General features: G+C 36.3%; 2 protein-coding genes and 1 long non-coding RNA gene across 5 annotated transcripts in view; 1 reads left to right on the forward strand and 2 right to left on the reverse strand.

The window, feature by feature from the left end:
• Nucleotides 1-18492: 18492 nt before the first annotated feature.
• Nucleotides 18493-21748, reverse strand: LOC120080356. Of its 2 annotated transcripts, XR_005482485.1 has the most exons (6): nucleotides 21576-21748; nucleotides 21025-21489; nucleotides 20798-20947; nucleotides 19698-20065; nucleotides 19263-19600; nucleotides 18493-19011 (listed from the first exon to the last, which is right to left on the reverse strand). It is a non-coding gene; the product is annotated as an uncharacterized LOC120080356 (long non-coding RNA). The 2 variants fall into 2 exon arrangements; XR_005482484.1 differs by having other exon boundaries at nucleotides 21025-21748.
• Nucleotides 21749-23657: 1909 nt separating this feature from the next.
• On the reverse strand, nucleotides 23658-39812 carry LOC120080406 (U3 small nucleolar RNA-associated protein 21 homolog). The gene is made up of 18 exons (XM_039035060.1): nucleotides 39485-39812; nucleotides 39306-39333; nucleotides 38874-38974; nucleotides 35878-36081; nucleotides 35310-35553; nucleotides 34710-34885; nucleotides 32843-32925; nucleotides 32258-32330; nucleotides 30147-30212; nucleotides 29158-29200; nucleotides 27052-27191; nucleotides 26318-26530; nucleotides 26116-26200; nucleotides 25722-26016; nucleotides 24883-25144; nucleotides 24556-24775; nucleotides 24228-24442; nucleotides 23658-24143 (listed from the first exon to the last, which is right to left on the reverse strand). Exons 1-18 carry the CDS (start codon nucleotides 39608-39610, stop codon nucleotides 23994-23996), a joined length of 2724 nt encoding a protein of 907 aa, XP_038890988.1. The 5' UTR covers nucleotides 39611-39812; the 3' UTR covers nucleotides 23658-23993.
• A 31349-nt stretch (nucleotides 39813-71161) lies between these two features.
• Nucleotides 71162-72089, forward strand: part of LOC120080464 (pentatricopeptide repeat-containing protein At3g42630) — a 4558-nt gene continuing 3630 nt past the window's right edge. For both annotated transcript variants that reach the window (XM_039035117.1, XM_039035118.1), the window contains exon 1: nucleotides 71162-71353. The gene's annotated coding sequence lies outside the window, so the exon portion shown is untranslated. The remainder of the gene's footprint in view (nucleotides 71354-72089) is intronic.

Below are 72089 nucleotides of genomic sequence, written 5' to 3' on the forward strand. Positions count from 1 at the left end.
GTGTGGGCTCTGTGTGAATTTGGTAGAGGGATGGAGGAAGTAAACGATCAAGCTACACGATCGAGTAAATGGGAGAAAGGTATAGTTCATCATATAGACAGTGGATACTCAATCTTTTAGCAATCTCTCGCTCTCGTGAGCAATCGTCTAGAATCTCTCACTCTCGTGAGCAATCATCTAGCCGTCTAGCAAATTCTTGCTTCGATTGTTTAGTCTCTCGTGGAGCAATCGATTAGTATGCAAGAATGAAAACGATCTTTCATAAAATGAAAATATTTTCCATTTTAATTCTTTAGTTATTAAAAACTGAATTAACTCATACTTTCACGGTTAATGGAGAAATAAATAACCAACAAACAATTATCTCATAATTGTTTTTATTATAAATAAATATAATAACAACTTATCATATTATATTTATAACCTATAGTTTAATATCAATATATGTAATATTTTAACCATAGTTCTTTTTCTCCTTATATTTAATTAAATCATATTTATATCAATTCCTCCAATTAATGTATCTAATACAATATCAATTATATCACATATAAATTGAACCAATTTATTATATCATATATAATAAAATTCCTCATGTTAATTTGAACACTTCAAACTAACCCAAAAATGATTCTCAACTTGAATCCATTGAGCTATCAAGGGGACTTATAAACTTGTAGCTTGAAGCTCCAACAGTATGTGAATAACTGACTAAACTCTTTATACAAATATCCATCATCCATTAACTGTCGGGCCACTCACTAAAGAACCGACAGCTACACTCTTCACACTATAGAGTAACAATAACCCTTCATTAGATCGCTCGTAAGTACAGCTGGACAATTTACTGTTTTGCCCTTATAGTTACATCTAACTCCTTAAGTACCATTGGATTCTCTAATGAACAATATATCATAGTCCTACTATGAGCGAACATTTCTCGAGCCAAAATGTGTGCTCCACATTGTTTCAAGCCCGGAATTAGCCCTTAAGGAGTAATCTATCTACTTGCCACTGCTTCGGGGAATGAGTGAATTCCATTTTGTGTAGTTGAGTTCCCAGCTCTCTAATCAGACGAATCCCTAAAGTGGTAGATTTGAGTCGGCAATCTGGCCACTTGCACCCATACAAATCAAAGGATCACCCTCATAGGCAGAAGTCCCAAACTCACTCAGGAATTAAGGTCATGTTATCTATGGTCATCCTAGTGAAATAAAAGTCTCTGTCATGAATGGTGTTATATAACGAGACTAAACATTTCGTGGTCCGATCTTATACAAACTCCTTTGTATAGGATACCCTCGCTCGCATGTCTCTACATAAATGATCAAGGATCAGACCATCTGTAGCACTTTACAACACTTGTAATATCTAACAAGCAAAGTTGTATCCGTATGTCACTAGGAAAGGTTTCCCTCTTTTATCCATATACTACAGGACCTTTTAGGTTATACTTAAGGCATGATCCACATGTATGTCTCCATATACATGCTTAAGTTACAACGATAACCAAAGACTTAGTTTATTGGTTTGTGGTTAATGCAACTAAAATATCCCATATTTCATAGACAACAGTGAAGAAAATATCTCATATTATTACATCACAAATGTTTGTTTATATAGGTGTTTACAAACTATAGGACCCTATGAGATTTAGGGCATCAACCCCGACATTTAAGTCATAGGGGAGAGTTGATTATGCCTAATACCTTTTCATCTGGGACAGACGTTGAAGTTGGTCAACTATTTTTGAGTAAAAAGAACTTGAAAATGTGATTATCTATTTTGTCCATCAACAAAAATTTTGAATTTAGGATCTAAAACTCAACAAATCTTTGTTCACTGTCAAATGTATTGGGGAGACATGTAAGTAGAGCCTTCGTGTAGTGAAAATGAAAGGGTATCATATATTCAAGATCACAAAGTACTCACATTCACACACATGTTCTATCGAAATTCTGAATCATGACCATAGACAACCAACTGCTACGATTTTTAGTCAGTTGATTAAAGATAAGTTTACAGTCATAGGACGTATTTATAAACCTCGTCATATCGTTGAGGATATGAGAAGAGATTATGGCATGAACAAAAGTTATGATAAAGCATGGTGTGTAAGGGAAGCCGCATATGATCTTACTAGAAGTACTCCATAATACTCATATGCCATATACTACATGCTTATGGGGAAACGTGAAAAATAGAGAATTCGGATATAGTGTTTGAGATCAAACTTAAAGAAGTTGTTCATTTCAAGTATATGTTTATGGAATTAGGGTCTTGTATTAGAGGTTTCACAAGTTGTTCGCCTGTGATAATTGTTGATGGGTCACACTTGAAAGGAAAGTACAAAGGGATCATGTTGGTTGCAGTTTCTATGGACGGAAACAATCAATTATATCCACTAGCATATGCAATAGTGGACAATGAAACCAATCGTTCATGGAAATGGTTTATGTCAAATTTGAAATGCACTATCCGATAATCTAGTATTTGTGTTTGATCAGATGGTATACATCAGCAATTGATAACTTGTAGAAATACAAGTTATTGTGACTCAAAAGTTGGAATAATTAGGGTCTTTAATGATAAATCTCATCATTCTTAGTGAAAACGCATGGAATTACTAAAACACTATCAAACTCATGCAAAAGTGTGTTTATTACTAAAATACTGCGGTGCTAAAGCATAATATTGCAGGATTTCAACAAAGATTTCAAGTATCGTAGGCAACGTCAATGCATAGGCATGCATTAGAGGGATTCAACGCAAGGAAGATTCATTGATTCAGGTTGTTTGTATCAAATCACCACTTGCAAGTATGGGCATCTACAGCTGGCGGCGTCTGAAAAGCATCTGAGTGTCAGGTGGTTGACCAGGGTATGGAATTTAATGTTGCCTCATCATCAAGTTGGTGAAGAACGATGCCTATAAATAGAAGAAATCCCACAAGATGAGAGGATCTTAGCTCATTGTATAATTCTGAAATTTTGAGACTTAGAGTTGTGTTGCTGTGACAAGAAGAACACAAGAGGGACCACCCCATCGTCGATCAAGAAGTGGAGAAAGCTGGGCTCGAGAGAGAATTTTCTTCCATTTATTCTACAAGTTGGTTGTACACGAATAAGAATTGAGCCAAAGAGGACAAGAGATTGTACTCTGCGGCTTAACTCCTTTCTTTTCATCTGAATTATAATTTTCTTCATCTCATTTGATTGAGTATTGATCTTGTGAAGATAATCAGTTTCTTTATGAATTCACATATTTGATCTATTTCACTTCGCCACTGTTTATTTCTTGCTTTATGTTAGATGCATCTATAACTTCATGCAAAACCCAGTTTTGGACACTTAAGCCAACTGAATCACTTGATAAAAGCCACTTTAGCTTGAATTATTCGAGAGAATAAGCAAGCTAGCATTAAGTTAGAAACGCTTGGTACATCTAAAGATAGACGCACTAGTATTTTATTGCATTCTGTGACTAATGCATACATCCTAGAGATAGGGTATTGTATGATATTTGCATTGAGAAGTGCTGAATAGAAATCTAACACATAAACGGAGATAAGCAAGTCATTTCATCCGTATTCTTGTACGTGTACATCTCACTTAGATCGCCACATATCCCCTGCATTAAACTCCATTTTCACATGACCCCTTATTTTCTACTTGATCCTTTTGTATTTTCTTGCACACACACAACAATTTAGTGTAAATAACTCATTTCCGCATTCACTTAGGATACTTCTACAACAGCTACAACGCAAGCTCTACGTTAGCTTTAATCATCCCTAAGTTCGACCCTAGACTTACCAGAAACCTGAGTTGGATTTATATTTGGATTTGATTTTGGAAAACTTGAACGCATATAGAGGAGTGTCATGCATCCCATTACACATCACTAACGCATCACCAACGCATCAATGCATCATTCACATTTGCACTTATTTTTCCAATTACTTTATACAATACACTCTTAAGCTCGCATCACGAATTCAACGAACAAGTTTTTGGCACCATTGTCGGGGATTCAACAACAAAACTAACCAGAAATTTTGCTTGTATCTTTTGTAGAAAAACTACAGCTGAGGGAATATTACGAGCTAAGCCAAAGTTTGTAAACATTTATAAGCAGGGAAATCACTCATGAACTCGTATACAACCGCAAAGTTGAAAGGACCTTTCGACGAAGAAATCGATCTAATCATCACCGTAGGTTAAGGCAACAACTACTCAGACAACAAACCAAGCAATAACAAATGGCGAACGAGCAAACAAATCATAACTTAGCTCAACAGCTAGCCCACGTTGCGCAAAATCCTATCATAATGGCAAACAGTAGTACGCGTCCCATTCGCAAATATGTGTCTTCTGTGTTGTATGATTTCTCACCAGGATCATATATCCAACGCCAGATGAGACAAGATTTTAGATGAAATCTGTGATGTTAGAAATGCTTCAAACAGCTGGACAATTTGGGGGTGCTCGGGGAGAAGACCCTCACGCCCACATGAAACGTTTCCTGGAGACATTTAACTCGTTTGTGATTCCTGGGATCACTCCAGAAGCTATCAGGCTATCTTTATTCCCATATTCTCTGCGTGACAACGCAAAGCAATGAGTAAGTTCTTTGGAGCCCGGGGAGATCACGACCTGGGAAAAGTTGGTGGAGAAATTCATGCAGAAATATTTTCTACCTACCACGAATGCAAGGAGGCAGAGATTAATAATGAACTTTGAGAAAGAAGAATTCGAAACCTTGAGTGCCGCATGGGAGCACTTTAAAGGACTAGTCAAGAATTGCCCCAATCACGGATTACCGTTAACCATCCAGATGGCGGATTAAACAGAGCATCTCAAATGGCAGCCGACGCAACTGCAGCTGGCGGTATCATGGAAAAATCTTATAATGAAGCTAAGGAAATACTAGATCGCATAGCCAAGCATAATATGGAATGGGTAGATGACACTTACAACGCAAGAGCAGATAGGAGGAGATGATCTCAGAATGTGAACTCTATTGATTCTAACACAATGGCCACACTCTCTGCATAAGTGGATACCATGACAAACCTTTTGCAGAATATATCACTAGAGAATGCATCACACTCGCAAAAGGTAAATCAGGTGGAAACATTCGTACAGCCCATGGTTAGCTGTGTGGCTTGTGGAGATCCTCATTCTTATACTAATTGCCCACAAAATCCGCAGTCGGTATGCTTTATTAAAAATAACCTATTCTTGAACACCTATAATCCCGGATGAAGGAACCATCCAAATTTCTCTTGGGGAGGTTATCGACAGGAGCAACACCAACCTGGGATAAATCAGCAGCATAGGCAAGGACCGCCGCCTGGATTCCAGCCATCACAGCAGCTGCACCAACAATCCTTTAATAGAAGAAGTCATGCATCGAGTTCAGCTTCTCCGCTTGAAAACCTCTTCAAGAAGTATATCGCCCAGAAGACGCATTGTTAAAAAGCCAAGCGTCATCCATCAGAAATTTGGAGATACAGGTGAGGCAAATTGCCAGTGAGCTGAAGAATCGACAGCCAGGAGTCTTGTCCAGCAATACGAAAACCCCAAGAAATAACAACGGAAAAGAGCAATGTCATGCAGTGACATTGCGAAGTGGCAAACCTCTTGTAGAAGGTACCGTGAACCCAAGAACCAAAAATCCTTCAAAAGAGCACAACACATGCCCGACGTTATAGAAAGATCAAGAACAGATGCCAGAATCCACAAACCATTCGAACTCAAGCACGTCTAACGTAGGAGAACCTACGGTGCAGCTAAAAGCACCATTTCTCGATGCTTGTTGAAGAAGAATGATGAGCAACAATTTAAGCGTTTTCTTGAACTTTTTAGGCAACTGCATATTAATATACCACTCGTAGAAGCCTTAGAACAAATGCCAAAGTATGTCAAATTCTTGAAGGATATTCTGACAAAGAAGAGGAAAATCAGCGAGACAGAAGTAATTGCTCTAACGCATGAGTGTGATGCGTTAGTCAGCAACAAATTACCCAAGAAACAGAAGGATTCGAGAAGCTTCACAATCCCATGCTCAATCGGAGGGCTGGACGTAGGACATGCATTGTGTGATCTGGGAGCAAGCATCAATCTCACACCACTCTCAATTTTCAAGAAATTGGGAATTGATGAAGCACAACTCACTTCTGTAATGCTTCAACTCGCTGATAGGACGATCACATATCCTGAAGAAAAGATTGAGGATGTTCTGGTGAAAGTTGACAAATTCATATTCCCAGCAGATTTCATCATCCTTGATTATGAAGCAAACAGGGATGTACCAATCATTCTTGGACGACCCTTTTCTCGCCACTGGGAAAGTACTAATAGACGTGCACAAGAGGGAATTGACCATGCGCGTAGACAACCAGGAAATGAAATTTAATGTGTTAAATGCATTAAAATTTCCAGATAATGAAGAATGTCAACTTAACAAAATAGAATTGCTTGAAGAAGAAGCGACCCAAGTTTGTGAGGTCCTTACGTTGGAAGAAACCATGAAGAAACTCGAGTCGCCAAGTCTGAGTGAGCGGCAGACGAAACCAGCGCGTCCATCATTGGAAGAACCACCAAAACTAGAATTGAAACCTTTACCTAACCACCTTAAATATGCTTTTCTTGGATCAAACAACATCTTACCTGTAATTATTTCAGTAAATCTTTTTGAGCCTAATGAATATTCTCTTTTGCAAATGTTGCAAAAACACATGCGGGCAATAGGATGGATGCTGGCTAACATTTGTTGCATCAGCCCATCGTACTGCATGCACAAAATCAAACTAGAAGAGGGGAAGACTGGATCAATTGAGCCTCAACATAGGCTAAATCCTATAATGAAGGAAGTAGTCAAGAAAGAGATCATTAAGTGGTTGGATGCAGGAGTAAACTACCATATATCCAATAGTAGCTTGGTAAGCCCAGTTCAATGCATCCCTAAAAAGAGAGGTACAATAGTGATAGTTAATAGTAACAACGAGCTCATCCCTTCAAGGACTGTCACGGTTTGGCGCATCTGCATGGACTATAGAAACTCAATGCGAAAACCAAGAAGGACCACTTCCCTCTTCCCTCATTGACCAGATGCTTGACCGACTAGCTGGAAAATTTTTTTATTGTTTTCTAGATGGATACTCTGGCTACAACCAAATTCTAATCGACCTAGAAGATCAAGAGAAGACGACATTCACTTGCCCCATTTCAACGTTCACATTCAGACGCATGCTTTTGGACTATGCAACGCACCTGAAACGTTCCAAAGATGCATGGTAGCAATTTTCTCTAACTTCCTAGAACAGACCGTTGAAGTTTTTATGGATGATTTTTCAATTTTTGGAGACTCCTTTCAAGCATGCTTAGACAACCTGGAGGCCATCCTCGCTCGATGCGAGGAAAAAAATCTTGTGTTAAATTAGGAAAAATGTCACTTTATGGTGACTGAAGGCATTATTTTGGGCCACAAGGTATCTAAAGCCGGATTGGAAGTTGATGAGGCCAAAGTTGATGTCATAGCCAAACTTCCTTCGCCATCAAATGTAAAAGCATTATGAAGTTTTCTAGGACATGTAGGCTTCTACAGAAGGTTCGTAAAAGGATTCTCTCAAATTACGCGACCTCTAAGCGCATTATTAGAAACGAACAGGCCCTATGAATTCAATAACGACTACCGCGACGCATTTGAAACACTGAAGTATACGTTGACTACAGCTCCGGTACTAATAGCCCCAGACTGGATGCAACGTTTCACTCTAATGTGCGATGCAAGCGACGTTGGAGTGGGAACCATGTTGGGGCAAAAAAAAGGGAATTTGATACACCTCATCTCCTATGCATCAAAGACTCTGAACGACTCTCAGGAACATTACACAACTATAGAGAAAGAAATGTTGGTTGTAGTTTCGGAATCGAAAAATTTAGATCTTATTTAGTTGGTACGTCAGCAACCATCTATACATATCACTCAGTCATTAAGTTCCTGATGAGTAAGAAGGACGCAAAACCAAGATTAATCAGATGGGAACTACTCTTGCAGGAATTCGACATTGACATTAAGGACAGAAAGAGGACTGAAAATCAGGTGGCTGATCACCTGTCCAGATTAGAGAATCAAGAGATACAAGACCAAGAAGATGAAATCAAAGATGCATTTCCTGATGAAGGCTTATTCAAATTTGAAGGTTGGGAACCATGGTAAGCAGACATTGTTAACTACTTAACTACTAAACAATTCCCTAAACACTTCAACTCTCAACAAAAGAAACGGTTGGTTCACGATAGTAAATTCTATTTTTGGAATGAATTGTTTCTTTAAAAACAAGGTCCCAACTCCATCATGCATCGATGCGTTCCAGAAGGAGAGACACAACGAATCCTTGCTAAGTGTCATGACTTTCCTTACGGAGGGCATTTTGGAGGGCAAAGAACCGCTGCAAAGATTCTTCAAAGTGGATATTTCTGGCTCACCCTCTTAAAGGATGCAAGGGAGTATGCTCTCAAGTGCGACCCTTGTCAACGCACAGGAAATATATCATCAAGAGACACAATACCTCTGAACAATATACTTGAAGTCGAATTATTTGATCTATGTGGCATCGATTTTATGGGACCTTTCCCCCTGTCCTACGGTCAACAATACATCCTGTCGGCAGTAGATTATGTATCAAAATGGGTGGAAGCTGTGGCTTATGTCAAAAATGATGCGGCAACTATATCAAAGTTTCTCACCAAAAATATTTTCACACGCTTTGGAACACCAAGAGCACTGGTGGGTGACGAAGGTACCCATTTCATTAACCGTATCATTTCAAAATTGCTTGCTAAATACAATGTCAGGCACAAGATTGCTACCACATACCACCTCAAACCAATGGTCAAGTTGAAGTATCTAATTGGGAAATAAAGTCAATATTGGAAAAAGTCGTCAAAGCATCAAGGAAAGATTGGGCACAGAGGCAGGACGAAGCACTTTAGGCGTACAGAACTGCCTACAAAACTCCAATAAGTGTGTCTCCATACTCTTTGGTATTCGGAAAAGCCTGTCACTTACCCGTGGAGTTGGAGTATAAAGCTTTTTGGGCCGTGAAGATGCTGAATTTAAACTTGGAAGCCGTGGGCGAACAACGCAAGCTTCAGCTCAATGAGCTTGAGGAACGGCAGTTGGACGCATACAAAAACAGCAAACTCTATAAGGAAAAGACTAAACATTGACACGACCAACACATAAGTAAGAAACAGTTTGTTGTTGGGCAAAAAGTTTTATTATTCAATTCACGATTGCGTTTGTTCCCAGGAAAATTAAAGTCAAGATGATCAGGACCATTTATCATCAAAATAATATTTCCTCATGGAGCCGTATAATTGACGCGAGAAGATGGCACAAATACATTCAAGGTAAATGGGCAAAGGGTGAAGCCCTACTTTAAAGATAGTTTAGAATGACAGAAGTCATCCCTCGCATTGCGCAAAGCCAACTGAGGCTCGCGTCGAAGATTCCCTACATTCAATCAAACACATATTCCAGGGACGCTTCTTCTACCTTTTTTTTTTTTTTTGCATTATGTATTTTATGTCTGCGTTTGTGTTTATTCTGTGATTATTTACTTGTTTTTGCTTTAAGTTTTAGTTGATTGTTGATTTTTATTGTTTTTCTTAATTAAAAAAAAGGTGTACAACTTGAAGTTTAGGATGAGGGTAGGATTCTAATGCATTGGACTTAAGCCAACACATGGTCCAAACCGAAAGGATGTTCCTCAAAGACACAAAGCACTCGATTGCCTAGAAACCTTAGGCACGTTCTTTCGTCTGCATAATTAATAACAATGTCAGGTGTCGCCTGATGTCACCTCATCTTCCCCTAACAAGTTTATAAAAGGCCCCCACTCAGCCTTCTCTCTTCTTTCATCACTTTCAATCTTTCCTCTCGAAGTCCTTTGCTCTCGAACCCTCACCGTCCATTCAAACCAAGCCGACATTCTGGTTATTCCTTCAACAGCGATGTTTTCCACTTTCGATAGCTAGAACCAATCGCAAAGCTATGGAGGAGGCTCATCAACAAGCTCCTTTTCCTCTTCTCTCGCTTCAATGTCGCCCCCCTCATCCCCTTGCCAAACCTCAAAAAGACCTTTTCTGGCCAAGCCCTCGCACGGTGGATCTTCTTCTATCTCCTAGACTATCTCGGTCGAAACCTTCCAAAACCACCACAAAACCTTAACCTTCTATAACCCCCCAAACACCCAAAACCTCCACCAAACCTAAGCCCAAAACCCCTCACCAAACCAAGGCAGCAAGTTGCAGTGAGGCGCCCTTCTACCTCTACAGCTACCGAAAAACCCTACAAATTGCCCGCTCCACCACCGTTTATTCCGAACATTAGTCCGGTGGGTGCGACACATGACCTCATTCTAGCCCATCTATACACCGCACCATCGCCCGTCATGCGTCCCCTTGCCCCTCTATCTATCAAACACTTGGTCACAATCTTCCCCAGTGAAGTAAGAAGCAGCCAGCCAACCTATTCAACCACCTCACCCATCATACATATCCCTCTCACAAGGTCACCGCATACCCTATCTAGCACCCCACCACATCACCCTCTCCTCCCTCCCCCCAAACCAAGCTCTGATAGTCCTGCGTAAGAACGAGATAGTGCGAAGCTTACGGAGTTAGCTCGAAAGGACGAGTAAGAAGTCTTTGGAGCAATTTTAGCAAGCTTAAACCAAGGATAAATCGAAGTGGAACAAGGTGATGCATCCCGACCCAACAGACGCCATCATTCGAAATTGATGAAGCAGAGTGTTTGCAATGTATGCCCTTGAAGCTGAATTGGAAGAAGAAGAAAAAAAAAAAAAAGAAAGTTAGCCCGGATGCATCGCAACCTCACCAATTTGATGTGGACTTGTCATGGTAAGGAAGATGAGGGGAACAAGCACACTTGGAGAGCACAGTACAACAGGTCGTCAAAAGGACAGAGAGCGTTAGAAAAAGAAAATTGATTTTGGAGGATGAAGAAGAAGAGCAGTCTGCACTTGGTCCAGAAGGTTCGACGCATGAAAGCTACTCTGACTCAAAAGTGTTGGAAAGGGAATTGGAGATTTATAAGCCTGCACGATAGGGGCAAAGGAAGTCTGCCGTCCAAAAGGAATTAGAAAATGAATTAAGGGAACTTGCACGAGAGGCCAAATCACATAAGGCGAGCAAACGCAAGGTGACTGCCGCGTTACCTAAGAACAAGGGGAGGAAGTGCCAATTTAATGACATCCTTACTTAGAAGGCTTCTTCCCCGAACGTAACCCATTGCCTCTGTATATAACCGACACTGTGGATGTAATTGGCTGGAGTCAGCTATGCGTTGGGCCCATGAGGATTTGGCTCAATCTTGCCCGTCAATTTTATAGCAGTGAGTTTGATGAGGAGATAAATACGACGCTTGTTTATGACGTCTTGGTGCACTTCTCTACCAACAAAATCAATGATGTGTTCAATATTGAAAGTAACCTGGACGCAGAAGGAAATCGCATCTTGGAGCATCCAACTCCAGACCATTTAGAGGATGCATTAAGAGTGGTGGCCAAACCTGGAAGCACATGGAAAATATCAAGAAATGGAGTAATGATTTTATCTTCCAGGAACCTGAAACCGCACGCAAACTTGTGGTTATATTTCATTAAAAACCGTATCATGCCTACAACGCATGATGAAACGGTCTCGAGAGAACGCGTCCTGGCCACCTATTGCATCATGCAGTGCATTCCTCTGGACATAGAGAGGATAATCATGAATCAGATCAAAGCCATCAAAGCAAAACCACGAGGACAACTTTACTTTCCTTGATTGATCTGTGCGCTGTGTGAACGCGGGGGCATCCCTCTGATGGATGATTATGAGAAGATCAATAGTCTAATGGACATTAAATTAATCAAGCATCTGCTTCGCGGGTCGCCATACCAGCTTGCCCTACCTCGTAAGACTGCAGCAGTAAGATCTCGATCCTCCCAACGCACCCCTAAAAGAAGACACGTCTGGATAATTGAACACAGCGACAATGCTACGAAAAATGAACAAGAATATGAAACGGAGCATGCGTTTACCAAAGAAGAAGCACGGCCAAATTTGAACCTCTCTCTCCCAAACTCACCCTTGGCCCCGCAAGAAGAGATTCTTGATCTAACGCAGCACGATAATACCAACCTAGATCAAGAAATCCCTAGTCCTCTTCCTTCCCTCTTACCATCTTCAATTCCAACCTTTATCCCCCCTTCAATTATTTTTTAACCAACCGATTAGGGACAAGCAAAACAAGAAATTCAAAAGACCCAGTTGAAAGAGATGAGGAACCAGCACCGCCACAACCAAGCAGTAATATTGATGAGTTGAAAGCTTTAATTAGCGATCAGCTCAGACCACTGACTGCGTCCATCGAAACACTTCAGCAATAGAATAGGGTTCTAAGGGACAACATGCGGCAACAAACAAGAAGAATGCAAGACCAGTTTGTCTATACAATGGAATATATCAACCAAGTCCTGATTGGGATGTTTGCCTTGCCACCTCTACCTGCCCACCTAAGGAACCCTTTGCGCTTCATGGATGAAGTCCCCGCAGAGGAACACAGGGAAGACGCGCCAGCACAATAAATTTGGGGTGTTGGATATTTTGTTTTGTTTATTGACCTTTTTTATTTGTTTGTTGTGTTTGTTTTATTCCATTACTAGCTTATCAATGAAATGAATGAAATTGCTATAATTTTTCATTCTTGCGTTTGTCTTTAGCATACCTATTTTGTTCTTTGGCTATTTTTCTTGTTTTGTGCTTTGTTTTACCTCAATGATATTAGTAATATGAAACTTATAAGTATAGCGTAGGCGTTAAGAAAATCAACAAAGTCTGAACTTTTCTAAAAAGTCAAGTACATGTTTTCTTTCTGACGCATGCAAACCCTAAATCAAAACTCCTTTCGAAATTCTCAAAGTCTTTTCGACATTTTGTTTCTCTTTTAGTAATGAGGATTTAGCTAATCCCCAAAATTTAGGGGTGAGGAAAATCTGAGTTAAGATGCATTTATCATATAAGTTCATTAGAAAGAAGGGAAACAAAATAGAAAGATGCTATATGCAAATTCCTCTGGCAATACTCTATAAAAGAAAACCTAAAATTGGCACGAGTTAAAATTGGAACAGGCACTTAGCCGTAGTTGGATGCTCGCATGACACCCGTGGGGGCAAGCCAAAATGAAGTTAAGTCTTCTAGACCAATGCATCCCAAAACTTTGCTATCTAGTTTAAAGTCGTATCTTGAAACGCATATATGCTTAGATATGAGTTTAGCTGTGAAGGGCTCTCATCCATAGTTGGATGCTCGCATGACACCCGTCGGGGCAAGCCAAAACGAAAGTGGGATACCTAGAACAACGCATGGGAAATCCAGAATTCATATTTTCTTACCTGCATCCTGTTTTAAAAAGAAAAGCATTTAACGCATTGCTGGTTTAGAAAAAAACGAAAATGTTTTAGGAAACGAAAGGAGTTGTTGACAAAAGGCTTACTGTACCTGAAATAAAACATTCTTCCTTTTAGAAAAGAATCAACCTGCGTTACATTTTCCAAACACCAGTCTCAAGCTTATAAATGAATATAATGAGAGGTGAAACCTGCACACTTAAGACAATAGAGATAACAAAGAATTATTTGTGGAATGCACGAGGACAAGCATTGTTCAAATTTGGGAGTGTGATAACTTGTAGAAATACAAGTTATTATGACTCAAAATTTGGAACAATTAGGGTCTTTAATGATAAAATCTCATCATTCTTAGAGAAAAAGCATGAAATTACTCAAACACTATCAAACTCATGCAAAAGAGTGTTTATTACTAAAATACTGCGGCGTTAACGCATAATATTACAGGTTTTCAACAAAGATTCCAAGTGTCGCAGGCAACATCAACGCATAGGCATGCGTCGGAGGGATTCAACGCAAGGAAGATTCATTGATTCAGGCTGTTTGTGTCAAATCACCACTTGCAAGCATGAGCATCTGCAGCTAGCGGCGTCTGAAAAGCATCTGAGTGTCAGGCAGCTGACCAGGGTATGGAATTTAATGTTGCCCCATCATCAAGTTGGTGAAGAACGACACCTATAAATAGAAGAAATCCCACCAGATGAGAGGATCTTAGCTCATTGTATAATTCTAAAATTTTGAGACTTAGAGTTGTGCTGCTGTGACGAGAAGAATACAAGAGGGAAGAGAACCACCCCCACCGTCGATCAAAGAGTGGAGAAGGCTGAGCTCGAGGGAGAATTTTCTTCCATTTCTTCTACAAGTTGGTTGTACACAAATTAGAATTGAGCCAAAGAGGACAAGAGATTGTACTCTATGGCTTGACTCCTTTCTTTTCATCTGAATTATAATTTTCTTCATCTCATTTGATTGAATATTGATCTTGTAAAGACAATCAGTTTCTTTATGAATTCACATATTTGATCTACTTCACTTCGCCACTGTTTATTCCTTGTTTTATGTTAGATGCATCTATAACTTCATGCAAAACCCATTTCTGAACGCTTAAGCCAACTGAATCACTTGGTAAAAGCCACTTTAGTTTGAATTATTCAAGAGAATAAGCAAGCCAGCATTAAGTTAGAAACGTTTGGTACATCTAGAGATAGATGCACTATTTCTTTTATTACATTCTGTGACTAACGCATACATTCTAGAGATAGGGTATTGTATAACATTTTCATTGAGAAGTGCTGAATAGAAATCTAATGCATAAATGGAGATAAGCAAGTCATTTCATCCGCATTCTTGTACGTGTACATCTCACTTAGATCGACGCATATCCCATGCACTAAACTCCATTTTCACATGACCCTTTGTTTTCTACTTGACCATTTTGTGTCTTTTTGCATGCACACAACAACTTAGTGTAAATAACTCGTTTTCGCATTCACTAAGGATACTTCTACAACAGCTATAACGCAAGCTCTGCGTTAGCTTTAATCTGAATCCCTAAGTTCGACCCTGGACTTACCAAGAACCTGAGTTGGATTTATACTTGGATCTAATTTAGCAAAACTTAAACGCATATAGAGGAGTGTCACGCATCCCTTTACACATCACTAATGCATCACTAACGCATCATTCGCATTTGCACTTATTTTTCCAATTACTTTATACAATACACTTCTAAGCTCACATCACGAATTCAACGAACAACAATGCTATTCATGCATTTTTTTCCCATGACATTTCATAGATTGTGCACGTGGCACATAGAACAGAATCTTATTACAAACTTTAAGGATCGTACTATCATTGGGATGCTTAAAGATGCAGCAAGGGCATTTCACATGACAGAGTTCCAAGAAAAATGGGATGAACTTCGTAGTTTTCAAGATGGTGTTATCACAAAATATCTAGAAGACATTGGTCTTCAAAGGTGGGCACAGGTTTACCAAATAGAACGAAGATATGACAATATGACGTTCAACAGTGTGGAGTCTTCCAATTCATTAACTAAAGAGTATCGATTATTGGCCATAGTATGCTTGATTGAACATGTTAGAGGAATGCACTTGTCGTGGTTCTATGAATGGAGGAATTACTGGACATCTCGAACGATGTTGCACTCTAATTATTGTGAAACCCGATTGGCAAGTGAGCCTGATAAGGGCAGATGATATCGGGTTGAGCCTATTGATTATTATTAGATCCACGTGCAAGATAATCGATTGGACGGTATTGTGAATCTTCACACGAAGGAATGCACGTGTAAGATGTTGAGATTGGTGTCCTAATTCTCCCGGAGTCTCGTAGTTTGTAATATATACACATTGTTATGAATAATATATACATAAGTGAATCATGCCTTAAGTGATAACCTAAATAGGTCTATAGTATAAGGATTAAGGAGAGATTCCTGATCCTTGTGACACTACGGATACGGCCCACTTTGTAGAGGTTTTCAAGTGTTGTGAACTACTACAGATGGTAGATCCTAACCATTCATGTGGAGACATGCGAGCGGAGGTGTCCTATACAAAGAGTTTGTATAAGACCGGACCACAAGATAGTCAGTTTCTGTATATAACGTCGTTGATACTGGAGACTTACATCTCACCTAAATGACCATAGGTGACATGACCTCAATCCTGAGTGTTTTGGAAACTCCTACCTTTGAGGGCGGTTGTTTGATTAGTATGGGTGAGAATGGTCAGATTGCCAACTCAACATATGAGGACTTGTCTAATTTGGGAGCTGGGAACTCGGTTACATAAGATGGAATTCACTTCTTTCCTAAAGTAGAGGTAAGTAGATAGATTGCTCCCTTAAGGACTAATTCCGGGGCTTGAACATAGTGGCCATAATTTCTCTTTGGAAGAGAGGAATTAATTATAGTAGCACTATGACTTATGTTCATTAGAGGGATCAGTGGTACTTAATGAGTTAGATGTAACTACAGGGGCATAACGGTTATTGGCCCAGCTGTACTTACAAGTAATCTGTGAAGTGTTATCTCACTGTTGATTGGTTGATATGGACACATAATATACTATAGTAAGGAGAGTTCAGTTGTCGGTCTTTAGTGGAGTGCCTGGCAGTTAATGGATGGTGGATCCCATGACTAAAAAGGTTAGTCAGTTATTTCACGTACCGTTGGAGCTTCGAGCTACAGGTTCATAAAGTCCCTGGTAGCTCAATGGATTCAAGTTGAGGATCAGTTCTTGGTGTTGATTTCAAATGTTCTAAATTGACAAGAGGTAATTCGATTATAATGATAGACTGGTATGATGTATGAGATACATCAAATGGAGGATTAATGTAAATGTAATTTAACTTAAGTACCATGGAAAAGAAAAAGTAATATGGTTTATATGTTTCATGAGATGAAATATTAAAACTTTAGGTTATAAAGTATGTATGGTAAGTTGGTTATCAATATATATTTATAATAATATTAATTATTGGATAATTATCTCTTTTTCTCTAATAACCAATTGAATGGGAGGTTATTGGTGGTTTTATGGTAACCGTGTGGTAAAGAGAAAAAATGTTTTCCTAATTAGTTAAGATTTGCAAAAGTTGTTTTTTTAAAGTTTTCTATTCTTAGAAATTACTCATGGTGGATTTCAGGTAAATACGATTTACTAAACGACAGCTGAAGAGAGACTAGACGACCGTGGAGTGATTCTACATGATAGTCACTCAGCTGGCTAATTAGCTAAATGATTGTGGAGCTTTTGTTAAATGATTGGGCATCGTCTATACGATAGACTTGTCATCTCCCACTTGCTCAATCGTTTACACGATTGTTCCTCTGGTCTCTTCCTCTAACCAAGTCCACACAGAGCCCACACTTCTGTATTCTCACACCGAGAATACCAAGGTAGCCATTGTGGTGGTGTCATACTCAACTCGACATTGTCGAGATTTTTTGGAGATTATTCACTGTGTTCGTGATCTTGGAGATCGCTGAGTTCGTGGTCGCTATGATCGTGCAGTGTAGCGGTCGTAGTGTTCAAGCGTTCAAATTTGTAGTCTTGTTGATTGTTCGAGCATTCATGATCAATGGTGTTGAAGATGAGTCGGTATGTGTAATTCTTCTCTTGATCTTAGTAAAGCATGCTGTAATTTCGTTTTGTGCATAGCCTGTATGTTTATGTTTCTTAATTGTAATTGTTAATGTTCATATATGAATGAAATTTGGAAAGATCATTCTACTGCTCATGGAATCCTCATGTTTGATTTCCTTCATGAGGAATTTGACTCACTTAGTATCCCATGTTCGCATGCAATTGTGGCCGCCAAGGAACGAAACATCCTCATCTAGAGTCTTTGCAGTCGATTTTATACAGTGGACTCTCTAATGACTGCGTATGTGGAGCCTGTAAATCCACTCGAGCACATATCTGAATGGAAGAGACCTCTTGGATATGTAGAAAAGACTATTCTTCCTTCAAAGTTTGTGGCACCAGTCGGCAATGAAAAGTGAGAAGAATATCATCCAAAGGAGAATTTCGCAAACAAATAAAATGTAGTAGGTGTGGGAATTATGGGCATGACTGACAAAACTGTGCGACGTACTGAAAATGACATAACTGACTAAAATGTTTGACAAGGTTGATTGTCTAAATATAGACTCAATTGGCACTTTTAATTATCTGAATGTATTGACTTTGTATGTTTTGTTCTCTCAGAATGTCAATCATGCTTTTGTATAGAACAGAATATGTATACTCTTAGAATGTCACTCATGCTTATGTACAGACTCTTATGAATACCATCAAAATGTAAGTCTCGCTCTCTCGATCTCACTCTCTCTCAAAGTCTCGCTCTTTAAAGATATATAGTCAAAATAAGTAACAAAATCCAATGAAGTTTTATATACATAAAAAACACATGTTTTACATACATAAAAAATACATCAACAAATACATGTTTTATATACATAAAAAATACTGAGTATTCGCCCATAACTGACATGCTAACTACATCCTATATTCACTCATTCTCTCCTGAGTGATTACGGAAGGATCATCAGTCACTAAATATTCTAGTAATTTTATTGCAAAGATGTCAGAATCAAGTGACCTGTGTTGTATGTTTGCATTGATAGGTCGGGTGATTTTCCAACGGGATGTGGATAGGTCTGGTTTTGAATGTTTCACGTCACAATAGTAAAGTAGGGATGGTAGTGTGACAGTCAATGGCTCCAGCCAAGTCCCGAGCTTCATCATTGATGTGTATGACAAGAGTGAACCAAACATGAATATATAGCCTCTATTAATGTCCATTGCAAGGATCATCCAGTGCTCACCAATGTTCATTGTAGTATATACGAAATCCACATTTATCCATTTGACATCGAATTTACCAGTGACGTAGTCCTTGTCCATGTCTTCATCCTGCCATACTAGGGCAGCCTCCAGTCTCTGCTTCTTCTTTATCCGTTTAAATACCCTGCTACGAGCATTAAGGTAACTCTAGAAAATAAAATGAGAAGTTAAGTAACAAAATATATCATAGTAAAATGACTCTGCACAACAAAATATATCAAAATTTATTGTTTCTCCAATTAGAAAGATGGTGAACTTGTGTATGCACATGACAGGTCGGTTATAAAACTTTTCTTTCATAAAATGAAATAAAGTATTTATAGTATGCACAAAAAATTACTATGTCAGCCAAAGTACAATATATCCAACTGTAAAGGAGTCAAGACTAAGAAACTTACATCACACTCAACCCACGAACTCGGTTCAATCAGTTCTTTGAAAAATTGCTTGGATAGTGGCTTAAAGGAATTCTCTCGAACCTCATTTATGTATTCTCATTGGTGATCCAGCCCATCATTTATGTAAAGATAGAAAGTGGAGCGTCATGTGCTACGTTGTACCCGACCATCACTCTGAATAATGACATAGGCACACCCCAGAAAAGATACTTAACCTTTTGACTTTCAGACAGAAAGTGTACCCTAGTTTCGTCATCTTTTGTTATTTTCTTCTTTAGTTGGGCTGGAGGTCTATATTTATCAACGTCTTTCCTCTTACGACTAGTTCTTCGAGATTCCTACATAAATAAATAATAAAAAATTACTCATCAAGAAATATAAAAAAAAATTAATCATGAAATATAAACAAAGATTACCGATCAATAAATTACTCACCAATGTAACTCCTTGCATGATCATAACAATATTAGAAGTGTCAGCCTCTGGATGTGGGATGGTGAGTAAGTCAGACATGTCGGCCTCTGGATGTGGGATGTTAGTGGGTGAAAAAGATGTACTCGGGCTCCCTATTTGTGGAAGCATGGTGGGTGAGGTAGACACGTCAGACTGTATAAGTGGGACGTCAACCTCTATAGGTTGGACATCAGTGGGTGATGTTGTGCTATCGGGCTCTAAAGGGGGGATGGGAGTAGGTGTAGTGGTGGTATTTGGAGGATATAGAGGAGGGATGGGAGTAGATGTAGTGGTAGTATTTGGAGGATATAGAGGGGGGATGGGAGTAGGTGTAGTGGTGGTATTTTCACCTGAATAAGCGAAATCCTTCAATTAGTAAACATAAAATGATGAGTTCACAAACACGTAAAAACTAAATATAAAACAACGATAGTAAATGTAAATCTAGCACATAAACTGTAACAGTGACTAGATGGCTGACAATTGTGCTTTCACATCTGTCATGCTTTCCTTGATCTTGGATACACAACCATCTAAATTCGATACACGGCCATCCAACCTCGATAGTAAGCTATCAATGCTCCGCAGGTACGAATAAACAGAATGGTTAGGATTGGCTCCCTCCCTGCGGCCAGAAGTTACACAATCAGGACACTCCTCATCCATAGATTCCTTTCTATGGAAATCCGCAGGATGGTAATCAGGTGGGCTCTACTCATCCTCATCGCGTATGTCCCTCACCACATCATGGACCATATCATCACTAGGTGTGTATGTCCCTCCCTCCACCCTTCCACATCAGCATCCTCGTGCTCAGCATGCTCGTGCTCTTACCTCCATGATGATCATCATTGTCGCTTTCAAAACTATCTCCACTACTCAACCTATTGCCGCTTTCAGTACTACCATCGTTGACACCTAAATCTAATATAGGTCGTCTGTCCACTGGGGTATCCCAAAACTCCCTCTCAGTGTCGGTCATGACAAGACCCATTTTAACCTTTGTATGCATTAACATCCCAGTAAAATGGTTAGTGTCAATTTACAACCAAATAAACATATTATGCATAGAGTATACTTACATTGTTAGACTCGAATATCTCTCTCTCGAATACTTTGAAGGACATTGAGTGGGAGCATGACCATCGTAATATATGAGGCAAAGCTACCTTGCTCCTTCATTCAGTAATATTCCCAACTACCGATGCTACTAGAATCTCATACATCTATACCTAAATAAGATTACATATATTAAGAACAATAGTAATGTTAAATCAAACAACACAATTATTATGTTAAGCAAATTTACTTGGAACGCTTGTAGAAATCCACGCAAAGAGTACTTCACGACATAATTTTTATTTCCTTTCACCTTCGTCTTGTATAAACTATCTTATCATCTAATGCAGTCTTTAGGGCATCGAGTGTCCTCTCCTAAATAATGGTACCCCAATCTAGACTGTTGTAATACTCTATGTTCTGAACGTCCTTAAATCATTTAAGTTTCACTGCACTTTTCTGCTTGTTCTTTCTCATCATTGCAACCTCTGAGTAGTACACTAAGGTGATCTTCACAGCATCATCATCATCTTCGAACTCCAACTCCTTATATCTTTCTTCTAGTAGACTGATATGTAATGTGTCCATCACTCGATTACCAAAATACTTGATTGCAAGTTCATATGAGGACTCCTTATTCTGATCAACTTGCATAGGGGATCGCCACAAACCAGTCATCAACAAAAAATCATCCTTCGAAAACGTGACGACCTTTCTGCCAACAGAGAATCTCATCAAGTTAGCTATCATGCTCTTCACTTCTCTCAACGACATATGGTCGATAATTAGATTGTTGAATACCATATCAATGTCTACAAATTGCTCAAAAAATTTTCTCTTGAACATCTCTAACTACCATGAGGTAAGCTTCCCCTTCACAGGCTTGTTCGCACTAGCAATGTGGGCCAAGTTCATTACTTGATCGGGAAATCAATCGACTACAGGTATTCTGAAACGTGTTGACATCTTAAATCACTCCTGCATGAAATAAAGATTCAATCAGTAATTCCTTTAGAAAAAAAAATTATAAACCCAACATTATGTTTAAGTCTCGCTAGAACCATTCTCACTAGACATTGTCTCGCTAATCTAGTTCTCTCTGGTATCTCTCTCGCGAGTCTCGCTCTCTCTAGTGTCACTCTCACTGGTGTCACTCTCTCTGGTGTTACTCTCGCGAGTCTCGATCTCTCTAGTGTCGCTCTCTCTAGTATCGCTCACGCTAGGCTCACTCTCGCCGATTTCACTCTCACTTATCTCGCTCACATTCTCTCTTTCTACTCATCTCCAACCTCAGAACACATCAAAAACTAAAAAACAAACAAAAAAAATCATTGGTTCATCGTATTTTTAAACCCCAGAACGACCCACTATATCCTTATTACCGATTAGTTTAAAACACAATCGGCACAAATTAAAATCATTTACCGATCTGAAATAATTTACAATCGGCACAGCGATACGAAGCTGTTACCTTTAAAGAGTTTTAGTTTTGGTTTTCAGTAAAAGGGTAAGAAGATAAAAAAAGGTGAAGACATTTACATAATCTAGTATGATGATGATGTTAGCAAATGGTCAATTGACATTATTTTCAAAAAATGGGTCATTTGACATTTTAGACCCAAAAAATAGGTCATCTGTACAAACTTTCCAGAGATCCTAATTTGAGAGTTCAATCTATTAGATGATGAATTAACTTCCCCTCCATTGTATTACCTCTCAGCCTACTGAAATTTCTCCCACCACAGCCTACCATTACATTACAGTCAACTCGTCAAAATCTAGAAACGGCGGAAGAAGAACAAGAAGAGGAAGACACTAATTTCTCTTCCTCTTCTCAACTTTCAAATCCCAAATTTCCCCTAACGCTCTCTTTGCTGTTTCACCGGGAAGCTTTTGATTTCTGTATTTCATTTTGTGATAATCTTGCAACCATGCCCGTGTTAGAAGTGTCTCCCAATTTTTGCTTCTTTCAATCACTGTCTGTTTCAACATCTACCAAATCAACCAGAGAAAAACACAGAGGCTTCGAGGGGCTGAGAATTTGATCTAAAATTGTGAAGATGAAGAAACCTTTTGAAAGTGAAAAAGTTGGATTTCAAGACGCCTCTTTAGTTTTTTTCCAAAAAAGAACATTATACCCCATCACAATCAAAATAGCCACATCATCATCATCCTAATCAACCTTCTCCAAAGATTCTGTTATCAGGACTAAAATTGATCATTGCCTAGAAATTTAAGGGGAGACTGTTAAACGTATTGAAAAACTTGGAAGACTAATTGCACATATTTTCAAAAATTCGAAGACTAAAAATATATATTACTCAAAAATAAACTATATATTACTTGAATAAACTTCAGAATTATATGAACAATACAAATCTATCAATGATCGACTTGCCAGACTTAAACTACGATAATCTATCAATAATTATCGATCATTCTAATGGACATTTGTATTTAATTAGAAGAAAAAAAATATTGTGGGTTATTATTTAATTAAAAGAAGAAGAAATATCTTATGTGCTTCTAATGAAGTTAATTTGTAACCTCTTCAGAGTAAACACCATCAAATGATCTCATTCACATTACAATTGATTTTCCTTACAATTGGACCCGATTTTCATTACGATGCATAAACGTGGCCTTAATAAAAACTCAAGGACACCATTAGAGTAGATCTTTTCAAATAAAATCCTCTAGCGATTAATAAATTGTATGTTCTTGATTCTTTCCTTCGATGCCCCAATTTTCTTGCTTTATGAAGTTACATAACCATTCATTGTACCAAAAATTGTGGCAAAAAGTTTGTATTTTAGACACAGGCAGAGAAAAAAAGTAATGAGATAAATAATGTTGAAGTTTCTCCAAAAATGTAGCACACAATTAAAGGAAAAAGAATTACAATGATATCCACTAATGTCAGACAAAATTGGATCATGTTATACAATTTACACCTTATACTCATCCTCTGATTAACTCATCTAAATTGAAGTAAATATTAAGCCAAGACAAAAATCCCCCTCTAGTTTAAGCTACTATAAATTCCCCAAAAAATGAAAAGAAAGACTAATCTACAACATCAATAAATAATGATCTTTCATGATTCTATGATGAGCCAAGAAGGTCACAGCACCTAAAACTAGGGGTTTCCATCCATACAGAACCAACCTGGGTCGGTCAATTTTTAAGAAGACCCGACTCGACCCACTTACACCCCTACTAAAACTGTGAATTGCTTAGAAAAGTAACCATGCATCTAGAGGATTGGAATAATTTATCCAAACCTTGCCATACTGAGGTCTGTATATCTAGGAGTTTTCTTGCCTTCTCCTGCAATGTCAACTGGCATCGAACTGTTTCGCCATGTATCTAGTAAAAAAGAATATGCAGCCAATTAGTAGAAGCATTTTCATTAACAAAAACCTTCCATCAGTTCCTTACTAAAGTCTATACCTTCAGGAACAATCTAATCAAAGCTTGTATAAACTCGAAATTGTTGCGGCAAGTAATTTCGTGTATCAAATAATCAAGAAGCAGTTCAATTGAAATAAGTTCAGGTCTCTTTCCAGGTTCTTGATGATCATCGTCATCTATAATCTGAAGCATGCGAAGTTCCAAATCCAATGTTGATGGAGATAAACCTTTTATGTAATCAGTAAAGGCTGAGACTGAGGGAAAAAGGAATAATAATATTTCAGCAATACTTCAAGTTTACAGCTAAAGCATAAACAATCTCAAATGAATTATAGGAAAAGAAAATGCACACATTTTGTTGACTTACAGTTCTGCGTTTCAGAAGAGGATTCAAGAAGCTGCAAGAATTGAGATGACGTTGTATCGGATTTTTTCTGTTGTTCATTATCAACTCTCTTTTCCTCCATCTCTGTATTTGCTGTCTCAGAAGGCTTAAACAGTATTTCTCCAGACAGAGAAGGAAGAGATGGCAGGAAGAAAGGAGCCTTTTCGGGTTTCTTTGGAGGCTCGATTGGTTTATTACGGACCTGGAAGTTGAAAATTCATGAACAGAAAAAGGCATTAGCACATAAATGAATTTTCGTTCTTCTTTGCTGTGGCCTGATGGTGGGGGAATCTAACAATAAAAAGATACCTTTATTATGTCCAAATTGATCAAGCTCTGCCACTGACTTCTGGGCAACAGTGATAGCGTAATTAAATCTGGGATTTGCTGGCTGGAGATGTGAAAGCCTGATAAATCCTTAGATTCCGGTACATTTGAAGGATTTGCATCACGATCTTCTAACTCAATTCCTTCTGTGGAGGAAACTGATGGCAATTTAACATTAACAACATCCTTTCCACTTGCAAGAGTATCCACGTTTGATGATCCAGAGAACATTAATTGATTCACCCTAAAACGTAAACAAAAAACAGTCATAAACTTGAGCAGTCTTACAAACAGAAAGGAAGGGAACCGACCATGGAAATATTCTAGCTCTCCGACTATCACTTCTTTTTTTCTCTGGGTGAACTCTAACTAACCATGGAGTACACCTCAATAAAACATTGAGAAGTTTCACAATCTTTAAGCATGTCTTCATTATATCTATGTAACTAAATATTCCATAGAATGCGTAACTAACTACTAATTCATCGTGTATCATCAAATGAAAATGACACTTAAGAGATTATCTGTCCTCATTAAACTTTGTTGCAATCAATTACGAATAAATTTTGGTCAATGTATGATGTTGGAGCCTTGCTTTCACACGAAGGGTCGGCTCGCTTCAATTCTGTTTAACAAAATTTTCCTATTTATCAACTATTCAATGTTTAAACTTCAATGTTAACAAAACAAACTGTGATTAAGATGCCAATCTTAAAACAAAAATAAGCCCGTTTCATACCAGACAATACTTAAAAAATTCCCCATTTATATCATCTGCCTACTAAAGAAGCATTTGTATCACCACCAACAAGATAACTTACCAAAGGTAGACTCCATTTTGATCTACGTGTGTAGTCGCCAAAATATCCATATTTGGAGAAATAGAAAACGCTGTAATTGAAGCATCAACTTGTAGTGCATCTATTTGCCTTGCTAAAATGACGTCCCAAATTCTAAGACTTCCATCCATACTAGATGATAAAAGCCATTTTCCATCGTCACTGAAAGACAAATCTGTAATACGATCTGTATGACCTTCGAATTTCCGAACCATTCTTAAAGCCACGACGTCAAACAGACGGATAACCAAATCATCAGTTACAACTGCCAAGAGTCCTGAAATTTGATTTAAAAAATTTGCTTAAAAACATGATACGACCACAAGGAGATTGTGTCATCAAGGTTGAACTTGGATCTTAAAGAGATGGAAGTTACCATTTACACGATGATAGACAATCTTCACAACAGAACTACCAATTTCCCATCTGGATTTCAGATCACGCTCCTTGAAATTCCAAACCTGTAACATAAGACATTTAACAAATGGAACTTTCATAAATTTTGATAAATCCAAACTATCCTCTGAGATACCGCAAGTCCCAGTTGGTTGCTAAGTTAAAGAGCATGCAATAGAAACCTTTATATCTCCATGAACTCCTGCACTTATAACGTGGGTATTTGTAGAATCACAAGCAAGACCAACAACTTCTCCAACATGTGCAGAGCTTCCTCCTTCCATTTTGTCCAGGTAACTACCTCTACTAGCACCCGATTGAAGATTGAATCGCTCAATCCAACCACCTTCTGTCCCTAAGAAGGCAAAATTTCCACATGCACTGATTGCGCAAGCCTGTTACACAGATGAAGTATCATATAATAGGGTTTTTTGTCAACAGAAATAAATATTACATTCACATCAAAGTGACAAAAAATGTTAAGAAATGAATATCCTTTCATTATGAAGTAATCATACACTAAGAGTATATCAAGTTTTAGGTATTTCAACTGAAAATTTAAAAACAAAGAATATGCTAGTGATTATAACATGCTCACATCTCTTTGCAGCTTACAGATCCACCCAAACATCAGATAAGCCCAATAAACAATTTATCACCATAATGAGAGAAATACGACCTTCCTCAACTCATCATTCCCAGTTTTCATCACAAATTAGCATAGATCCTTTTTCATATGACAGAACAGTTAGCGCGACAAAATTATTTGACAGACTTTCAACCATTCTAGAAAAGAAAAAACATGGATAAATCATATAATCTGAAGCATATATCATTTTTTTACTCCTTAACTATACATCAAATAATATATAGTTGCCTAGAAACGGGATGAAATGAACATCAACTTGAAACGAACCTTGACCGGAGTCGGATTTTCTGGGCATGGTTTCAAGATATGCTCACCAAGAACAAAGTTTTGAAGTCTCCATACATATGCTTGTGGAGTATCAACATGACAGGTAACCACATTGCACCAGTCCCGTTCCCTAATTTCGGCTAAAACAAATTCAAGAAAAGCACATTATTAAATTCAATATCATCTAATAGACCAGATAAAAATGAATACATAACTAGAGTGAAGATAAAGATTAGGATATCAATGCAACTTGGAATTGGATTAAATATTTTATAAATTTTTTTGGTCAAGGGATAATTGAACATTTCGTTTAGGAATTTCATTGATGTCTATGATACCTGGTGACCTTTTAGTAGTTATGATAACTTTTTTCCTTTTTAAATTCAATATGTGGAGCAAGGGAATTCAAACCTTTGATTTCTTAATTGATGGTATATGTCTTAACCAGTTGGACTATGCTAAGATTGATTATCTTTGTTTGAATTTTTTATTGGATGCAAGCGATAAAATGGTGGTATAAAAGAGAACATGTCATTATCAAGAACTTCAATTTTTTTTTCTTTTTTCTTTGCTTTTTAGCACCTTATTGTAGCATTTTGTTCAAATATGTATGTTACTTGGTCAATGCTGATTAGGGTGCTTTTATAAGCTTGTTCCAAGGTTCAGCTTGTTCAATCTCCAATGGTGTTGGCCTAATAAATCTTTGGATGCCCTCCTTCAACTCATCGAAGGCCCATACCTTAAGGAATAGGTAAGAGGAATAAATCTTTGGATGCCCTCCTTCAACTCATCGTTTTCTTTGGTTGGCTAGTGTTTGTGCTATTGTTTGGGTACTGTGGGGTGAGAGGAATAGAAGGGTATTTGGGGGAGTTGAGAGGGATGCTAGAGATACGTGGTCTCTTATTCGTTTTCACGTTTCTCATTGGGCTTCGATTTCTAAGATTTTTTGTAATTATCCTATAAACATGATTTTGTATAGTTGGAGTCCCTTCTTGTAAAGGAATTCCCCTTTTTGTGGGTTTGGTTTTTGTATATCCGTGTATTCTTTCATTTTTCTCAATGAAAATTGTTCTCATATATATTTAAAATTAAAAAAAAAAAAAAAAAAGGTGTAAATCCTTCAGTCCAATGGTGCTTTTACCCTCCTGGAGTGGTTTATTAAAAGGAACTCCATACTCATTCATGATTAAGAGATGAATACGGATGTTTCTTCGGACTTAATTACTCTTTTTGCTTCTACTAGCTCTTCTTTTTCAAATTCCTTTTGTAGTTATGGCTAATACAGATTTACACCAGTTGGGCCTCCTCTTTGTATTCGGTTGGTGTGTCGGGATATCTCATCTCTTCCTCGTTTTGTATTTCTCTCCTTTGATAATAGAAGTTTTGTTCCTCTTCTTTTCTTTTCTAATTTACGTGGCTATGATCTTTTATCTCAGCTGGCTAGTGGTTGCAGTAATAGAAGATAGCTAATACTAAAGTTAACAGCCTAACACTGTAAATATATCTTAGCATTGTTGTAGGAAATTGGGAAGAGGAGCTGAAGACTTTTAAGGATTGAGAAAAAAATAAGAACAAAACAGATAGTCCTTTAGGATGATGAGGTGCATAATTTAAGAACAAAGAAAAGCTTTCTTTCCTCCTACTTTTTTCCCCCTATCCTTGTTGTGAATAAAGAGTTCCTCTTTTGTTTTCCTAAGCAAGTACCAGTGTGTCTTGTACGTAAATTGCAACAATTTTAATGATTCTTATTAAAAAAGAAAAGAGACTAAATTAAATTTAGAAGTTATAACAAAGTATGTTCTATCAAACAATAATCCATTAGCATACGGCTTCATGTGGAGAAGAGGAGCATCAGATGACATTCGTGAAAGTAAGAAATGGTTGTTGACAGCTAATTTTAATGAGAAAATAAAAATCATGGTGAGCCGGCTAATATCATTATCTGTTGAAGCAAAATTAAAGGTTGGAGAAAGAGTGAACAAACAACCAGACTTTGTCTAGGACTCTAGAGCATCTATATCACAATAATCTTACACAACTTTAAGGAACTGGAGGATCACTGTAATCGCATAACACGTTAAGGAACAATTGGAAGAAGGAACTTACCACAATCAAAAGCTATGACGGGCTTCAACTTTATTTCTTCTTCCTGAAATAGTATAGATAAAACTAACCTGAGTTAGTTGTGCTACCCTTTTGATTTATTATAGAAAATAAATATGTAAACAAAGAAACTTAGCGAAAGCATCATTCGGATGGTGCATAAAAAGACCAGGGGGTATCACCACACTTCTCTCCCTCTCCCTCACGGATCAACCATTGAAGGTGATCATGGTTCTTTGGTAAAACTTTGTTACAGCTTTTTATTTTTCAAACTTATGGTTGGAATATGAAGCGTTCTCTGATGAGCACCAAAGCATCTATATGTTTATTGAATCTATTTCCTTGTTAGCTTTGTCTTGGGAGTAAACTATTTTCTCATTTTGAAATTACAACTTAACTACCCAGAAGTATTTTTTGTAATTATCTATAGATAGGAATTTCTATTGTATTCTATTTCAAAATCAATAAAATAAAATCAAAACAAACATGTGCATGCGCACAAAAACAAATTTGAGATATTTTCCCAGAAAAATGTAGAATTAAAAGAAATTTTAAAAATAGTTTTAAAAAAAGTCAATCTAATAAAACAATTTTGAAAATAGAAAATTCTCTAAAACATACCCCACACAACCCCTTAATCACTAGGCCACTTCTCTAGACCGTAGCATTTCTTATTCTTCTAATATTCTCACGTCAAATATAAAGTTCTCATAAATAATTTTGGAGGCCATTCCACCAAACAGAATACAGATAATAATAATGTTTCAAACCATGCAATTTTAACAAAGAGGTGATCATAAGAGGTAATTTGTAAGGCAAAAATTACTAGTGGTTCAATCCAATTATTTATGAAATAACATTAAGGGCGTACCAAGACCACCAAGTACAGAAAAGAAGAAATACTGACGAAGGCAGATCAATTGGTGCTATTTGCCAAGCCTACCAACAAACATAATTGCCTACAAATTATAATAATTTCATTTGAATCATACCTTCAGTTTTAGTTTCTTTGCACGTTTAGACACATGCCGTTGAGAAAGCTCCCTGCTTTGCTGATCCTAATCAGAATATACAGCAAGAGTAAGCAATCCATTTATAACTCAAAAGAAAATGCTAAACAGAAAGGAAGAAGTGAAATTAAGGTCGATAGGATGAGAATTGCAGTCTATACATTGTAAATTTAGCATGCACACATCAGTAAAGAGAGTGCAGAGGCTGAAATTACATAAGTCCCAACATCTCAAGTAGCTCAAGTAATATTTCAAAAACGAGACTTTCTTTTCTTTTCAAACCTATTTTTAAAAATTATAGTTAATTACTCTGCACATGAAATCCATGTTCATAACCCCATGATTTTTTTTATGTAAGAAACCATTTCATTGTCTCATTGATGTATGAAATTACAAAAAGAATATACAATCCATGGTATTACAATAAGCTATCCCAGTTCTTAAGAAGGGATGCATATAAGTACATGGTATTACAATAAGCTATCCCAGTTCTTAAGAAGGGATGCATATAAGTATGAAGCAAAAAGATTTGAACTTTTACACCAAGATATGACATAATAAATGACAAGGTCAAAAAAAGTGTCGAAGGGCATATCCTTGTCCATGAAGACTCTATGGTTTCTTTGCTTCCAAAGAAGCCCAAAAATATATGAAGCCACAAAAGAACTTTGGCATTCTTGAAAGAGTGGCCCAAGAGAATGGCACTAAGGTGAGAAGTAACATCTTTAGGAATCACCAAAGTCCACTGAAAGGCAGCACAATTTTGCTCCAAAAATTTTGGGCAAAGGAGAAATGGAGGAAGAAAGGAAATACAATTTCAGTTGCAAGTATGGGCCACAGGGGGAAATCCTGGGAAAAGGGAAAACGATGTATAGAAAACTGTGATTCAAACAAGTTTCACTTATTCTTAAAAGTAGAAAATTTCTTTTCAAAATAGATCCCAAACATCCCCTTAGGTTGGAAATGGGCAAACATACGACCTGTTAGCACTTCCATGGTCCTTGGAAAGAAAAAACTGACCAACCTAATGAAATCTAGGTCTTATTATTATTATTAGTAGTAGGTACAACTGCAGGGTGGGGGATTGAACCTCCGACCTCTTGAGACAGAGGTCATGCCAATACCTCTGAGTCAAGTTCACTTCTAATAATTTTCCAAGTACTGATCATAGGGATTTGTCAATTCTTAAGTTTGCAAATCTAGTGGATCTAAAGAGAATAAATCAAGTCATGAAAGATGAAGGTTTTTCTTTGCCATCCAAGAAATTTATAGCCAAAGATGTTGATTTGAATTATTTCCATTGCATGATCAGCTGCAGAAGTCATGGAATCTTTCTTCAAGATGACCTTCATGCTATGCAACATTCTTATAATAATGCTCAATCTTTTCAGCCGTCTATTCAGGTTTCTAAATCTACACTGCATGAAAAATATTTATTGAAGCCTACCTTCTCCCTTACACTCGGAAGAACGTCTACTCCTGTGTCCAAGCAAATTCATAGATTAATTCAAAAATTTTGGAAGAAGCTTGTGTTTGGCTCCTCACTTCCTCACCTAAGTTACGATAGCCACCTTCATAGCCTAACAACTCTTACACTCATTCAGTGATCACCACTCCAAGATTAAATGTCACTTTAACCAAAAATATCATTAGCTCTCCCACTACTAAGGATTCTATATCCTTTCCAATTATTCATGATATCGAATGTGATAAAGCATCTAATGTTAGTATGAGCATTGAGGAATCTGAAGCATTTAGTTGATATAGAGATCGATGAATTTTCTGTCAGACTCTTTTGGAAAAGCATCAAAAGTTTCTTTTTTGGAGGATGGTAGAAGGAATTCAGTTGCAGTTTTGGACTCAAAAGCATCAACAGCAAAGTATCCTTCGATTTCTCGAAAATTACATTCCTCAACTGAGGCTTATGGACTACAAATGGAACATATCACGTCTCACTCACCACATATTAAGAACTAACCTGGACTACAAAGTAAACATACACATCTAGTTATTATATTATTTCTTACTGGAATAGTGGCTAAATCCATCACAACAACAATATTTGTCCTCTTTCAATTGTTAAAAGAACTAACCTGGATTACAGAGAAAAGCCTGAAGGCACGGTCCTGACCAGCCGATAAAATGTGTCTCCCATTTGCATAAAACCTATAATAGATCAGAAGAATGAGAGTCAAGGAGAAATCACATAAATTGTAGGACTTAAAAGGAAAGGCCAAGTAAGACCTAAAAAGCACATAAACAAAAAATTAAAAAATTAAGAATTTAAAAAAGATTAAAAAATTAAAAAAAAAATGTACCAGGGCATAGAAAAACAAACCAAAAAATAAAAATAAATAAATATATATATATATGTATGTATGTATGTATGTACCAGGGCATAAAAAGACAACCCGGGACTCTTTTCAACAAATTAAAATTTAATCTTTGTACTTCAAACTATTAGAAAAGATCAATAAATGTTCTTTACATTCATCAGTTGAACACATGGCATGCTATTTTCTCAACCTACCGTGTCTTAGAATCTTGGTTAAAATAAATATATATATCCTAACGGAACAACAAATAGCATCTTAGGTGAGAACAAAATGCAAACAATCTATACCAAGGGAAAACCCACTTTACATGAGGAAATGAGTACGGTACAACAGACATCTCACCTTATGCAAAGAGGAGGGGCACTATGCCCACTGCGAAAGCGTAACAGACGAGGATCTCCATCTGTTGTATCAAAAATCCACATCTACCAAAAAAAGTAACAAGGAATGATATGTCAAATATGATAAAGTACATAGACAAATCTCTATAAACTGAAGAGTAGAAGGGACTGTATGGCATAAAAGTGAGAATGATGAAAAGTTAGATTTTAAATCAGAAACCTGAAACTTCACTCGAAATGAAGAACAAGAGAGTTTTCAAAAAAATAAGGACTAAGATATCTCCTTAATTTTAGAAGTATTATATACCATAAAGTCAGTGATGGACATAATTGAACCACATTAGATTCTGTGGAAGAATCCTAAGGTCGAGAGTGATCTATTTTTCCTATTCTCCATGCATATGGAAAAACTGTTGGTCCAATAAGATTTGAAGTTATTGGGATGGAGACACTGTTTTAAAAAAGTTTGATTTTTTGTTCATAAATACCTAAATTTCGTATATGATATGAAATAACACAAAAAGAGAGAAAAGGCCAGCCCCAATTCAAGGAAGATGACAAAAGAAATCTTCATAGAGAGAGCATACACGTTAAGACAGAATATAAACACCAAAGCAGGCTAACAAAAAAGACAACGTCAAGATTAGTGTCTATGGCTTTTTCTATATCACTAACGAATCTACCGTTTCATTCGAACCAAAGATTACAATGAAATGATCAACTAAACTGAAGCCAAAGCATCATATTTTCCTTCTTGAAAGTTGAAGGAGTGCTTAATTAAACAAGACTCCAGAAAATCCCTGATGTTATTTAGGAAAGCCAAGAGGATGGGGATGGTCTCCCAAAATCTATTGGCATGAGGAAAACACAATCCATCTCTTCTTAGTTTTCTTTACTGAGAGTACAACGGGAGAGGGTAAGGACCATAGATGGGTTCCTTCTAGCAGGTTTACTTGGAAAGGAACATAGGACTTTCAACTCAAAAGAAAGCTAAATGAAACTTAAGTAATGTTTTAGGAACTCATTGAAGAGCCCAATATCGTAGTGGTTGTGGGCTAAGATGAAAGCAATTTGATTACTGAGTGGAAATGATGGTAAAAAAAACATTGCTTGGTTGGCCACAAAAGCAGCTCATGTTCTTTCTGTAATGTTATATTTTCTCAAAGATAAAAGCTTCTCATATCTTTTTACCTACTTCAGATTTAATGTCCTACTAGTTTCCTTTGCAACTAAATGTAGTGGGATAAGACAATTGTCCAATGAGAATAACTAAGGCATGCACAAGTTTGCTCGGACGTTACACGAATATTTGGAAAAAGGTGTTGTCTTTTTATTTGTATATATATGCAAAAGAAATGTTTCACTAATGAGATGAATTACAAAAAATAAGGAAAAGGAACCCCATGCCTAAGGTCTCTTTATACTTTATAATTTTTATTATATATAAAGTAATTTTCCTCTAAACTTAAAATTATTCTGTTTCAAATTTTTTTAAAAAAATTAATAAAAAGTAACATTAGATAGATATTTCTTTTCTTGTGAGTGTTCAAGCTAGCTTGCCCCCGCCTCGACTATTCTCAATGACTTCTTAATTTTTTCTACATTTGGTTGTCAAGATAACTCGTAGGATGCTAAATTCTAAGTGGTCAAGTCACTGTCCCTATTCTATTAAACCGTTTATTGTTAACATGACCATTAGGACATTCCAGGGTGGTTATCATAATAGTTTCTGCAATATAGGATCCAGCATTCTTTTTCTTTTTACATATATTTTGATAAGATATAAGGTCCTGCAATTGCAAGTCACTCTCTGCAATTATGTAAAAATTGTAAAAAGAAACCCATAAAGCGCTACAGTATTCTCTTACTTTGATGGAATTGTCTGCTGATGAACTCATTAGTACTGGTTCATTAGCAAAAAAGTGAAGTGAAACTATAGAGCTATCATGAGCTTCTTTAATGACCGATTGAAGTCTTCTCTTCTCAAGATTCCATATGCTTATAACACCTGATGAACCTCCAGATGCTAGAAGAGGCTGTCCATCTTATAAAAGATATTAATTAAAGTCAGAAAACCTTCATTCACTAAGAATCAATTAGTAAAAAGAAAATGACAAGTTACTGAGCTATATAAAAAAGAAAAACAAAACATGTGAACTCTTCTAAATATTCAAATTTGATCATGTAGGGTAGAAAGGTAATTGGCTGCAATGAATGGACATAATTCCTGTCATATGAAGAAGCAACGTGTATGACTGACTAATAACAAACTCAAATAAATCAACTAAAGGTAAATTGATGGAATACAATTTTCAAGCAACCTGTATCACACATGCAGATGCTTGAAAATTATATCATAAATTTAGGATTGAAACAACAGCTAAAGAAACTCATTGACAGTACAAGAATAGGATACTTGACAAATGACAATGATAAAGTTTATCCTTTTTGTTTGATTCAGCAATTACCTGAGCTGAAAGATAAGGCAGTAACAGATCCTCGTGTTGAGTGGGTGAATGAAAATAATTCTTGATCATAACGAATGTTATGAACATAAACCTTCCCATCAGCACAGCCAATGGCAACAACATCTAGAGCAGGTGATGAAACACAGCAGCATACAGATGAATTCCATCCCTTGAACTCGAAGAGTTTTTTCTTTGAGCTGATGTTCCAAAGCTCCAAAGAACCTTCCAAACTTCCAAGAATAACCTGTTCAAACAGTTGCCCTTGAGGTTCCTTAATTTCAATTTAATAAAGAGAACTGCACTATTTATACCACATTCGCTTAGCCTTCTTTCAAGGACTCTGATGGAAAGACAATAGAAAAAATTATCCTAGCAAACTTTCATTGTTAACTTCATATTCTTCTAGAATCTTCTCCTATTTGATGAGTATAGTGAATTTCATTAAACTTTCTTACATGAAAAACATTCACAATTTTATCAAACAAGTTCCTGAAGTTGAGGACCTGCTAAGCAACAAATTGTTAAGAATTATTGCCATGAAATATCATGTGGGAAAGAAAGCAATTACTTTGTTTAGATATGTGTCTGGGTGCATTATACAGCTAGGACTAAACTGTCCGTCTAAGATGACTTGTCCAACTGGCGAGCGACTATCTTCAATCCCTTTGAAAGCCCACATGAACATATTTCCATTTATGTCAACACTTAGGATGTGATCTCCAAACAATAGCAACAAGTTGACCTTGGCATTATGGCTACTCCAATTTGCTACCTGCAAACCAATTATCAAACATGTCTAGAGAAATGGCACCTGAGAAAATCAGTGACAAGCGACATGTCTAAAAGCATCTCCATGGAATATATGAAATAGACATTAGCATAAGAAGAAGAAGAAGAAAAAGAAGAAGAGGAGAGAGAGAGGAAAAAAATTTCTTCAGCATTGCTATAGCGATAGCTTTCATACCAAATGACACTAAACAAGTTAAGCAAAGATATAAAAAATAACTTTGAAAATTGATATGATAAACTATAGAAAGATGTACATTTGCACCAAAGATCGTAGTTCTTGTATGAAATTTGTTTCTTATCCCAGAAAAAAATAGATATGATAAAGTGGATATGTATAACAACTAATATAAGTAAAATTCCATCCTAAACATAAAAAATCTGAAAGTTATCAGAATGGAAAAGCTCCTTTTATTTGGCATAGAACTAAGAAGAAACGTTTTAAAATATATAAATAATTCTTTAAAATAGCTGGATATACATATCCTTTTCAAAAAAAAAAAAAAAAGGATATTTTAAACATTACAAACTAAAAACTCGCTTTTAGGAGGACTTGTAAAAACTTCCTACAGTAGGAAAATAGCATCAGAGCCTCAACTCAATCTAAAAAATGAATACAAGAAAGCTCAACAAGAATTTTCTGATAGGATCCTTTATAGTTTTCTTTCTGGGAAGCTCCCCAACAAGAATAAACCTCATGACATGAGTAATTGCAGGAGTTTAGCAAAAGAACTCAAGAAGCAGCATAGAACTTTTATCATTTTAAACCTTTCCTTCAACGAACTTTCTTATTATTGAAAAGCCACAAATTTATTTCAAACTAGATGCCCCAAATCAGACTTAATAATACACTCCACAAAACTCTTGCTTTCCTTCTTATAATTCAAGGACACAGTTGCACAATCTATAGAATAGATCCAGTTCAAGTTAAGATCGTCGTTGCTTTCCTTCTTAAACCATGATCACAAAGTAGATAACAGATATTGTTTTTCAACAATGAAATCATAAAGCCACGTGCATCCAAACTTCAGAAACAGAGCTTCCCAAAAATTCTTGCCACTGAACAAGTGATGAAAATCCTTCCCACCTTTGAGACTTAACAAGTGATGAGCATCCTCCCAGCTTTGAAACTTAATAAATAGAATTTTTTTGGGGATAAAAAAACAATGCACTAATGATATTAAATTAGAAAACAAGGGAGGTAATCCCCTATCCAAATGAAGACTACAAAAACTTTTCCAATGGGCTATAAGAGATGATAAGCTATAGTTACATTTTGGTGGAGATAATTTACACCAACTGAGCCAAAATGAGTGGTCGATTCAATCGGTCAAAGGATTGTTCTTTCTCTGTGAAGATTTGAACATCCTTTCCAACCAAGTAGACCAAAAGGATCCTGAATACCAGGTAAACTGAAAAATAACTTGGATTCAAGGACCATCTGAAAATTTCTTTGAACATTATCGAAGTTGCTTAAACTCTCCATTCAACATTCACCATTTAAGGGCAATTTGTCTTCCACAGAGTTGTCACAAAAGGATTTAGAAGTGAAATGGCAAGACAGGCTCACTAAAAAGTTATCTAACTGGGGAAAAAATCTGAACGAGTTACCAGCCAAATTCCAGCATCTCTGATCTTTCTATCTAGAGATGGTACTTTTTTAACAATTCCAAAATATCACAATAATCAACCACTTCCTTATCCCTCAGATTTCTTCCAACAGTAACTCTCCAGGACATCGAAGTCCCATCCCAAGCATCACACAAACCACAAAGTCGCACAGCACTGATAACTGAAAAATACTTGAAAAAATATATATTTAGTTCATTTGGTTCATTTAAGAGCCCTCATAGGCATTTATTCGGAGGATTTCCAATCTTTTTCCCGATACCCAAACCCCTGTACTCCAAAGGATTAGATACAACGTTCCATCCAATAAATGAGAGATCTTCATGTCACAGTCACCATTGCCGATCTCTCAGTCACCATTGCCTAACCAAAAGAAACTTTTCATATTTTTCTCCATTCACAACCCTACTTTCCTTAGTAAAACGAGAAGAGACATAAAAAATTGGAAAATTAGCAAACACCAGATTACATAAAGTCGTCCTTCCAGCTCTACAGATATAGCTTTTTCCATCTGCTAATATTACTCAAGATCTTCTCTACACCAGGATCCCAAAACTTGTTTTCCTCAGATTTCCACCCAATGGCATCCTTAAATAACTGGAGCTAAGAATATAAACATAAAAAGTTATGAACTATATTGTAAATTGTACAAAAGGATTTACGCAGGAGATGATTTGAAGGATGTCACACGGGAGATAAGTATAATGATTCAAATATTGCTGTCAGAACATTGCCATGTTCAATCAAAAATTTTTCTTATTTCAGTTCCCAAAATCTCTAAATGATACTTATGGATCAGTTTAATTTCTTTTGCAGAAAGCTTGTAGCCACTCTTTTCCTTTTAATCAAAGCAGCACACTTACAGGTCAGCAGGCAGACTTAAACAAAAGCCTCCATTCAACCCCATGAATTAAGGAGATGATGTCATTCCATCCGGATAAATAGAACCAAAAGTCCCAACATGCTAGAATAAAAATTAATTACACATGTGTACACCAAAATCATTAAATATGGACAAGAAGATAAGCCCAAACTAATAGACATTCTAAATAGAACAAGAAAATGATGAATTGAACATGGCAGTTATTCATATTTTGCCAGGAACGGTTACTTCATAAAAATAGACAGATATATTCCGAATGAGCAAACCTGATGGGCACGCTTGAAAACTGCAATGTCAGACCCATAAGCAGCAAACGTGTACTCACGGTAGGAAGCAAGAGCTCGAATCTTCTTGGGCAATTGAGGGCCTTAACATCAAGCATCAATACAAATAAGTCGAGCAAAAAACACAAGGGTGAAACCCAAAACAGAAATTTTAGAAACACCCCACATAAGAAAATTTCTAAAGACAAACAAAATGAGCATTTTTTTTTATTAAAAAAACTGATTTCATGGAGAAAAAATGAAAGAATACAATGGCATACAAAAAAAGCAAGCCCACCAAAACATTCCACCTAAAGGAAGCCAGCTAAGTAAAATGTTAGCTATAGAAACAAAATGAGCATATATCCGGATGGAAACTGAAACTAAAACAAACTTGAAAAAACAAAAAGGAAAAGAAAAGAAAAACTCACTTACCAACAAGCACCAAGTTTAACTTCGCGCACTGGAATAAGAAAAACAGAGAACATGACAACGATTAAGCTCTGAAGTGACTATTAAAAAAAAACGACAACAACAACAACAGTAAGATTGGAAAAGGCCGCAATAATGGAAATTCCGCAAGGGAAAGAAGTATTGTCAGAGAATGATCTTACGTTATAAACTTGAAAAGCTTTGCCAACACTAACGGTGACGAATGTTTCGGTACCGAGTCTCTGCACAGAGAAGGGGACGCTGTTTGTTATGTAACCAATTGCTCTGTAAGGTTCAAATATTCCCATTTTTTCTTTCACTCTCCGAGAACTCCAGAAGCTTGAGAGGCACAAAGAGTGTAAGAGGAAGAGGAACTGAGAGCAAGGTTTTAGGATTTTCCTCAGCTGTGTTCCCTTCCGGCAACGAAGAAGAAGAAGAGGGGGTGAAGCTTAGTGGCGCTGTCAGGGTTTTGTGGCCGCCGAGCAGAACGGAGGTTTAACCAATAATGTCATCTTTTGTACCAAAATGCCCTTATACCACTTATTATATATTAAAATATAAAAATATTCAAAAATAAGTTCTTGACTTTCATATTTGTTTTCAAAAAAAAAAAAAAAAAAGACGACTTTCATATTTGTATCTATTTGATCCTTAAAAGTGTCTAATTTGAACTTTTAATTTTCTATCTATTAAGTTCCTAAACTTTAAAAAGTGTTTAATTCATAAAATTTCAGTTTTGTCCTTGACTTATTCGCCATATACTTTTTTTTAATTCATGTAACTACTTAAATTTTAGAAACAGTTGGGGCTTCATTTTGGGATGGATTGAGGAGCTATAATAGTTCATTCAATATTTGGGATGGTATTAAAATAATGGAGAGTGAGGGTTATTTTATAATCCACGTTTTGCTAAAGTAAAACTATTTACAAGGAAATTTTCACAGATAGAACAAATGTCAAATTATTTATAGAAATAGCAAAAACAAAAAAACACTGATAGACTTCTATCAATTTTCTATGATTGATAGACGTTGATAGACTTCTATCAACCTCTATTAATCTCTATCAAAGAAGATTAAATTTTTGTTATTTTGTGTAAATAGTTTACCTTATTTTTCTATTTATGAAAATCCCCCTATTCACAACTATTTGGTTAAAATAACCAAATTTTCCTCTCTCCAATGTTTCCAATGAATTCATCCTCTAACAATTATTTTGCAACTAACTTTAGCAAAGACCACCTTCGACGCCCAATTTCGACCACGACCAACTCGAACGGCCAATTCTAACAAAGTCCACCTCTAACCCCCAAAGATGACCACCTATTGACATATTGTTCTCAAATTTAAAATATAAAGATAGTTTGAGTTTTAAAGGGAATAGAGGAGAGATTGATAAGGAGGAGTAAATGCTTTATATAATTTTTATTAACTCAAAGCTTGTAAGATACAAAGGTAGGAGGCTACCTTACATACACCAACTAAAAGAACAATGAAAAGGAAAAATCGCAGCTTATCAGAAGATTAGGTAGGCTAAAAGATTCAATTACCAACTAATAATAAATGCAAATAAAGTCAAGACAAGTTATCAAATACAACATAGTACAATCAATCAATCCAATCACCTCAATAATAATCATGTCATAACAACCCCCTCAAATGAGGCAAGGGAGAGGTCAAGTTTGGTCCAAAGGTCTTAAAAAAGGCAAGGAATAACGGTTTGGTCAGAGAATCGATAAATTGGTCTTATGATCGAACACGATGAATAACAAGTTACTGAGAAAGAACTTGATCGTAAATAAAGTGAATGTCGATCTCTATATGTTTAGTGTAAGTGTGGAAAACATAATCGTGAGCAAGGGCAACAACAGAGAGGTTATCACACCAAATGACATGAGGAGAAGGAGAGGTGAACACCAAGATCCTTCAACAGAGCACAAAGCCAAAGCAACTCACACGCAACATGAGAGATGGCGTAATACATTGATTCGGTACTTGGGTGAGCAACAACCACTTGTTTCTTAGAGCTTCAGGAGACAATTAAGTGGCCAAAAAAGACATAATAGCGACCAACAGACTTCTGAACCAAGATGACTGGTTACTAGTTGAATTGGCTAAGTTTATTAACTGCAAAGGCAATATAAGGTCGAGTATGTTGCAAAAAGGGAACCAAAGGGGTTGCGATAAAGTTGAAGATCGGCCATAGATCACCATCAAATTGGGAGAGTTGTTTACCTGTGAACACAGCGGAAGGTGTAGGTTTAAGATGTTGTAAGTTAAGGCGAATGAGAAAATCTTGAATGTATTTAGCTTGAGAGAGATAAGTGTTGGGTTGTACCAACACACAGCGGAAAGCGACGAGGATCGATAAGCACTCTAATTCATTAATTTTGGCAAAAATGAAAACATGCTATAGCAGAAATAAATGGGTTTCAAGATATAACTTTGAAGAACCTTTGAAATCTCGATTTCCAGCTGCAAAACCTCTCCAAATCTTTGTGCAGACCACCACAAGATCTTCCTCACTATTATCTTGGTACTCTAGATTGAGTTGTGTGACTCAAAATAAGCTGGAATCAAGGGAACTTTGAGAATTTTCACAGCAGCAACCCAATTGAAGAACACCTTCTTCACACGAATTTTCAGCTAAAATTCTATCGGTTACATTGCCTCAAAATCACTCAAATCTCTTTAATATATTGCAGACCATCATGCAAAGAGAATGGTTGCATGAGATGCAGCTCATGCTTGGAGTAATTGAAGCTTGAAGATAATGGGTTTAGTGTGAGCTACTTGTAGATGAAGATGGAAAATTTCATTTTCCATTTTGTGTTTTTCTATTTTCAAAAATCAAATTTTGATTTAAAAAATCAAAATTTATTAATTTTACAAATTAATTTTCTAATAAGATTAATAAATACCTATTTAAACAATTTAAATAATTCTAATTAATTTAATATTCAATATTAAATTAATTTACACAAATTCATCTTCATATATTTAAATCATATTTAAATCATATTTATATATATATATATATTCTTCAATTATGTTTAATTCTAATTTGAACGTTTCAAATTAACTTATCACGCTACTTTAGAGCTAATCCATTTCTGAGGTAGTAGGGAGACCTCGTGGACCTACAGATCATGGGATCCAACGATCTGAGATTAATCGGCTAAACTTATTAGACCGAACTAACCCCCATTCGTTAACTAATGGGTCACTCCACTAAAGCCAATAGTTAACTCCTGTCACTATAGATATATTATGTCTGCTTGATATAACCATGATTAGTAAGTTAACCCTTCACAGGTTGTTCATAATAATGGTTGGGTCGAATCTCTGTTTTACCCCCGAAATTATCTCTTGTTCGTTAAGTCCCACCGATCCCCTAATAAACAATTGTTTTGTGATCCAATCAATAAAACCGAGTCCCTCTCGGGCCAGTGAGAGGGCGGGACCCCTTGTTCAAGACCCAAAATCAACACTTAAGGGAACAACCTCTCTACTATCCCTAAAAGCGAGTAGGAGTGAATTCCATCTTGCACCCTACGTCCCCAGCTATCCATCCGGTCTTACTCCTGAAATGGGAGGTTATTGAGTCGCCGTTGTTGAGCCAACCCTCACTTATGCAAATATAAGAATAATCCCAAATAAATAGGAGTTCATAGTTAGCTTAGGATTAAGGTCAAGTTACCTAGGTCATCGCTTTGAAATAATCAGCCTTAAGCAATAAACAACGTTATAAAGTAAGAGTGATTAATTTTGTGGTTCGATCTTGTACAAACCCTTTTGTACAAGGACATCCCCACTCCTCATATCTCAACATGAACGAATTAGGATCACTTCGTTTGTAGCACTTTACAACTCTTTGTAATAACTACAGAGCATGCTGCATCCAATAGTGTTACCAAAATAAGGTACCAACCTTATTCATATACTATAGATCATTTTGACTATTTACTCGAACATGATCCACTTTTATGTCTCCACATAAAGTTCAAGTACTCATCCAATAGTCAAGGGACTTTTAGGTTTATTGGATTTCTATTAAGCAAAACATCTATTCAATAACACGTTATTGAATTTTCAGAATAAGTTCCATTGTTTACATACCACGAGTTTTAGGACATAAAACCCAACAATAAGACCATTGTTTGTAAAGTGTACTTAGATGCCCAAAAAGTAGTGAAGGTAGCCAAGATCTCGAATGGCAGAGGTGCCCTGTAATTTGGTAGTAAAGGTTATTGAGAATGTTCTAAACTCGCAGTTCATAAATGTTGTTAACATATTCTATTTATCAATAAATTTTTTGTTGAGTTTTTTATTCAATAAATTACTATTGATATTACGTCCTTCTATAAAAATCCAATAAATGAATCCATGGCTATAACATGAATACTTTAACTTTATATAGCGACATAAAAATAGATCAAGTTTAAAGTATGTAGCCAAAATGGTCTATAAGTATACAGATGAGATTGGGTACCTCATCTTGGTGACACTATTCGATGCGACCCATTTTTGTATACTGATAAAATGAGGTGACCCAAAAATCATTCATGTAGAGACATGTGAGTGGGGTATCCTGTGTAATGAGTTTGCATATGATTGGACTTCCAAGTAGTCACTTTTCTTTATAACAATCGTTTACTGTTAAAACTGACTATCTCAAACTTAAATGACATAGGGTAACTCAATCTTAATCCTGAGCTAACTATAAACTCCTGTTTATTCGAGATTATCCTTTGATCTGCATAGGTGAAAGTAGTCCAACATCACTGCTCAATAAGCATCCCATTTTAGGATAAGACTGGATAGATAGTAGGGGACATAGTTTTGCAATATGGAATTCACTCCTACCCGATTTTGGGTTAGCAGATGGGTTGTTCTCTTAAGCGCTGATGTCTTGTCTTGAACAACAGGGCTTTGCCCTCTCATGGAAGAGAGGGATGTGATTTATAAGTTGGATTATAAATCAATTGTTCAATGGAGGATCAGTGGGAGCTTAAGGAGCAAGATGTATTTACACGGTTAAAACGGTAATCTTTGATCCAATTGTAATTATGAACAACTTGTGAAGGATAATTATGAACAACTTGTGAAGGATTGACTTACCAATTATGGTTAAAATGGAAAGAAATATATCTACTATGAGGAGAGTGCAACTATCGAGCTATAATGGTATGTCTTGGGTAGTTAACGAATAGTAATTAATTCAGTTTAAAGAGTTTAACCAATTAATTACAAGTCGTTGGAGCTCATGATCTGTAGATCCATAAGATCCCTCTACTAGCTCATAATTTGAATTAGTAAATTGAGTAATCTTGATAAGATTTGAATTAGGGTTTAGAATTTGAAATGTTCAAATTCCATTAGAGTTTCTATTTATTGTATTCGATACACTTGAAATGTTTAATTTTATTGAAATTAAACGGAATTGGAGAAACGATTAATGTTTAAAATATTATTTAAATATTAATTTTATTATGATAGAATTGTTTTTTTATTAATTTAATATTAGATATTAAACCCTAAATAAATTAATTAAAATATTTAATTAATTAGTTTTATTTAAAAATTAATTAATTGCATTATTTTTTTATATATAAAACTAATATATCAGATTAGTTTAATTTAGAAATTGGTTTTGGAAATCATTTTTAGAAAAACTATTTTGAAAATCAAAACTGAAAGTGGAGATTTCCAAAAGTTGGAAATCTCCACTATGGTGCAAGGCACCTTATTCACTCAATTCCATTTTCTCCATGAAGTAGGAGTTGACCTTCATGCAAGCTTTGGATTTGCATGATGAAAGCTCTATAAATTGAAGTGCTACGTTGAATAATTGATTCATGCTTACAAGAACTTCTTGAAGAACTTTGCAAAAATCAATAACCTTCCAAACCCTCTTCATATCTTCTATATATCCAACTCAATTTAGTGTTTCCACCACACAATCCTTGCAAGAGAATAGTAGAGAAGATCTTCGTGGTGGTCTACTTGTAGATTGAAGTACTTTCACGTGGAATTCAGCTGGTATTAAAGAGGATTCTTCAAAGGTATTATGTTTAGCAAACCCTCTTCTGTAATAGTTACTTTGAAGCATGTTTTAAACTCAAATTAAGTATGATTAGAGTGCTTAATGATTCTGATTTTATCCACTGCACATTGATATACTTTAACAAAGGTAGCCTGAGAACTTGAGTAGAGCCAGTCAAAATGATATCACCGACATACATAAGTAGGATGATAGTGTTAGACGTATTTAAATAATATATATAATTGAAGTATGGGTTATGTAAATGGATAAATATTTTATCACAGTGGGTTATTTTATTAGAGTGGGCTCTATTATATCATCTATTTAATTAAGGTTCTAGATTCCTAATTGAGTATGGACTTAACGGGTAGAAGCTCATTCCTAGTTAATTAGGGTTTAATGAAACCCTAATTGAGAGACCTTAAGACTATGGTCCCCAATATACCAAAATAATATGCACTCAATTTTTCTTGAATCTCATCTAGAGAGAGATCCCTCAAAGGGCATTTGGAGTTTTAGTTGAAGAAGATAATAACCATCTTAAAGTTATCATCATCTTGAAGTTATCATCAATCTCTTAATGGAATACAGTATGTTATTTATTCTTAACAATTTGGCACGAATGATCATAGGGTTAATCTAATCAATATAGATTTAAAGTAATTATGCTAACAAGTGGTATCAGAGCACCAATTTCATATTAGATTGTCGGGTTTTTATTGCTTACCATCATTTTTATTCAATTTTCGGTAAAAAAAAAAGGCTTGAAATTGGTATAATAGATGTTTTTAGCTTTTTGGCATCTTAGATTTATAGTTTAATGTTGATTTGATCATTGTTTAGGCCCGTTATTTTGAGTAAATTATTTATAAATCGAGTCTTGTTAGTCTATATCGTCTGTGGCAATTTTTTATTGTGAAAAGGCTCAAAACAGAGGTGAAAAAGGGAATTCAGAGTGCACACCCGAGAAGTTTTTGTGCAAGGCGCTACTGTTATATTTTGTGCACCATTAAAAGCTTCTGACTATCTATCTATCTATCTGTCGTTGTTTGTATGTCATGGATTCCCCTAAGACCAAATCTATTTCTCCTTGGCATGATTGTTGTGGAAGTTGACCGAAAACTGAGACTTTTTAGAGTCCTAATTAGGGTTGAAAGGATTTTATTCGAAAAATTTAATAAAATTTAAATTAAATTTAAATTTGATTGATAATTTGGTGATTTAAATTTAAATTTAAATTTGATTGATAATTTGGTGGTTTAAATTTAAATTTAATCGATAATTTGGTGATTTAAGTTTGAATTTGATTGATAATTTTTTGTGATATTCACATGTTTATGTTGCTTTAACGGTATTCTGTGTATGTAGTTATTGAATGAATTTTGGTAAAGACTATTTGATGTTCTTATATTATATATATTTAAGATTATTATATTATTATGTCTCATATCTTGGATTGAATTGTTCAAAATAATATGTTACCAAAGTAGATTCTGTTATCTAGATTAGTTTAATTCTAAAATATAAGATATGCATATTCATTAATTTATGTGAATGATTATTGACCCAAAGGAAGATAATTATTTGGTCAAATTATGGGTATGCATGTGGTAATGAGTATGTGACAACTATAAGGTTTATTCATGTGAAAAATAATCGGTCCAAAATAATGCTATTTTTTTTATAGAGTTTATTGAGTACACTGATTACTACATTGAGAGTATCATTTACAATTAGTGTTTTTGCCCAAAGGCTAGGCATCAATATTGTGCTAGGTATCTTGTTAAAGAGGCCCATCATATATGTGAAATTATTTTGTCATATTTTAATTGTGAGAATATGCTTTATTGTTTTAGTTGGTCTTACTCAAATATCTAGAAATTTGAATTTAATCTCTAAGTTGAATGGATCGAACTTCGAGATTTGGAAGGAAAGTCTAGAGATACTTCTTGGGTATATAGATCTGGATCTTGCATTAAGGATCGATAAATCTACTTCTACTGAGGAACAGTCAAATATGGTTAATATTGAGAAGTGGGAACATCAAATCGCATGTGTCTGATGATCATTTGGCACTCCATTCCGTAGATTTTCGAGGAAAGATTTTATGCAAATAATATCAACCCAAAATAATCAAAAGATTGACATAAACAAATTGAAGAACAAATTGTAGCAATTAATTATATGCAATGAAATCTATTAACAAATTATTTTCAAAATAAAATAGGAGAGGGATAGAGAAATTGACATCGGTAATTTTATAGTGGTTTGACACAACCAGCCTATATCCATTTCTTAAGTTCCTCTTGGGTACTTCACCAAAACTTGTCTCTTTCCACGGTCTAGAGTCGAATTGTTACAATATTCTTTTTTCAGGAGAAAAAACGAACCTGATCCTTTCCACGGTTGAGGGTCAAACCGTTACAACCACTCTTTTTAGGAATCAAGAGCAACCCTTACAATGAATTTGGAAATGAAGAACAATATTGGAAAAATTCTCCTGAATAGGAGATTTACAAATTTAGCACTCAAGGAACCAATTCTTACAACATAAAATATCTCTCTAAAAAAGATGAAAAAAGAAAATTGATATTGGAGAGAGAGCAACATGGTGGCTTAATGAGTTATGGAGGATTAAAAATAATAAAAATTATTATTGAAAAATTGAAGAAGATGAAGTGTTTAAAAAGAGAGAGAAGTTGGTGAAAATCACCATCAATTTTGGCCATTAAATGTCGATAAAAGAAAATTGAATGATAGAGATTTAAACTCAACTAGTCGTTAGACATATAATAATATATAACTTTTAAAACATTTTCTTTTAAAAACCAACAAAAAGCAAATGTTCACCATTTGCCCAAAACTAGTCGTTAGACACAAACATAAAATAATATTAAATTTAATTTCTTTTTAAAACCAATCAAAAAATCAAAAACCCATCATATGTCACTCCTCTATTGGTCCAAGTGGCACATTCCAATGGGTCCCCTTTGATGAGAAAAATTTTGGCATGTCATCAACTCAAGAATTTTTCATTAAATTTGTTACGGTCATATCTTCTTTGTTTGAACTACGATTTGTGTGATTAAAATTGTGTTGGAGTCCTTGTTCCAAGCTCTACACAATGGATAATTTAAAACACTCAAATTGTTAATAAATAAAAGCAAGTTTGTTATCATCAAAACATTAACTAATTAATTAATTAAAATTAATTAATTTGAGATTAAGGACCAGAAAGCCAACATTTGGTACGTATATCTCTTCTTGTAAAATTCACTCAATTTAAGATAAGTTGTAATACTCAAAAGGATAAATGGAGTATTAATGAGCTTATCTCACAACGTGTATAAGAAGAAAATAAGATTAAGATAGAAAGGACAGAAAGTGCTCATTTGACAACTGGCTCTCGCGATAATAAGAAAAGAAAATCTACAAGTGTTGTAGAAGGGATATCTCGATAGAATAAGAACAAGAAGCAGACTATTAAAAATCCTTATTTTTTCTGCAAAAAAGGAAGATCATTTCAAAAAAGATTGTCCCAAATACGTCAAGTGGGGTATGAAGAAGGGTAAACTTTTGCTTTAGTTTGTTTTGAAGTTAATTTAGCTTCTATACCTACCTATACTTGGTGGATAGATTATGGTGCTACTACTCATATAACTATATCTATACAAGGTTGCTTGTGGAGTCGACTGCCAAATGATGCTGAAAGATTCATCTATGTGGGTGATACAAAACATTTTCAGTTGAAGCCACTGAGAATTGTAGATTAATTTTATAAACTAGTTGTTATTTGGATTTAAATGAGACTTTTGTTGCACCATCATTTAGACAAAATTTAGTTTCTATTCTAATTTCGATAAATTTGGTTTTTTTCTTATTCTTTTAGAAATAAAAGTTAGTCTCTTTCAAGAAGCTTATTGGTATAGCTCTTTAATTGATAATCTATATGTGCTTGATTCCTTTAACACGATCTTGTTACCTAATTTATGTAGTACAAAGCGTAAATTAAATGAGAATTTCATTATGTTATGGCACAAATGTTTAGGTCATATCTCTAAATAGAGAATTCATAGACCTGTGTTAGATGGAATTGTTGTTTCCCTTAATTTAAGTAACTTTGAATTTTGTATGGAATGTATTTAAGGAAAATACACAAACATAAGAAAATTAGGTGCCAACAGATGCTTAGAAGTCTTAGAACTAATACATACACATATTTGTTGTCCATTCTCTATGGCTTCTTGGAATTGACGACACTATTTTATTACGTTCATAGACGACTATTCAAGATATGGGTACCTATATTTAATTAATGAGAAGTCTCAATCTTTGGATGTTTTTCAAATCTTTCAAAGCTGAAGTTGAACTTCAACTTAGAAAGAAAATTAAGGTTGTCAAGTTTGATCACGGTGGTGAATACTACAACATATATGATGGATCAAGTGAAGAAAGTCCAGGGTTCTTTGCCAAATACCTAGTGGAATGTGGAATCTGAAGGATCTCAAAACGAGAATTCTATGAGCGGGTTTAGATCGCTCCGATTTCACAGTGACTGGAATATAAATGATATACATTCTATACTAACAGTTATGCATAATAAAACTCAGCAACAACATGCTCAAAATACGATAAAACATAGAGAAGGGGTTCATTACCAAAGGAAGATGATCTTCGATTATATATGAACCCACAGCAGCGGAAAACCTCCTACCGCTCTACCAGCACCCGGCGAGTATGTCGACTACAACAGCACGATCTGAATGCATACGAACAATGCCGCGGAGACGACATCGCCACAAGAGAAACCCGAGTATTCTCGGAGTCAAAAACCCAAAGAGTAGGCTCTAGTGAGTTTGATAGAGGACGGAGGAGAATACGTCGTGTAGACGATAAGCAAGTGGGAGATGAAACTCTGCTATCGTATAAAAGAGCTACACGATTGTGTAGGATTTGCTAAACGATCGTTTAGGAAAAGGTATACGATCGTTTAGCTAAATTGGCACATTATACGATCGTTTAGAGAAGCTATCCGATTGTCTAGGCAACAGTGTATGATCGTTTAGGTGCGAGGTATACGATCGTTTAGACGGAGAACACTATCGCATAGGCTCTCAAGCGATCGTTTTCAATCACCAACGCACGCTTCACGAATTCTTTTGGGCGAATGACCGACTATGCAAAAATGAAAACTTTTTTCATTTTAACCCATCGATTACTATAACCAACGCTGCCCACTAACCCACATCCGAACGTGGAAAAAATGATTAATTATCATATAATTAATCAATTAATAAATAAATAAATATAATCATATTATATTTATATCCTATAGTTTGATATCACATATCTACTATAGTATTTTTCTCCCCTACTTGATATAAATCATATTTATATCTAATTTCCTCTAAAATAATGTATCTCATACATTTAGCCAATTATATCATATATAATTAACCAGTCCAATTATATCATATATAATCGAACTTCCTCTTGTTAATTTTGAACATTTCAAATTAACCCAAACACTGGTTCTCGACTTTATCCAAGCTACCCAGGTGACCTAATGGACCTGTGGCTCGAAGCTCCAACGGTACGTGAATAGCTGACTAAACACTTTAGCCACGAGATTCACCATCCGTTAACTATCAGTGATTCCACTAAAGACCAACAGCTAAACTCTTCTTACCACATATATATTTCTGTGTCCATTGGATATAACCAATCATGAGTACGATGTCCTTTCACAGATGCTCGTAAGTACAGTTGGGCCAATTTACCCTTTTTCCCCTGTACTTACATCTCACTCCTTAAGTACCATTGATTCCTCTAATGAACAATACAACATAGTCCAACTATATGTGAACATCTCTCAGGTCAAGAGAAGGTGTGTGGCGCCACAATGTTCAAGCCCCGGAATCAGCCCTTAAGGAAGCCATCTTTCTACTTACCCCTGCCTAAGGGAAGGAATGAATTCCATCTTGTGTAGTTGAGTTCCCAGCTCCCAAACCAGACGTATCCCCAAAATGGTAGGTTTGAATCGGCGACTTGGCCACTCGCATCCATATAAATCAAAGGACCGCCTTCAATGGTAGAAGTTCCCAACTCACACAGGATTGTGGTCATGTTACCTATGGTCATCCTAGTGAAGTGAAGTCTCTGTCATGAACGGTGTTATATAACGAGACATTAACACTTTGTGGTCAAGTCTTATACAAACTCTTTGTATAGGACGCCCCCGCTCATATATCCCCAACATAAATGATCAGGATCAGACCATCTGTGACAAGTCACAACACTTGTGACCATTCCACAAAGCGGTCGCGTCCATAGCGTTATCAGGATAAGGTTTCCCTCATTTATCCATATACTACAGACCATTTTGGTTATCACTCAAGACATGATCCACTTGTATGTTACCACATACATGCTTGAGTCATATACAAATAACCAAGGATTTTATGTTTATTGGTTTGTGGTAAAGCAAATAAAACAAATAACCGAGCAAAACAACAAGATGTGAAGTAAATATCATATATTAACAATCACAGGTGTTCATATATACTGTTTACAAACTACAGGACACGAGACTTTAAGGCATCAACCTCAATAGAATGTCCTGCAATACACTATGTCTAGGCAAATCTAGCATGAATAATGTACAAAAAGGCGAATTAGAAAGTTAAAGATATAGTGAGAAGCATGATTAGTCATTTTTCTTTACCAGAATCTATCAGGGGTGGGGCACTAAAGACTGTAGCATATATCTTCAATAAAGTACCTAGTAAAGCAGTAGCTAAAACCCCTTATGAGCTATCAACAGAAAAGAAGCCTAGTATTTGACATCTTCACATTTGGGGTTATCTAGCTAAAGTTAGGCCCAACAAGCCTAACAAAAGAAAACTGGACTTAATAACTATTAGCTGCTATTTTGTTGAGTGTTCTTAGCGATCTCGAGATTTCAAGTTTTATGATCCCACTTCTAGATTATTTGTTTGAGACGGGAAATGCCAGATTCCTTGAGGATATTGAGTTTGAGGGGGAAGATAATATAAGGAGAGTGGTCTTTGAAGAGGAATTAGTTTCTTTTTCTAATGTGGTTAGAGATGATGTTTAGGCTTCAATTCCTGACTTCATTATTGAACCAATTATAGAACAAGACAACATTGAAGTTTCCATTGTTGAACCCGAAGTCCAAATTCAACAACTTCAAGAAATGTCATTAAGCAAATCCATTAGAGAAAGAAGAAGTGCAATTTCAGATGATTATGTTGTGTTTCTTTAAGAACATCAAGATAATATGGGCATAATGGAAGATAGTCCAATCAACTTCCAACAAGCTCTACAAAGTTCTAACTTTCAAAATTGGATAATGCCATGGAAGAGGAAATAACCCAAGACAGAGGAGTAATCCTTTTAAAAAATAAATACAAACTTGCTTTTACTTTACAATAGACTCCGCCTTTTACAAACTTGCTTTTTACATACTCCACACTTGACTTTTACAATACAAAATAAGAGTTTGGAAAAAAAAAAAACTTAGGCATGCAAAAATATAAGCCCAATAATATAACTCTAAGTATGCAAGTCCTTATTTCGTTGGACAAAGGACTTAAAGATGCATGAGAGATAAGAAAATTTTTTAAAACGGGTTAAAAATCATGATCATGCTTTTTAAACATAGTTTCATTCAAACCTAATCACAAAAAGGGTGCATCATTAACTACTCATCATAACAAACCAAACAAGAGAACAAGCAAGCAAATAAAGCACACAAACATTGTTCGAGTACAATGCTCAAAGACCCCAACAGTTACAACATACCCCACCCCCAACTTAAAATAATACATTGTCCCCAATGTATCTCTAATCTAAGCCCAATAAAAAATAAAATAGTCAAGGGAAAAAAAACCCTACCCTGATGATGTTTTTGCACACGTGATAGTGGTAAGAGGACTGACTAAAATTGATCTTCTTCTTCTTTAGGACAGAGGGAAAGAACCTACACAAGGAAAACAAGAAGTTAATCTAGAAAGCAGTAAAGGAAAACAATAAATTTTATCACCTGGCTCCCTCCAGGAAGAGCAAATTTTTAACGTCGATTGCTCTACGTGACCTATCCCCTATCAAGGCACAAAGAAATTCTCGTATTTCTCTAGTCCTTTCTTGGATGAGTCTATATAGCTCGGTAAGTCTATAAAGCTCTTCATCTTCTGAAGAGAACTAGGCAGGTCAAATTTTGGTTTTTTAGAATATGGCAAAAAAGGTAAAAAGAACGAATAAAAAGACTCAAGGACTGACTCAACTGAAAATAAAGACTCTGACTCAACTGACTCGTGAGCGAAGGTGAACAAAATTAAAAAATGAGAGGAATACCAGTATAAAGAACAGGACGAGGCTTGGGAGCCTCCAACTATTATACCTGGGATTCTTCCAAATTAAGCCCATACTCATACTTAATCTTACAAACTGGCAAGCATGGAGTGATGTCCGCATCATCACTGGAGTAGTAGTACTTTGCAAAGAACTCGACCTCTGAGGTATAGACGATGGTCTGCTCTGATGTGCTCTCCAGTTTTTGCGTGGTCTCCGTCAGCTGGGCAACATGGGTGATCAATCCTTGCTACTGAGCTTGAAGATCTTGATGAGATTGAAAAAAACTATTAGCAAGTTCAGAAATTGAAAATTCCAACTTCATACCTAGGCACGAATCTCTAGGAAGTAGTTCCTGCTTCTCCACCGTGTCGACGTGGACTACCTCATACCTCTGNAAATTGAAAATTCCAACTTCATACCTAGGCACGAATCTCTAGGAAGTAGTTCCTGCTTCTCCACCGTGTCGACGTGGACTACCTCATACCTCTGGGTCTCTGAAAAATCAAAGGAATGGTCTGGCAATGGCTCGTCCAGCCTCCCAACTAAAGTTGCAAGTCGAGCAACAAGGTCACTCAGACTTTGCAAATTAGTCCTAGCCTCTGCCTCGAGGCAAAGACTCTTTTATTGGATGCGTTCGAACTCTTGTTGCCTACAAAGGTTGTACTGCTTAAACTTAAAAGATCTGTAAGCAAGCTCCATAACCAAAGCCTCTAAAGACATACCTGACCTTGAAGACTGAGCATGAGTCAACTGGTGTGGTGCTGTGAAATCTTGGCCGCTAAAGCTCTGTTTCCATTATGAGTATCCATGGTCAAAAGACTCCCTCCGCCAAGAATAACGAGGCTCGTAATCCCAAGGACCATAATACCCTTCCTCAGCGAATCCACATGGTGCTGGCATCCACTACAACCTCGAGCATGCTTGTGTGGGATGCCTCGAGTAGGCAACTCCCACACACCTCTACTTGTTGTGATCTTCTTCTCACCAAGTGGCCAACTAAGGAAGTTAACTTAGCAAGCTTGTGGCGAAGGCCACTTACCTCATCATCAAAATTTGCAACTTGACCTTTGGACGTTAAAGACTGATTCAGAAATACTGCCATGCTCAACTGGAATAAAAAGAAAATAAATCAAAGCAAAAGAAACTTTAACTAAAAACTAACTAAGAAGAACTAATCGACTTTCCTGGCAACGACGCCAATTTGACAGTAGGAATTTTCTGTGTCGCTCCCAAACCTTTGCTATACAAATAATATTTATAAATCACCGAACAAACTACTTATACTAATTGGTAGTACAAGTGGCAAGTCTAAGGTCAAACCTCAGGGAAGCACGGAAGATTAGCTCATCAAGTTTGTTTTCAGTTAAAGAGATAAATAAGGGGGGATTGGTATGGTTGGATAAAGGAAAGTGCATAAAAGAAATAAAGTGCAAGAAAATAAAAGATAGCAATTCAATTAAAGAAATGATTTAGGTTAAGGGAATCGAATTTGGCCAATGTAATTTTTGTTCATCGAGTTATTTAAATGCAATTTAGTTTCTTGAATATGCCTAGCTCAATTGACTGGAATCCCAATCACTCAGTCTAATAACCTAATTAATCAACATGCATAGAAAAAGAATCCGCTCCATATAAATTAACTAATCACATTAAGTTCTAGGGATAACGCTAGGACGAGTGTTCGACTTCCAATGTCTAATCAAACATTCAATATGGTCTTTTCTCTAGGTTGATAGGAGCAGTCCTTTTTGCCTATCTAACCTATTGCTTTTAGTGGGATTAATCTATAAATATTTGTCAAATATTACAAGGTAATCACAAAGTATTAGAATCACACGAAAAATTATTGGGCGTCAATCAATAATTAAAATCATGCAATTCATAAAACACAAAGTTCAGATTAAAACCCATAAACAAGAATAAAAAGATTGCATTCCAACAAAACTCCCAAAAAACTACATTGTTCCAAATTCCCTTAAATTAGAAAATAGCTAGAACTTACCTTCCCATTGAGATGAAGAAGATAAATCCCGACATCGTTCCATTAGTTACATGAGATGATAAGAAAAAAGGAGAAAAATACAAGTGGAGAGGTAAGAAAAGGGTAAAAATCGGCTGGAGGCGGATTGTGGGTCAATGATCTGATCTAAAACGAAGAACTGGTATTTATAGAGCAGTGTCGCAGCATTGCAATGCTACAAAAATGGAAAGTGGTAGGGTTCTAACGCTACTCTGGCTTGCAACGTTGTTCTGTCTTCAATTCGTAGCATTGCAACGCTACCTTGTTTTGCACAAAATAGGTAGCTACTACCTTATAGCTTGCTCGCTCTGTCCGTCACATTTGAAGTTTGGGTGATCTTGCCACCCAGGATTGTAGGTGTAACTAAATGGGCCTCGCCATCTGTTTTGCCCATTGAAATTGTAGGCTCCAATAGCATTTACCTAGGTATTTCCTCATGTGGAGCGCTCGGACAAACGTCAGCTGTGTGTCCCGTTCCATGGTATACTTGGCAAACAACAACGGTTCAACTCTTTTTTGCCTTTGCTAACTACTTCACAATAGAAACGAGGTCAGATATCTCTTTTCACAGTTCACTTACTTCATTGGCTGATTTTACGCTAACTGAAGCCCTTGTGCCAAACTGTTGAGTGTTGGCCACTATGGTTGCTATCAATTTCATCACATCAGTAGGGGTATTGTTGACCAAGGCTCCTCTTGCAGCTACATCTATGCTGCTCTTTTCAGTTTGCATCAGCCTCTCGTAAAAGTATTGAATCAACAACTGGTCTAATTTCTGATGGTGGAGGAACTTTGCATAGGTTTTCTTGCCAATACTCGTGAGGTGTCTCTCCATCGAACTACATAATACTGTAGATCTTCTTTCTAATACTGGCAGTTTGAGATGTTGGGAAGAACTTTTCAAAAAACTGCCCCTGCAACTTCTCCCAAGATGTGATGCTCCCTGGTGGAAGGATGTAAAGCCACTCCTTGGCATCTTCCTTTAACGAGAAGGGAATGCCCTCATATTAATTTTCTCCTAAGTCACCCCATTTAGTCTCATGCCATCACATACCACATAAAATTCCTTCAAGCGCTTGTGCGAGTCTTCACCTGGTACCAGAAAAGGAAGGGAGTAAGTGATATAATCCACAGTTAAGTTCGAAATTACCTGTTGTTTATGGATAGGCAATGCAAAGAGGTTGTTGAGTGAAATTAGGTGTTGCGATCTCCCTAAGTGTTTTCTCACGTTCAACCATGATTATTGGTGCGTTTTCAGGTACACCTTATTTTGGTGTGCCTTCAACACGGATATTTCTTTCAAGCATAGCTTGCTATCTCCTTTCTCTCCTGATTCTCCGTTCCTCCCGATAAATTTCTACAAAATAGAACAATCTAGAGCCTTCAGGAGTATTGGTCATGCATCAAAAGAGAAAATCAATTAGCAAGAAAGGCACTATAAGCCTCAAAAATTAAGAAATCAGTTTGCTCCTCGACAACGATGCCAAATTTGATCGAAGCTCGAGGTTTATTGTCGTTTATAAACCCTTGCTAATCAAATAAAATTTATAAATCTCCGAACATGCAATTCATACTAACCAGTAGTACAAGTTGAAAGTCCGGGGTCGATCCATAGAGAGTCTGTTTAGATTTCTCGATTTAGAAACTTATAGGAAGTAACCAAGGGAGGTTTGTGAAAAGGATCTATGTATTTGCATGAAAATTAAAATATGCAAGTGAATTGAAATGTGTGAAGTGAGTTGAGTGAGTTTGTGTAAAAACAATCAATCGAACAAAACACTTAGCTTGGGTTGACTTCATTTATTCCATTCCCTTTCGATTCTATCATGGATTTATTTGAAAGATCAATACGAGAATTTTCAATTAAAACTTACCCTACTGGTGCGTGAAAATTGGAAGCCAATTTTTACTCGACAACCAAATCTCGTGGACGCATTATGTGATGCATGTTCCTAAGATATGCGTTGATAGTCATGTGTCGATGGTCATGCATTGGAATGAAAATTGCGTTAACGAATGTATGCAATGACCATGCGTCCTGCCACAAGTTTTCTTGCATTCATGCAAAGTATAACATGAATGCAAGTTTCTCGGGTAATCCGAGGTCGAACACAGGGACTTGTAACTATATGTTTGCGGTGATGTGCATGCGGCAGAATAAAAAAAAGAATGGAGGGGTTGTTGTTAAATTAATCCTACTCCTACTCCTATTTAATAGACAACGTAATGAGAATATGCATGAGAGGTAAAGATGCGACAAATCTTGACATGAAATAAATGTGTGGGAAAATGGATAAAATGCGGAGATGTTTTCATTGCAATCCTTAAGAGTGACCATAAGGGCAACCCTAGTCAACACAAACTAATGCGATCATACAATACTCATACAATAGTAAACCACCTCTCGGTGCGAATGCTACGGCTTCTAATGCTAGAACGCATGCGATGTATGTGCAGAGGTGTCTATAGGGCTTACACATAAGCTTCTAATTCTTGTCTATGTGATGATGCACAAACAAGGCGGCCACATATCATCATTCCTATTCCTAGGGTGCATGCGATGTAGTGCTGACAAACAGAGCTTATCTCTAAGTCCCTATCTCTTGCTTATGCCGATCTAATCTCGCTCTCTCGAGTCTAGATTCTAACCTAGCTCTCTCAAGCCATTAGGTTCTTTCTTTAGACTCTCTCTCGAGTGCTCTAAAGGGGTGTTGGGCACAACATAAGACAAGACAAACTCATGAACTTGGTTGATGCAAGGTTGTTACTATCTCTAGTGAACAACATATACATTACTTAATGCAACCAACTACTTACCCTCTTGGGCAGTTGGTTGTTGCTGACTTTACTCATAGACAAACAATGCGTTAGCCTATAGACAGACATTGCAGCAGCTTCACACTAAGCAAATAAGGTTACTCGCATACTCACGCAACGCATACCTCTCGGTAATTGGCTACATGCTTCATATCCCTAATCCATACGACTAAGTATGCAATACCCAAGCAATCCCACTAAGTGTTGCAATGAACGTAAAGATGCTAAGCAAGAAGATGGAGATGAAGTCGAAGGAAAAGAGAAATGCATTAAAAACACATTGTATTGATTTCTAAATTCCAAAATGTTATACAATACAATATGAGAAAAGAAAGGAAAAGAAATGACCGGCTGGAAGCAAATATTTGTTTCCAGCGGATGTGCGTCAAGGCTGCCGGTGGTGCCATGGATGGGCGGAGGAGCTGACTCTCTCAAGATCTAACTCAGGTCGAAGGCTCCGGTCGTCATTCGGAATGGATGAAGGAGGTGAAGAACACTCAGCGATCTTCTCACGTAGTTTGTCTGAACCACAAGGATCCGCCATAAGCGAACCTCAGGCGAAAACCTTGGGCGAAAACCCTGAGTACCATGAATTTGAGCTCATCGGCTTCTATTTATAAAGCTTGGCCGCTGACAGCATTAATTGGACTGCTCTGAGTCTGACGTTTGGTGCGTTCGTCCTTTCTGAACCTCTGTCACTAACGGCGTGGTAGGTGAAATGTCAGCATCAGCTTTGGATTTTCTCAAGGTAGATGCATTGATGCATTCATTCCACCAACTTTTCGTTGATCCCATAAGAATGCATTGTCGCATAGCCGCAATCATTCAATGGTCGCATTCACTTAACACCGCAACTCTACATGATGACCGCAATCGCTTGACGAGCGCAACTCCCATGCGATGGACGCATACGACTAATTACCACAACATCCATGCATTGATCGATGCGTTTGCCTTGCGATGGAGTGTTTCTCCGCATGCGGTCATCTATGCGATGGTTCAGTTTTCGCTTTTGTGTTCATTTCCTGCATTGGCTACAAAAATAGAACATTGAACGCACAATTAACGCAAAGTAATGAGTTAGGTGAGATTCGACATGCTGATCGACGCAAACTCTTTTTCTCATGAATTCCTAACATGATCGACACAATTTCTACCTAACAACCTTCATAATTCTAAGAAAAAGGACAAAGATGATGCATATCTGCATGTCATCATCTACTCAATTAAAATTCTAACCGGTAGTCCTTAAGAACGAGTTATTTCAAAGAATTAGTGAGAATCCTCTATTAGTCAACATATCAACAAGCATTGAGATTAAGGGAAACATTAAGCTAAACAATCGATTTCCATCGTTTAATCAATTATTTGAGCGAGATCAATCTAGGTTAGAAAGTAATGTTTATTAAATGAGATCCCAATTTAACTTCACAAACTTATTTAACCTTTGCCTCTATGTGATTAACTACCTAACGATTACAAATTAGGGCCAATCAAAGCAATCAATCAAGCCATCATAGTTAATTTGACAGATTATCCATGAAAGATAGATTGAGGAATGATTACAAGATAAAATTTAAATAAACTAGAACAATCCTACAACCAAATCTTAAGATTCAAGTAGGAATGGAAATAAACTATAAACCCAAGCTAAGTTCTTACCTCTTAGCCACAAATCATGCTCTAAATTTAGTAATCTCCTTCAATAGTGCTAAAAGTGGCAAAATATTATAGGAATCAGAGAAAACAAGAAGGAAAATCAAGCAAAAAATGGAAAATGATGTTATTGCAATTGTCGCAGCATTGTAATGCTGCTCAAGGGTGTTGCAACACTGTGTGATGCAACGCGCGCTTCTGCTTTAACTTCGTAGCATTACAACACTACACATAGCATCGCAACACTGCCCTCTTTTAGTGCCAAAGTTAGAAACTTCTGTCTTCTAGCGTGGTGCAACGCTTTTTTTTAGCATTGCAACGCTCTGACTAAGTCATATTTGTAATTCCTTGGCCTTCTTTCCCCTTTTGTGCAATTTAGCTCCTATCTTGGTCATTTTATCGTTTTTCGTCTCGAATACTCCATTTGACCTCTTGTACACTCAAAACCTACAAAATCATCAGTTAGACACATTAAATAGCCTAATGATCCCGAATTGAGAAGAGGGAGATAACACATTTTCGGTGCTATCAATGTGTCCCTAAAAAAGGCGGCATGATTGTAGTTCCCAACCAAAACAATGAACTCATGCCAATGCGTATGGTTACAAGTTGGTGAATATTTATGGACTATAGGAAGCTCAATGCACTGACAAAGAATAACCACTTTCCCTCGTCTTTTATTGATCAGATGTTGGACATATTAACAGGGAATGACTTCTTTTGTTTTCTAGACGGCTATGTAGGGTACAATCAAATCATGATTGCGTCCGAGGATCAAGAAAAGATAACTTTCACTTGTCCATATAGGACATTTGCCTTTCGGCACATGGCCTTCGGGCTATGCAACGCCCCAAGCACTTTTCAAAGGTGCATGATGGCCATCTTCTCTGATTACCTTGAAGAGTTAGTTGAAGTTTTTATGGATGATTTTTCAATATACGACAGGATATATGAAGTATTTCTAGCCAATCTTGAAAATTTTTTTAGGAGAAGTGAAGACACCAATCTAGTTGTGGTTGGGAAAAATGTCATTTCATGGTGATAGAAGAAATTGTACTTGGGAACAAGTTGTCTAAGATGAGGCTAGAGGTTGACAAAGCTAAAATTGAAGCCGTAGAAAAATTTTCACCGCCTACAAACATGAAAACACTTCAAAGCTTTCTTGGACATGTCGGGTTCTACTGTAGGTTTGTCAAAAAATTCTCTAAAATCGCATGCCTTTTAAACTTGTTGCTGGAAGTTAATAGACCTTTTGAATTCTATCATAACTGTCTAAGAGCATTTGAAACACTGAAGCAAGCACTAGTCACAATGCCTATTTTGATCGCACCGAGATAATCAAAGCCATTCGAGTTGATGTGCGATGCGAGCGATTATGCGATGGGTGCAACCTTAGCCCAAGCAAAGACAAAGTTCTTCATCCAATCGCATATAGAAGCAAAACTCTAGACAGTGCGCAAGAGAATTATCGACAACAAAGAAAGAGTTGCTCACAGTAGTTTTTGTTGTGGAGAAGTTTAAATCGTACTTATTGGGATCAAAAGTGATTAGTCATACAGTTCATTCAGTTATTAAGTATCTTATAGCCAAAAAGGACGTGAAGCCACATTTTATCAGATGGGTATTATTGTTTCAAGAGTTTGATATTGAAATTGTTGATCGCAAGAGATTAGAAAATAAGGTAGCAGATCACATATCGTTTCTTGAGAATAGTGAATGTGATCACCTCCAGCTAGAGGTGAATGCTTGTTTTCCTAATGAAATGATATTAAAAGTTGATGAATTGTTACCTTGGTATGCAGACATTGTCAATTTTCTGGTCTACAAGTAATTTCCAAAGGAGTACACTTCGCAACAAAAAAGAAGCTTATACATGAATGCAAATTTTGCTACTAGGACAAGCCACATCATTATATAAGAGGCCCAAATCATATTTTTTGGAAGTGCATTCCAGAAACTTCTTTTCAACACATCTTATATCAATGCCATGAGTCGCCATTCGATGGCCATTTTAGAGGCCAACTCACAATAGCAAAAGTACTTCAGAGTGGGTATTATTGGCCCACACTCTTTAAAGATGCCAAAGATTGCATAATGAAGTGCGATAGCTGCCAACGCATTGGGAATATTTCTGGAAGAAATGAAATTTCACTGAATGTTATTCCAGGAGTTGAACTATTTTATGTATGGGGAATTGACTTCATGGGCTCATTCTCACCTTCCAATGGCCACAACTACATTTTAGTAGTTGTTGATTATGTTTCAAATGTGTCAAAGCAATTTCATGTGCTACAAATGATATGGCAATAGTCTCAAAGTTCCTACAGAAAAATATTTCCACTCGCTTTGGCACACCGCGTGCCATCATAAGTGACGATGGCACTCATTTCATCAATCACATTATCAGTAAGCTTCTGATTAAATACAATGTCCATCACAAAATTGCGATAGCTTACGATCCTCAAACAAACAGGCAAGCTGAGGTGTTCAATAAGGAGATCAAATCCATACTTGAAAAGGTTGTTAGTTCAACACGAAAGGATTGGGCGAAAAAGTTGGATGAGGCACTATGACTTATTGAATGGAGTATAAGACGCCTATTGGAATATCCCAATATGTGCTCATATTCGGTAAAGCTTGCCACTTTCCTTTGGAACTTGAACACAAGGCATTTTGGGCCACCAAGAAGCTCAATTTTAATAATGAAGCATCAGGAGAAGCAAGGAAGTTGTAGTTGCATGACCTGGATGAGTGGAGATTACAGGCATATGAGAATGCTAAAATTTACAAAAAGTGTATGAAGTGTTGGCATGACTAATGCATTGATAAGAAAAATTTTGAAATTGGCCACAAAGTTATGCTATTTAACTCATGTCTCCATTTGTTCCAAGGGAAATTAAAATCGCGTTGGTTAGGACCCTTTGTTATTAAGGAGATCTACCCTCATGGAGCGGTAGAGCTAATGCATAAGGATGGGTCAAATGCATTTAAGGTCAATGGCCAAAGGATCAAGCCATATATATGGAGGTGATATTGATCGAGAAAAAGTCTCCATTGACCTAGAAAAACCCAAATGATGCTGATTGGAAAGTCTTTACGATATAAAAGTGTCATCTTTTTAGGGATGCATCATATCTTTTTTTTTTTTTTTATCCTTTTATGCTTTCTTTTATTTCACTTTTTCTTCTTATTATTTGCTTTCTTTACATGAACTTTTGTGAAAATGATTGTTTTATGGGATTGTATCTATTTCGAATTCATTGAGAATAGGGTTTAAAAAAAATGTTGAGTGTTGCGATGAGTTTTGGAATGCGTTGAAATCTCAACTCAATGCATCCTAGCTAAACTTATCACAGGAAAGGGAACCTTAAGCGTCAAAATCTGACCATTGGGATCACTGAAAAGAAGCTATCATGAAAGCCACTTGACACACTTTTACATCAAGTGGATCTGTTCTTGCTTTATGAGATTGGATCTGTTCTTGCTCGCCTTATGATTGGATCAACCATTCCCCTGCATCTCCAAGCTCCTTTATAATTTCTAGAGGAAAACACACCATCTTAGGAACAAAATGGCAATGATATGGACAAAAACTAAATTTGGTGGTGTTTGATTTTCATTTTCTATCTTTGTATGTTGTGCGAGGAAAATATATAATGCATGTCTTATGCTATGCGTTGATCTCCATGTGTCGATGGTCATGCGTTGGACTAAGAAATATGCAATATGCATTTAAGAATACATGCGATGACTATGCGTTCTTGCCACAAGTTTTCTTGCTTTCTCACCAAGTATAATGAGAACACAAGTTTCTCAGGATGATCTGAGGTCGAACTCAGGGACTTGTAACTAAATGTTGTGAAGCAATGCGTTTGAGGCGATGAATAAAAGAAAAAGCAAGTTAAAAGACATACGCTACTCCTACTCCTAACTAAACAAATTGAGCAATGAAAGTATGACTATGAGAATTTATAGAGACGCGACAACTGTTAACGCGTAATAAGATGCATGGAAAAATAAATAGAATGGTGGAGAGGTTTAATTCACCGCATCATTAAGTTTGATCGTAAGGGTAATCCTAGCTTGCCACACTAATACGTCGCACACCTCTCGGTGGTCAGCCATATGCTTATATCTTTATAATGCATGGTTACGTTGAGTATAAGAATATTCCTATCTCTAGGAACACTGCTTACTTTGCTTAGTGAGTTCCACTACTTACCCTCTTGGACAGTTAGTCGCGGCTAATCAACTCATAGACAAGCATTGCGATAGCCTTGCACTAAATAAAGAGGATTGGCTCGCTATACTCGCACAACATACACCTCTCGGTGGGTTGCTACCTGCGTCCTATCTCTAGGTAACGCGATTGTGTATGCGACCGCCTTTGATAACTAAACGATGAAGGTAAACAATGACAAAGAATAAGATAATGAAGATGGTGTCAAAGGAAATAAAGAGATGCATTGATTACAATGTTTTAATGTCTTAAGCCAAAATATAATACAATACAGAGATAAGAAGAGAGGTGAAGGGCTAGATATAGGCAATCTCTTGCTCCATCAGATGTATGTTAAGGCTGCTGGTGGTGCCATGGATGGGCGGTGGAGTAGTCTCTCTCGAGCTCTATCTCCAGCAAAGCTCTGGTCGTCACTCGAAATGGGTCGAAGAAATGAAGAACTTTCAAAGAATGTCTTGCTCACGCTCTCATCTGTGATCACAATGATCTACCTTAAGGTAGAAGCTCGGATGCCTTGAATTTGGGCTCTAAGGCTCTATTTATAGTGCTCAATCACCGATAACATTGATGGTTATGCTCTGAATCACTGCCACTTTTGGCACGGTAGGTGAAATGTTAACATCACCTTTTTGATACTCTCAAGGTATGCATTCATGTTTGTTTTTCCCGAAGTACCAATGCATTCCACCTACCTTGCGATTAACCTTCTATCATGGTTATTACTCTGTAGCCGCAACATCCATGCGATGAATGTATGCGATCAACCTTGCGATGGTCTGGGATCATCGCATGTGATCAACTTTGCAATAATTTGGCTTCAGCGCATGCGATTGATTCCTGCAATAGCTACAAAAATAGATATTTTGACACCGTATAGCGCATGATATAGGGTTAGCAAGGATTTTTAGTGCTGATTGATGCAAGCTCATTTTTCACATAAATTCTTAGTATTATCAACGCATATTCTGCTTGTTAGCACTCATAATTCTAAATAAAAGGCTATAATAGATTGTATTTCTACCCGCTATCAGTATGTTCGTCACTACATCTTTATAATCAATTACTATGAATTTCATTCCAAGTGTCAATTTTTCTTTGCCTTTTCTTTAAGCTTGTCCTTCGCATATCTTTATTGATTTCTTAATATTCTTCTTTGTTTGGTTGCGTTCCACAAATAACCTCATTGATGATACTTGTGCTACCAACGCAATGATTAGTATGACTAGTTTTAGTACTTAGCTTTAGGACTTTGCCTTAGGAAACATTTCTTGAAGTTAGTATGCGTGCAAGCTTTATCTCAAACCTTTTTTTTATATCTTTTTGAAGTTATCGCATAATTTGGTTTTCAGTAATGAGGACCTTGCTGCCCTCTAATTTGGAGGTGGGAGAGGTTTGAGATAAATGCATTCAAATTAGATTTTTTTTAATCTCCTTGTTATTATTGTTCAAAAAAAGGTGTTGAGATCGGAACCTGCTCGTTAATTAGATGCCCGCATGACACCCGTGTGGGTAAGCTAGAACGAAGGTAAGAATTGTGATCAACGCATAAAATCATTGATCGCAACTCTACTGCCTATGTTAAAAATTTTCAAGGCATGAGTTAGGTCCGAAAAGAGTGCCTTGCTCGTAGTTGGATGTTCGCATGACACTTGTGGGGGCAAGCCCAAATGAAGGTGAGATGCTCGGATCAACGTATGATCAAACCAAAATAAGCGCATCATGGAGAATATTTTTACTAAATTTTGAACCAAAAGCCCATTCCTTAAAACAGAATATAAGATAGCTTTGAAAATGAGTAAGAGATTTTTGAAAAATAAGCTTACCATGTCTAAAGGCTGGAAATACTTCCATACGTAAAACAAAAAAATAAAACTAAGGAAAGCACTAGTCTAACAAATCTAGAATAGGAGGCACTTTGAGAGGTCTAGGCAATGCGTCAAAACTATCAAGATATATTAGGACTAAATATATGATTGAGGACAACCATTGTTTTAAATTTAGGGGTGTGATAACTCGTAGAAATACAAGTTATTTTACCTCTTTTATGTAAAACAATTAGGAGAAATCTTGAAAAATGCAACAGCTTAGTAAGATAATCACAAAATTAATTATATCATGCGATCACATGCGTACAAAATCTCACAGTCCACGAAAGATATAAAAATTGTGCTTTTTGGATACAGAAAATTATGCGATCACAAGATATCACCGTGAAGAAATTCTTAACACCAACATTGGAATTGCATAGTTGGAAACGCATAGCCTTATACAATAGAAGGTGATATGACACATAGGCGGTGGAGGTCAAATAAAAAATCAAGTTGGTAGCTGACAAGAAAGCTTTGTGGCAGAGCCAATGAACTTCTGACGTGGAGCAGGCGACTCAACAGAGTATGAAAATTAATGTATCCTGTCAGTACAATCATTAGTGAGAGATGAAGAAGTTGCTCCTTGACGCTTATAAATACTCAACAAAATTTCCATGAAAAAAAAAAGAGAGAGAACCAAGACATTGGAAAAAAACTCTTAAAAATCCTCACTTAAAAACAATTCCCTTCGAGCCTTCATGAAATATTGAGTGAAAGCACAAGATTTCTTCCTGAAGTAAAAGGGAAAACTTCACCTTCAGCATAATCTTTATAAGGTAGTCATTTACAGAGCCGGAAGGAGCAAGGAATCGCACCCCACGAATTAATTTTCTATCTCTATATGTTTTTCTCTACTTGTCGTGGTTTATATTGTGTAAAACGTTAAAAAGCTTCTTTTTATCAATATGAATGCATCCATAGTTTAATATTTTATCCATCTCTCCATCTTCAACCATGAGCTACTAATTTCTAAATGGGTTGAGAAAATTGCAACTAACATGAACTACGTAAAGCATAATCGTGTGTTCAACTTGTTTTATGTATGCTTCATGACCTATTTTGATCAAGTCGAGAGATTGCTCTGAATAAAATGAATCTATGTTTGAAAAAGCAAAAGATTTAGACCTCATAAAACAAGAAGAGATTATCTTTAAAAATAAATAAACATCTTTTGTATCAAAGACTCATCGCATGAATCCTAGAAATAGGACATTGTGGCAAAATGCACTGAGAAGTGTAGCTTATGATTTTGAGTGATTTGCTTGAACACATGGCTTATGCATTTGCTTAGGAAGTATTAGTGAATATTTCTCTCAACCCTATTTTATTCATTAAGAATGTATATCTTTCCGCTTAGGCTATTTTATTTACGATTGTGACCCTTATTGCATCCATCATTATTTACCTACATTAGCGATAGAATTAGGTATATCAACTCATCGCATATTTAGCAACAATTCACATCAAGATCGAAACAATCGTTGTCATCACATCAATAGAATGCAATCCCTGAGTTCGACCCTAGACTTATCAGGATTCTATTTATATTTATACTTGAGTCTAATAGATAAAACAATGGGTTTATAAGGTATCACATAGCATTCATTACATCGGATAGTAAAATGCATCACCATACTTCCCACAAATCTGACAGGTGGGTCTATTTTGTTGAGGATATGGCGAGTAATGATTTCTTCCCCTATTCTTGTTGTTGTTTCCTCCTCTGGTTGGAGAGTTGCCATGATGTTGTCATGTTGATTTCCACGGTTGTTTTGAGAGGAGTTGAAGTTCTTCTTTTATCTACAACAACATAGTTCACAGATGGTTGATTTAAAGTTAAATTCCCTTTGAAGTTCCGAAGTTTCTCATGGCGTTGGTCATATGATAGAAGCTCATATTGTATTTCTTTCTAAGTGAGGTCTTGGCTGCGCAAACACAAACAATTGGATTACATTCCTCGTCAAGTCTTGTAAAAACATGTGAAATGAAGCTTCTAAAATCCATAGAAGATCCGACAAGCAGGGGGCTGTCATAATATCTCTTCATGATAGCCAAATAATCTTCCATTTTCACGCTTCCCTATCTGGTTCGTTACATCATTTGCCGATAGTAGTCTTCTTGAGACTTTGATTGAATCCCAAAATATTCTTGAATGGCATCCTATAGGGGTTTTTCTTCGTCATAACCCATAACTTGTGCTGCTACTTCTAGTGTCATAGAGTCGTATAGCCATCCAATTGAAAGCTGATCAGAAACCAACCATATGTCAAATTCGGGATTTGGTAACAACAAACCTTTTGGTTCGTCCCCACATGGAGGAATGATAATTGATTGTTGGGGTTGGAGTTTTGCCTGTGAAATGACCTTCTAATTTAGCTTCTCAGGATTGGAAGAACAATGTTTTCCTAAGGTAAGAAATTTCCTCTATCCAACTTAATGGATACATGCCACTTAATTCAGCAGATTCGTGAAAGAGGGATTGTCAACAAGGCATGTGCCAGAACATACTTGATATCATTCCATCGTAGGGACTGAATCACTAGTGAATGAAGAGTTCTTTTGCAAGGAAGGCGGAGTCACCATGTTGGAGACTTCAGATTCGTTAACCTTCTTGCTAAGTTCAAGATCAGTAAGGGTGTTAGCCATGATGGTGCTCTGATACCAAGTTTGAGTTTTAAAGGGAAGAGATGAGAGATTGACAAGGAAGAGTAAATGCTCTATATAATTTTTATTAACTTAAAGCTTGTAAAATACAAAGGCAGATGCTACCATAAATACACCAACTAAAAGAACAATGAGAAAGAAAAATCACAGCTTATCAAGAGAATAGGTAGGTTAAAAGATTTAACTACCAACTAATAACAAATACAAATAAAGTCAACACAAGTTATCAAGTATAACAGAGTACAATCAGTTAATCCAGTCACCTCAACAGTAATCATGTCGTAACAAGACTTATTCAACACAAATTGAAAGTTCAATGACCTAATAAACACATTTCAAAATTTAGAGACCAAATAAATATAATACCTAGAAGTTGAAAGACTATATTTATAATTTAACCTAAAAAATAGACTATCACTACTCCTATTTTAATTATTAAGTATTGTTTAATAGCTTAAACAATTTTTTTTTGTTAAATTACAAAATTAGTCTTATGATTAAAAAATTTAATCATGTGATTTTAATAGTTAGAATATTATTTATATAGTTTGATAAAATTACATAAATAGTCCATTTCCTCTCCCTTTACCTTTTGCCTCCCCCGGGCCATTCCTCTCACTTCAATTATGCACTCATAACAATTTCTAGATACATATTTTTATAGTTCAACTTGAGAGGTGGAAATTGAGTTTAGAGATACATATATTTACCAGTTCAGTATACTCAAAGTAGCCCATAACAATTTCTACTATATTCTTTTTAATTTTTATATCTACGAGTGTTTAGGCCAACTTTTACTTACATGCACATCAAGTAATCTCACAAGACAATCAACTTTTTCTTAGTACAATGATTGTGAGAATGAGAAATCAAACCTCCAACCTCAAAGAAAGAAGTGCATGCCAATTGTGACCAAGCTAATATCACTTTGGCCACACAGACAATCAAATAACCCTATTAAATTTGTTAGGAAACCTTGTAGAATAGGAAATCTTAGGTAGATCCAACATTACATTACTTGGAACTCATTTTCTTTGAACCCTTTATTATAATTATAGCATAGAGCTATTTTGGGTGCATATTTGGTTATTATATAATTTATGGGGTTATAATAGTTTGTAAAGTTTAGTAATTTTTATGTTGGGGTGTAGACTATTTTAGTATAAGATCATATAATTTGTGTTTGAAGTACATGCTATTTTAGTATAAGTTTATAAAGTCCATGTTTGGTATGCAAACTATTCTAGCTTTGGTGTTTGAGGAGTCTGTGTTTGGATATTATTTTGGTTCAAGTTTAGGGTATATGTGTTTTCGGTTGTTGATTTGTTTAATATAACTTTATGGGTTTAGGGTTTAAAATTGTTTTTGATTTTTTTATATTGTATTATACAAATACTAGTACCTTAAATATCGTATTTTGTATATAGAAACAAAAGTTTTGTTCCACCAATTTTTAGATTTTAAGTTTCGTTATTCTCCATCCATTTGGTCATTCTGGAGATTTACCAATAACGTTGAACATGTACAAGATATATAAGAATATGCAAAAAAAAAAAAAAACATTAATTAAGGAAATTTTCATATTTGGAGGCCACCAAATCTCTAACTCCATAAGATTGCACAAAAACGTATATCTAGGAGTGATACTTGGCAAGTATAAGCCACCACCACGATGAACACAAATATTCTTAACTTAGATATATGATTAAAAAAGAATGATGGTAGGTTATCATTGAAGAAGGATTGATTAAACATGTTTTTAGATGAGGAGCTTGCAATACTAAAAATAATTTATTGTATTATATGAATTGAATTAAAACGTAAAGCAGTTCAAGATTTTTAGGGATTCCTTATCTTATTCCCTAGTTCGATTTTAAATTAATGACTTTTTTCTCCACACATATCCAGTTTTCTTGCATTAAACGTTGATAAGACCCATAAATTAAGTTATAAATTAGGTAGGACATGTTTGGATTGCTTGGAAAACAAATATTTTTTAAAAAGTTATTCATTTAAACACTATATATAAATTGTTTTGGACATGCAAGTTTATACACAAGTTTATTTATCTATAATGGTGCAGTCTTTGTTGCACCAATTAAAATTTAACGTAAGTATTGCCTTTTAGCCAATATGAACTTAGTAATTATTATTATTATTATTATATACCTAAAAAAAATCGTTAGTCTAATCCGTCGGTTCAGAAAAAGCCATGCCAAAGAGAAATTTCTTGAAGGGGATTTGCTTCTTCCGCTAAGCGTTTGTGACGGTGGGATACACGGCCAAATTTTCCGGCGAAGTGGTCGCTCTTCTTCATTACCTCGGCACTTTTTTCCCAACAGAAAATCCTTTCCACATTTTGAAGGTGAAATTTCTCTCTCTGACCTTGCTTGAATCATAATGAAGCTTCATCTTGCTTTCATTTCCACTACTATTTTTTTTTTAATTATTATTATTATTATTTTTTTATTTTTAATTTTACTAATTTCATTTTGGATATGCTTTGTCACTTCCATGGCCGGAATTTTTTGTCAAGTTGTTTTGAAATGGAGATAATTTACATTCCTACTTGTACCTTTGATCTTGTTTGACATTCTTGTTCTCTGCAATCCACTGTATCGTGTAATAGTTTAATTATTAAGTATTGAAATGACTATCTTTCCAACTTGCCAATTCATTCTCACAAAATCAAACTCATCAAACTCCACCTTTTCCAAGAATGTGTTCATAAATCAACCCCACACCCTTTCTCTTTTGTCCAAATATACATCAAGGGAGCTCAAGCAAATTCAAGCCTGTACTATCAAAACCAATCTTCAGAATCACATCTCTGTTCTCACCAAGTTCATTAATTTCTGACGTTATGACCACCATCTGTTCGATCAAATTCCTGAAAAGGATATTGTTCTATTTAACATAATGGTACGTGCTTATGCTCGCTGTAATTCTCCATATCTTGCCTTTTCTCGTTTTGCACAAGTCATGTGGTCTGGCCTTCTTCCTGATGACTGCACATTACACCATATGCCACGGGAGCTTAGCTCAGTGGTAATTAGTATATCTTCATTTTCTTGAAGTCATAGGTTAAAATCTTCATATCC

This window comes from Benincasa hispida, chromosome 6 (genome assembly GCF_009727055.1).
Source record: "Benincasa hispida cultivar B227 chromosome 6, ASM972705v1, whole genome shotgun sequence".
NCBI classification, from domain to species: Eukaryota; Viridiplantae; Streptophyta; class Magnoliopsida; order Cucurbitales; family Cucurbitaceae; genus Benincasa; species Benincasa hispida.

What these genes read in the sequence shown, in the direction of transcription:
- LOC120080406 (XM_039035060.1), bottom strand. Translation starts at nt 39,610, where the DNA reads ATGGGAATATTTGAACCTTACAGAGCAATTGGTTACATAACAAACAGC. An exon ending in GAGTTCATGGAGATATAAAG is followed by an intron (nt 26,201 to 26,317) that starts GTTTCTATTGCA and finishes CTTATGTTACAG; the next exon opens with GTTTGGAATTTCAAGGAGCG. An exon ending in TGTCTATCATCGTGTAAATG is followed by an intron (nt 26,017 to 26,115) that starts GTAACTTCCATC and finishes ATCAAATTTCAG; the next exon opens with GACTCTTGGCAGTTGTAACT.